A 52,921-nucleotide genomic window follows, 5' to 3' on the forward strand; every position below is an offset into this window, starting at 1 on the left:
GACTCTGGTCTTCTGTCTCTAGTCTGTACCTTTATTTCAGGCCTTGGAAATCCTACAGAGACAGGTGAGTCTGCAGAAACATTCTTTGGGAGACCGAATACTCACAACAGTTGTGTTTCCCTTCCTCAATATTAAAAAGATCACAGTTCCCCAGTGAGAAGTCAACTTGATGTGGTAATTGGACCCTATTTCCCCTCTGAATACTTTTCCAAAGAAAGGGAGAGCAGCTCCACTTCTATGTACCTGGGAAGGTTAAGAATCCACATGGGGAGGACAAAGTCCAAGATTGGTAGCAGCCATGTTCCAAGCATCAGAGATCTTACTATTGGAGACATGAGGCAGGCTCTGCCCCATCTTAAAAATCACCTTAGAAAGATGGGCCTACTTCATCAGATCTGTCAATCATTTCCTATTTTACAGAGAAAAATTCTCTCTATGTTGCTTTCAAGAGGATACGGCTATTCTTTTTCTTTATCTTTTTTCTTTCTAATGTAGCTGTGATGGAAAACACCAGTCTCTGCAGAGCAGATTGAGGTTTCCAGTGACATAAATCCGTTGTATTTGATTTGGGATTGTATTTTCTTTAACCCCCTTTAATGGCATAGAATTCTGGTGCCTTGCTCCCTGAATTTTGTCTCCATGCTACAAGTAGGCTTTCTTCACATTCTGGCTTACACGGGAACACGACTATTCCACAAGTGGCCTTTAGTGCTCTTTATAATATGATTTCCTGTAATTTTTAAATTGTATGTGTAATTTCTATTCTGGCTCTGTCCAATATTTGAACAACTTTACTAGGTTGATTTCCATATATATTATGCAAACACTTCTTACCTGATTTTTTATGTTCTATCTTAAAACAAATACTGCACCACTTATTAATAAATAGACATTTTAATGATCATGATGATGTTTGAGTGATGTTTGAGTGATGTTTGCTTCATTGCTGATGTGGAGTGACATGCAGTCTGTTACTGGTTGTGGGAGGGAATGAATGAGGAGGCATGAGCATATTAGTAAATGTGAGAAAAGAAGCAATTGAGTGGGAGAGGAGTGAGAGAATAAAGACACAAGAAAGAAACTGTGATTGATGGAGTAAAGAGTGAAATTCATGAAAAGTACATGATATGAATTGCACCCCTCCTCAGAAACAGCCACTATACATAGGCTGGAAGTACAGCATTTAGTAAAATATTATCCAATCATCACAGTTTTAAGATATCATTACTCCCACTTTATAGATGAGGAACTTGAAGCCCAGAAACAAAAAGAGACCTGGTCAAGGTCAGACACTAAAAAGGGGGAGAGTCACAATTGGAACCCAGGACCACCTACCCCCAACCCCAAGCCTCATGCTACTCCCTTTATAGAAGCTTCACTTCCTAAGCCATGTGGGATGAAGAACAGATGGGTGGCTTAGAGACACTATGGGGGAGGAAGTCAGGAAAGCTCACATCAGATTGCCTTTCTCTAATGTCAATAAGTAGGAAGGGATGTTTTCTCAGGAGGAAGGAGTGGGTGTGGGAAACCCTAGGGAGTTACTGAATCTTTTGATACCTTGGTCCACCATCTGGAAGGTGGGGAATTTGAATTGATGTTTGTAGAGAAGTCAGCAAAAGCTCTAACACAGAAAATGTTCAGTGAGTGTCAGTTTTTTACTCTACCCTGTTCCCACATGTCAGGTTGCCTTAATTTGGGTTTCCAAAAGAATAGAGACAGGATGGTGGGTACAGGGAGTTTATTTGGAAAGTAATCCCGGAAAACACAACTGAGAGACTGGGGAGAGTGGAACAGGAAGGGAGATAAGCCAATGAAGAATGAGATAATCCTATGGGTAACAGCTCAATTTCACCAGGAGCCCCATGAGAACCTGTGTAAAATGTACCAAAGGGTCATTTTACCTTAGGATAAGAATCTGGGGCATTCATCCACTGGCCCCCATTCTTTTGTGGTTGAGTTTTGCACCTGGGGTGCTAAATCCCCTACTCTATCAAGTTTCCCTGTGCTACAGCAGAGCAAGCCCCAAAATACCAAAACCCTGAGGCAGAAGAGCAGAGAGACATGTCCAGTGGAGCTGCCAGCAAACTGCAGCCTGTCTAGCACTACACAGGGGGTGAACTCGAGTGGGCAGAAGGAACACAGGGTGAGGTGACAGAAGCATCTGGTACACAAGCCTCCTTGAAAACACTACACACACAAAGGCAAGCTAGGTTGCCACAATTCAATCTGTAAGACAAAGGACAAAGTTGGCCAACACTGGGCAAGCCAGTCACGGTGCCCAAGAACATGATTCATTCATAAAATGGTACCTGTAGTGCCCAGGAACCAGACTAGGTAACTGCTTTTATTCTAGAAGGTCATCATCCAGCTCCAAGGTCCACATCTGTCATCAGAAAGGCCTGTGGCTGACTTTTCCATTATGAGAAGAGCCTTTAGTCTGCAACGACATACTCCTCCCCAACAAAACTTACCCACCTCAAGTCACATGCAACTGTACAACAGAGAAAGAGCATGAAAATTATATCCCTGAGAAAATCTCTTTCCATCTGCACAAATGGAGCAATGGCCCATTCATAGCCCAGCATCCCAGATACTCCTGGGAGCTAGGTATCATTCCTACTAATGTCAGCTCCCAACAATGAGCGTGGCCATCCAATTGTCATGGAACCCAATGGCCTCCTCTCATTGAAGCCGTGTAGTGTGTCCCCCCTGAGAAAAGTTCAATTGTCCTTGGATCCTGCTTCTACATCACTTATGAAAACATTCCCAGCAATTCATCTTCTGGTTCTGGGTAGGTCAGAGTTAGGCCAGTGGGGGGCAAGGGAGTTAGAAGAGGAAACAGGAGTTAAAAATGAAATTAGAGAAGCAGCAAGTCAGGTTGTGAATGGCCTCCTCGGCCATTATAAGGACATTTGTTTTCACTCAGAGTCAGATGGGAAGTCACTGCAGGGCTTTGAGTAGAGGTGACTAGACCTAATTTATACTAAAAAGAGATTCTCTGGTCACTATATTGAGAATTTACTAACAGCAAAGGCAGAAGAAGGGAGGTTAATCAGAGGCCACACCATGAGAAATAATTCAGGTGAGAGCTGAGAATGGCTTGGACCAGAGTGGAAATACCAGCAGTGGTAAAAATGTTTAGAATTTGGATATATTTGAAGAGTCTAAAAGGAGAGGTCTGTTGATGAATTGGTTGTGAGTTGTGAGAGAAGCAGAAGAATCTAGGGTGATTGTAAAATTCTTTATTGAGTACTTGGAAGAATGAAGGTATCATTAACTGAGATAGGAGTAGATTAGGGAAGGGGCTTGTTTTGTAATAAGGACATGAGTTTGCTTTGTTTTGTTTTTTAAATAGGTTACATGCCCAGGATAGAGCCCAGTGAGGGGCTTGAACTCACGACCCTAAATTCAACACCTGAACTGAGATTAAGAGTTAGACACTTAAATTGCACTACTGGGTATTTACCCCAAAGATACAGATGTAGTGAAAAGAAGGGCCATCTGTACCCCAATGTTTATAGCAGCAATGGCCACGGTTGCCAAACTGTGGAAAGAACCAAGATGCCCTTCAAGGGATGAATGGATAAGGAAGATGTGGTCCATATACACTATGGAGTATTATGCCTCCATCAGAAAGGATGAATACCCAACTTTTGTAGCAACATGGATGGGACTGGAAGAGATTATGCTGAGTGAAATAAGTCAAGCAGAGAGAGTCAATTATCATACGGTTTCACTTATTTGTGGAGCATAACAAATAACATGGAGGACAAGGGGAGATGGAGAGGAGAAGGGAATTGAGGGAAATTAGAAGGGGAGGTGAACCATGAGAGACTATGGACTCTGAAAAACAAGCTGAGGGTTTTGAAGGGGCGGGGGGTGGGAGGTTGGGGGAACCAGGTGGTGGGTATTAGGGAGGGCACAGATTGCATGGAGCACTGGGTGTGGTGCAAAAATAATGAATACCATTACGCTGAAAAGAAATAAAAAATTAAAAAAAAAAAGAGACGCTTAGCCAACTGAGCTACCCATGTGCCCCAAAATTAGCTTTTTTACATGTTAAATTTGAGATGCTTGTGAGGCATCTAGTGGAAATGTTTGTACATGGGTAAGGGTATAGTTCAGGAGATTCTTAGGGGCTGAAGCTGCATCTCTGTATGTCTTCTACCTATTGATCAATCCAACAATCAATCAATACAACAACATATAAATAACATGAGACAAAATGATAACCCCAAGTGAGCAAGCATAGAGGGAAAAAAGAAGACATCCAAGGACTGGTACCCTGTAATGTCCAGCAGTGAGGGAGATGAGGGAACCCCAGCTAGGGAGGCTGAGCAGAGAAGTTGATGAGACAGAAGAAAAGCAGGGAGGTGTGATGCTGAAGATGCCAAGTGCAGACCTGTACAAGGAGACCTGTACAAACATTTCCACTAGATGCCTCACAAGCATCTCAAATTTAACATGTAAAAAAGCTAATTTTGGGGCACATAGGTGGCTCAGTTGGCTAAGCGTCCATCAACTGGTGGCACCAAGTGCTACTGAGAAGTTGAGTGAGAGAAGGAGTTGACCATGTGGAGGTCATGGTGACCTTGGCAAGGCCAGTCCTGCTGGGATGCTGGTCTGATGCCTGATGGCAGTAGCCTTGAGAGAGAGGAGAAGAACAGGGGCTTTGAGTAGAGACAGCCCATGGTGACCATTTCAGGAGAGCAATTCCATGCATCCAGTACATTCACTGTTGGGCAGTCATCACCCCATCCGCCTCCGGAACTCTTTTCATCTCGTAAAATGGAAACTATGTCCCCATTAAACACTAACTATCCATTCCCTCTCCCTAGTCTGGCAACCCCCATTCTACTTTCTTTCTCTAGGGTTTTGACTAGTCTAGGGACCTCATTTAAAGTGGAATCATGCAATATTTATCTTTGTGTACTGCATTTTTAAGTGTCCAAAACAGAAGCTTAGAGAGGTTAAGCAGCTGATGAAGGCCACACAGCCTGCCAGTATGGAAGCCAGACCAGGGCTGTGGCTTTTGTTCCCCCTGTCTCACCCAGAAGTGTTCTTATAAGCACAATAGGCATGTCTCACAGGAATCAGCCAAAAGTGTGGAAATGTAATCTCTCCAGGCAGATAATGGTAACAATGATCAAATATTTGCCAGCAACCAGGTGCTGTAAGCACTCTCCTTGTGACCATTCAATCCTGATAACCTTCTGTGGAGGCTACTGTCATGATCTCCGTTCAGTTACTTGGAGGTAACTGATCTCCCCAAACAGAAATGTACAAGCCCGGAGAGCAAGAGATCTCTACCTGCTTATTCAGATCTGGGTCCCAACACCCCTCCCAGGTGACATGACTGTCTTGTGGTACTCCTGTAGAGAAGATTTGGCCTCGTCCTCTCCAACAACATCCCCCACCTCTCCCCACCTCCTGGGAGGATTCCAACCAGTCTGAACCACCTGCCTTTTCTATTTGCTCCAGGGCTGTGCTAACATCCATGGTCTCTGTACAGCTTCTGCCTCTGGCCCCCACAGCAGCAGCACCTGTGGGCTCATCAGAAATGCAAATTCTCTGGCACCAGCCAGATCAGACTCTGAAACTCTGGGGCCATGCCCAGCAATCTGGATTTTAATAAGCCCTCCAGAAGATTCTTTTATTTAAGATTTTATTTCTTTGTTTGTTTGTTTTAGAGATGGGGGGAGGAGCAGAGGGAGATGGACAAGTAGTTTCCATGCTGAGTGAGGGCCCAATGCGGGACTCAATCTCACAACCTTGAGATCATGACCTGAGCCGAAATCAAGAGCTAGGACACTTAACTGACTGAGCCACCCAGGCGCCCCCTCCGGAAAATTCTAATACACATTGAAGTCTGCAGAATCACTACTCTCCCCCACTCTTTAGCTCTGAAATATGTATCCTGCATGTGTCATTTAAAATCTTGGCCCTCCAGAAAGCTTTCCTTGACATGCTTCAGATCAAGAGTGGTGGCCGTCTCTGGTGCTGTCACCCTCTTGTGTGTCTCTGCTCATGCCATGACTCACAGACAGTGAGCTCCCTGGGGGCAAGGACAGAGAACTGTCCACCACTGCGTCCATAGTCCTTAGCATGACATCTGCCTTGAGTAGGAGTTCAAGGAACATTGAGTAAGAAAGAGAAACCCAACGACATCACAACGACAACGAGCATCAACATTCCAGGAGTCATTTGAGATGCAGATTGAATAAGGCAGACCAATAAATAAAGAGTGTTAGGCCCTGAAAATAAAAAAGGCTATTAATAGGAGTCCTCTGAGAACCCAGTGAAAAACCAAGGGCAAAAAACAAACATTCATGTGCTCCGTCGTCAAACTGCTGGTTGTCATGGGTGGGGGCTGAGGTTGCAGGATGCTTGAAGTATGGGGAGACCTGCCCGAAGGTAGGCACAGGCTCCTGAGGGAGACAGACAAGCACATAGATCACACCAGGACAGCATGTGAGGACAAATGCAAATGCAATACCCTTAATGAGATGGAGGGTATCTGAGAACCTTCCCGGTAACGGCACATCTGAAGCGAAGACAAAGAGGATAGGCGAGGCTCGAACCCAGAACCCCAAGATCACTCAGTGGGGGGTCGGCACGTCCCTCTCTCTCCCCCGCCGCTCCTCCCTCCCTCCCTCCTGCTCGTGTTCTCTCTCTCTCTCTCTCTCTCTCTCTCTCAAATAAACAAATAAAATCTTTGGGAAAAAAAGAAAAGAAGAAGAAAGAGGAGGAAAAAGAGGATGAGGTGAAGTTGGGGGTGTGGGTCGATGAAAGGAGCAAGTAGCAGCCAAAGCGCTATTTTAAAAACATGAACTAGATCAGGTCTCTCTTTCGTTTAAACCCTCCCATAGCTGTTTCCAGCAGCTGAGTTAAACCCCAGTCCCTCACCCTGGCCCACAGGACTTCTAATTCTCTGGTACGATGATCTCATGCTGCTTTTGCCCTTGCTCATAGGCTTCCAGCCGGAGGAAGGTCCTCGGGAAGGGGAGTGACAAGGACGTGGTTTGAGTAAGAATCCCAGGCCGTCTGGTGTTGATGGAGAAGAACGTGTGAGGTCAAGGGTGATGAGATAGGGGGAGGGAGGAGGCTAGTATCTGATGGTGGAGAAGTCTACATGGGTCGGACTAGCACACCCAGGCTTCATCTGAGAGGGGATGAGGTGCCTGTGAAGGGGGAGTGTCATGGCCAGTGTTGTGGTCTGGGGAAATCACTTCAATTTTCGATGGTGGCCTTATCCAACATGGTAGCCACCAGCCACGGGTGGCAATCGAACATTTAAAATAAGACTAGTCCAAATTGAAAGATGCCATGAGGGCAAAATACCTGCTTTTGAAGACTCAGTACAGAAAAATCTTATTAATAATTTTTAATGTTGATTTTAATGTTGAGATACTACTTTAGAGATACTGTGTTAACTAAAATACATTCTTAAAATTAATTTTACCTGATTCATTTTTACTTTTTAAATGGACTGTTAGATGATTTTAAGTTGCATGTGTAGTTTGCATTATATTTCTACTGGACAGAAATAGGGAGGATGGACCAAAAAGGAGAAAGACCAGTTAGGAGATTTTATCAAAGGTCTAACTGAATAATAATTGATTTATTTACTCCTTCGATGAATATTTATGTCAAGCATTGTACTAGACCCTGGAACATGATGGGGAATATGACAGAGGAAGGCTCTGATCCCATGAATCTGACATCTCTGACAGGGGAAACAGACCATAATCCATAATCAAGCCAATAAATAAATGGGATAATTAGAATTTATAATGGTAAGCAGAAAATTACAACAGCATCTTTTGGTGACATACACTCCCTTGTAGGCTGTATCTAAACCAATAACCGAAGGCTAGGAAGGAGGCAGTCCTTAAGAAGTTCAGGGAAGAGCACTCCAATCAGAGGGAACAGCAAGCGAGAAGTATCTGCGGCTATCACTCCAAGGCTATGAACAAGGGACAAATACTGTGAGAGGTACTTAAAGACTTAGGAAGAGGGGAGGCTTGTGAGCCCTTGTGGGCCAGGGTAGAGAGGTGGAATTTTATTCCAGGTACTGGGGAAAGCTATGGGAGAATTTTAAGCAGACTCTGACCTGATCCAATTCATGCTTTAGAAAGATTTCTCTGATCACATATTTGTTATTCTATGGATATGAAATGTCCAGGAAAGACCAATCTATAAGAATGAAAAGTAGATAGTTGCCCGCAGCTGGAGTAGGGGTAGGAGGAGTAACCATAAATGGGCAGAAAGAATCTTACTGGGGTGACACAGATGTTCTAAAACTAGGTTGTGGTGATGTTAGGCAACTTGTTAAGATAGCTAGAAGCCACTGAATTGTACACTGAAAACGGGTGGATTTAATAGCGTGCAAATTGTACCTCCACAAAGTTGTTTAAGACACGATCTCTCAGCTGGTGTAAGGGAAATTGGTTTAGGGAGACAAGGGTGGTACAGCAAGTTGACAACCTAACAGGAGAACCAGCAGCTAGACAAGAAAAATCAGCCTTGAACTTGGCTGGTAATAGTGGGAGGAATCTGACTCAGCAGGTGTTTCCAGGCCTGAGGGGCGCAGACACCTCCTGTAAATGGCCGGACAGTCAGTATTTCAGGCTGGGTGGACCATACATCTCTGACACAACTCCTCAGCTCTGTCCCTTTTAGCACAAACACTGCCCTGGAGAGCATGTAAGTGAATAAGAGTCGCAATGTGCTAATAAAACTTTATTTGTGGACACCAAACTGTGAATTCCCTTTAATGGTTCACAAAATATGATTCTTCTTTTTATTTTTTTTTCAACCATTTAAAACTGTAACACCATTTTGAGCCTTAGAAAAACATGCAGCAGGGCAAGGCTTGCCTGTCCTGCTCTGGACACCTGCTAAAACTGACCGATAGTTTCTAGCCATTTCTTCAAAAGACTTCCGCTGGCCTGAATGCCAGGTGATGTCTGGCTAACAGACCTTTACAACAGGAAGGGAAAATCATCACCTAGTGATCCTGTTCTGCTCCTTCAGTACACGTAATTACTGTCAGAAGAGGCTTCCCATCCCACGCTGAATCGATGCATTGTGGTTCTGCTCACGGAATCTATTCAGCCCTTAGCAAAGGCATTTTTTTTCCAAAGGGTTGATCCTGTTTCACCGCCCTGAGTTCTTGGTAGGATTATTATTTCTTTTTTTTTCTTTTTTTCTGAAGGATTTAGAGCAAAGTTATCAAGCCTTTCCCCACCCCACCCTCTGTGTCTTTCACTAAGAACTCATATAAACCCCACAGCTCTGACTTCGCTGTTAATCTTCCTGGCTGCTTAAATTCTTTGAAGTCATTTATTCTGCTCAGAAGACAGGTAAGTCATATATTGTACTTACTTTAAAACCCTTTGGTTTCCTCTCTTTCCCAAAGCACGAAACCAGATAAGGGATACCACTGCTCTCATTTCCCGGCTTTGGGCTGCTGGTTGCTGAATGATAGGAGAAAATTTCTATCACCCACCATCTACACTGCACTTAAACTGAGACCCCACCCTTTGATCACAGCCTCTTTCTGTTTTTTTTTTTTCCCTTAAGCTGTTGATTAGAATCTTAAGGCAGTCATCAGGTGGAAGGAAGGCTTGTCCTCACATCTATGATAAAGGAAACATCATCTTTAATCAAAAAAAAAAAAATGCAATGAGCATGAAAGAATGCCCTAAAAACTGGCTGATAGCAAAGCAACAGCTAAAAATTATCCTTTTCTTAGTGGCCAAAGAATCACAGACTGGGTGGCGAAACAGACTGGGGTTTCAGTCCGGGCTCTTTGGCTGTGTTCTGTACGACCAGTGGCTTGTCTGAGCCCTGATCTCCTCAAACATATCAGACAATCAGCAAATATTAGATTCTTCACTTCTTTTTCTGCATTAACTCAAAGAGGCAGAAACTCGCCTTCCAGCATTGTCCCCGGGGCCTTGGAGCTGACTGCCGGCCTGAGTGTGAAGCCAGCTGCTGCTTAGCAGTTTAAGGACCTTGGGCAAGTTGTCTGGCACCCCCAAGCCTCTGGGTCCTCTGCAGGAAGAGGGAGCTGATCCTTGCGTGCAAGGTTGCTGAGTGCATGGATAGTAAGGTTCTGAGAACCATGAAGCTCTCACTATGGCTGACCCAAAGGAGGTGGGACCTCTGTGTTAGTTTTCCCCTTTCCACGGAGCATGGCAATTATTCTGTATCTGATTGGGCATCTTTTGGCTGCAAAGTACAGTGAGGGAGGTAGTTTTACTTGGCCGGCCAAATGAACCTTGGTGGGTCTGTGATCTCTGTTAACTGGAAGCAACACCATGTTTAATAAAGGCTCTAGCAGCTTTGTTCCCTCCATACACATTTCCAGCTCCAGGGTTATTGCCAATAAAATGCAGACATATTGTGAATTCAGTTGACAAGACTCCTGGGCAGATTCCTGGCTCATCGAGTGTATCAGCACTTCTCTTCCCTTCTCCCAGGAGCGTGACTGGATTTCTAACCCCTTCGGCCCCTTGGGCCCAAAACACTTTGAAATGATCAATTCTGTTTGTTTACAATAACAAAACTTTCCTGGCACTTGGGGGTGTACCTAGAAGAGGACGTGGGTAGAGGGGAACACGGTGAAAAGGGAAACAGACTTTTGTATCTGAAAGACTGTGGTTGAAACACAGTACTTCCACTTAGGAGCCATCGGACTACCAGCACAGGATTCCACCTTTGATCCCTGGGCCCTGTCTCATATGATGGGAATATCTTTGTCTTTCCCAAGGGATGCTTGAGCAGGTAGAATACCAAACATGCTGCCCCAAAATGGAGGTTCCATAAGTTATACTGTTGGAAAGGAAAAATATGTTTTCTCTACCCTCTTAGGTTCATGGACTAGGGCCATGCAAATTGAACTGACAAAAGACATATTAACAGGGGGAAAGATCTATGTCCTATGCATATGGTGGGCCTCCCAGAAATGAAATGAAAAGATCTGGTCAGGCCCTGAGGCTTATCATTTTAACAGAAGGATGATAAATTTGCGGGGAAGTGACAAGGAGAGGAAAGGGTTTTGAGCTCCTAGGGTGCTAAATTGTGGGAAGGTAAAGATAGAAGGAAGCAAATGGAAGATAGGAATTATTTTGGTGTAAGATAGTTTTTGTGTGTGCAGGCCCATTTTGGTGTGAATTTCCAGGGAGAGGGGTTTTATGACAGTCCTCATTTTCAGAAGTTTGTGGTCTTGGGGCACTTGGGTGACTGAGTTGGTTAAGTGTCTGCCTTCGGCTCAGGTCATTATCTCAGAGCCCTGGGATTGGGCCCCATGTAGGGTGCCCTGCTCAGAAGGAAGTCTGCTTCTCTGTTTTCTCCCTCTGCTGCTCCCCCTGCTTGTGCTTTCTCATTCTTTCTATGTCAAATAAGTAAATAAAATCTCAGAAAAAAAAAGTTTCTGGTCTTAATCAGATAAGAGAGGCTCTTTCTGCATCTGCTCATTCTCATTGGCCTTTGGTGGCATCTTTGGGGGCAGCATATTCTGATCTTTGCCGGCACATTATTATTTTTGTCAAATTGCCATATGACTAGCTTTTCTGCCAAAGCCACCGAAGAAAACAATGATTCCTGAATAATTATCCAGTAAGAGCCACGGGGAATGCACTGAAATGATAAGTTAGTTTGAGGTTAAATTTTTGGGCATCTGATCCAGTCTTTGTAGGATAGAACTTTGAAGACTGTATTTCTGCCGACTGAGGAATCTGATCTGTCCTGCTGCTGGCATGCCGTCTTTTAAGTACCACCACTTCTACTGGTTAAACATACACGTGGTGCTTGTTCTGTGCCAGACACTGTTTACTATGTTTTACCAATAACAGATTTTAGTTCTCAGGATAATGTTGGGTAGAAACTGAGGCACAGAGAGGCTCAGTGACTGGCACAGCTAGCAAACGGCAGGGCCAGGAAGCAAACCCAGACAGTTGGGCTCCAGGGTCATGCTGGTCATGCCCTGCACTCCGCAACTGCTTTTGAGTGAACGAAGGTCAAGTGCCTTAACCCAGACAACATCAGTCAATGGCCAACTCAAGATTAAAATCAAGTGTCTATGACCTAACCCCAAACCCACCTTCTGCCCTAGAGGGGCCCACGGTGGCCTGGGCTCCCCAGGGGGCATCCAGAGAGGATTGACCTTCTTAGTTTGGCTTGAAAGGCAAAATCCAGCCAGTTCTGTTTGTGTAAGTGATAGAGTGAACAGAGCCTGCCTGGCCCCATGAACCACTGTACACAGCCTATGTCTCTTTCCATCTTCTCATTGTTCCTTTCTGGGGTCCGATGGGGCTAAAAGCAAAGAGCAGCTTAGATGGGGCACTCAGCAATGTGGAAATGCTTGAACAAGGAGAGAGAGCTGTCTGCAGGCTAGAGGGTGTGATACTCACAGTTCTCAGCTCATGTGTTCAGTCAACGAACTCTGTTTCGTGCAGCAGAGACGTCCCCAGACAGTACTCCTGGGTCAGTGTCACATCCAGTCTATGGGAAAAGCAAGTTCTCTTTAGTAAAACTCTCCCACTTTCCAAACTAGGGTAGTTCCAAATATTGCTTGAGATATATTAGAGAAATTATTCATCATTTATCTTAAATTCAAATGTAACTGGGTGTCCTATATTTTCATTTGCTTGATTTGGCAACCCCACCCCAAACACATAGCTGATTGAGCCGATGGCCAAAAATAAAAAACTAGACAGAAGGAAAAATGCATTTTTCTCCAAGAAAAAAAATCAATAAAAAATGCATCCTTAAGGTAATAACTGTTAGTGTATTTACTCTTTGTAAATGGAAGACAGTGGTTAACACAGTGAAGCAGGAGTCAAAAAAAGGAAATGTATCCTTTATATAGATACAGATAATTATTTTTCAACTATATATTTGTACCTTTCAAACCTCTGCTACCAAGTGGGGCCCCAGATAGAGATGGGGGAGAGGGAGGGAGAGCAAAAGGAAAGAGAAAAAGATAAGAGAACAAAAAAGGAATTAAGATTCCTAAGTATCTACCCTAGCCCAGAGATTGTGCTAGGGACCATATTTCTTGATCTCATTTAATTTTCATGAAATATCTTCAAGGTGGCTATGACTCTGTCCATTTTACACACAAAGCCCAGAAAGGTGAGGTGATGTTTCCATAGCAGTCGAGGTACAAGGAAAGAATCTTCACAGAGTTTCCCATGTCACCTGCCCACCTCACCGCCATACCCCTTTGCTGGAGAATGTGCTAAGTCCTGGACTCACCAGTTTGTCTGTCTCTCTGTCTGTCTCTCTCTCATCCTCATTATAAATCTCTCTGTGGAGAACGTAGCTCAGTTGGCCTTGTGTGTGAATTAAATGCTCATGTGTCTGTCTCCTCTAAGCTATAGATCAGCTTGAGGAAAAGGGCATGTCTGATCTGTCCTTGTGTCACCAGCCAGCACACAATGACTGGAATATGTATTGAGCACCTACTATGTGCCTGACGCTGGGTAAAATGCTTTGGACTCATTAGCTTAAATCTTCACAAAGACCCAGTAAACTAGGTTTTTTAGCCCCATTTTGCAGATGAGGAAAGCAGATTCAGAGAGTCAACTGATTTATGAGAATAAGAGGACTCCTAGGAAGCCCTAGTCTCTTGCCCCCTGCTAAAGACTCTCTCTGTCCAGGGTGGCATTTAGAAGAAATGCCATTCTAGTATCTACCCGTAATTCAAAAGCATTTTAGATGTTTACCAGGATGTTTCAAGAAAATTCTGAAGGTGATTCCATCCCGAACGGACAGCAGAACTTCTTCAAATACATTTTGCTAAGAAGATGCTCAGTTCCTGGGACATTTTCCCAACCCCAGGACGTTTTCTCTTGACTTTGCTCTTTCTCTCCAAGGTCTATTCCTTTGTCTACCAATGGCAAATTTCTGCTCTCTTCAGAGCAAGTCTGTGCAGTCCGTATGTTAAATGGGCATTACATGAATATTTATACATGCAGATACTGCAATTACTAAGTGGTAACCTCATTTGCATGGGGCAGCATTCTATGTGGTGCCTGGCACACAGAAAGCACTCAATAACTTTTCATCATTATTCTTATTACTCTCAGCTTTGCAGCTTAAACTATCATGCCGGTTCTGTAGAGCTAATGCCTGTCACACTGTGCTGCAGACAAGGAAGGAAAGTGAATACTCTCATGCATTTGTATATTATTTTCCTATTTATAAGGAGCAGTGATGCTGTATTTAGAGGGTATTTCCCAGCTAAACAGCCAGAAAACCCATGGAAGATACAGTGATGGGTTGTGACTATGCATACATCCTCCTCCCAGATTCTCAAATTTCTGCAGTTATGCAGGATCACAGGAATAATTCTGGTATGGGTTCTAAAAAAAAAGTGAGTATGTCACTTCCTTCCAGAGCATATAAGAGTTGGTGCATAATCTTCCAGTTCTGTCCATTCCACAGCCACAATGAACCAATGACTAAGGAGCCCACAGGGACCACACAGAGAACTACAAGGCAGTGAAGCTCCATTAACCTGGTCCCTGAGTGACTGTGTGGAGCAGAGTTCCCCACCAATTTGCAGAAAGGGTTAATATAAACAAGAAATCAACTTCTGTTATTAAATTAAGTCAATGAGATGATGGAGTTAATTTATCTCAACATAACCTAACCTATCTTAACTATCGAAGGCCTTCTACAGATTGTATTTCTAATGACTCAAGGACATTCTGCATTAATGTGCCTAGCAATCCAGCCTGTTTCCTCCAAGGGCTTGCTTGCTTGCTTCTAGGTGGACCAGAGTATCACAGACATGGCAGGCTTCCTGGTACCCTGTCCTCCAGTGAGGCTATGCGTGGGTCTTACATGTGTCCTGTCCCTTTGGAACACAGGTGGGTCCACTCAGTGTTCAAAAAGTGTCTGTTCCATATGATGAGTTTGGATTTTCACAAGGCTTCAGAGAATGGCAGCAGCCAATGTCTCAGGCCAGAATCCTAAATGAGTTTGATTAAAATGGCAATGATGAATTCCCCATTTCTGATTTTGTCCTCTGACTTTTTAAACTTGAGTCCCATTTTTGCAACAGAATTATCCTCACCTCCACTGCTACAACTCTTGTCCAAACCTCTGTCTTCTCTTTTCTGGATCACTAAGAGAGCTTTCAAATCAGCCCCTGCTTCTCCTCTTGCCTCTCCATGATCTATTCTCCCCTCATCACCTTGGGTGAGCTTTTCATACATCTCATTAGGTAACCTTCCAGCCTTCTCCTTCATTCCAACCACCCCAAATTATGCAGTGACTTCCTACTTCTCTTTGGACAGTATCCCAAGTCCTTCACATGCTGTGCAAGACCCTGCCCACCTTGCCATCACCAGTTCCTACAGTACCCTGTCTCCTCCATTCTTTGTGCTGTATCACTGTTGGCCTTTGCTCAGTCCTTTAAAATAATTGTGCTCACCTCAGCCTCTGGGCACACACTGTGATATACACTCTGAATCACCCCTCAGCTACTCACATCCTATCCAAATACTGTTCAGGCTCCAGATCTCAGCCACACATCACCTCCCACGGCCATGGAAATGAATCAGGCTTCTTGTTACACACCCTCAAAGCCCTCCAAAGTATTCAACATCATTTGTAGTAATATCTTTGAGTCTTCTTTTCCTTCATGTCTGCCTTAGACTGTAAGTTCCATAAGAATGGAATCTGTGCCTACTTGTTCATCATCGCATCCCCAGCACCTAACACACATAATGCTTATTAAAATCCAGCTGCCAAACAACAGTCAATCATTAGTGTTGTTAGAGTTGATCAGTAAATATTCAATGACTAAATTGAATGAACAAACTATGTGTGGGATTGTAAGCAAGACATATCACCACTTCAGATCATAATTTTCTCATCTTTAAAATAAGTATCTTGAATTAAACACTTTCTGATGTCAAATTTGGGTTATAATTCTCTGATGAACAATCTCTTCTTTTAGTGTCTGCTGTTAAAGGAGAAGCCAAGAAGGAAAAGTTCATGACCTTCCTTCCTACAGCAGGTAAAGGGACAGGTGCTCCTGCCCAGCTCATTCTGTCTTGGGCAAACTCCTTGGCTTCTCCTGGTCTCACTTTTTCTGTCTGTAACATGGAGATTGCATCCATACCCCAAACTCTGTCATAGGAATAGTTCCTGGGAGTTGTTCTTGCCTTATGGTTCATGGCACACCTGGATTCTCATGATCTTATTAAATCCACAAAGATCATGACATTCTATGAACAGAGGAAGATTTCATAATGGGAAGTATTGTCATGTGCCATCATCACCTTAGTAATAATTTTATCTTTCTTCATCTTTTCTTTTTTCTTTTTAATGGTATGAAATTGGCTTTACAGCAAGACAATGAATGCACTGCAGTATAAGGAACACATAGGAGGTGGGGGCCTGGTTGCTTTTCCTAACTTGGTGAACAAGGAGGATAATGGGGGGGCGGGTTGGGAGATTACTCTTCATTTTTAATTTTTTTTTTAGTAGAGTTCGTGAGACAGAGTGTGAGCAGTGGGGAAAGGCAGAGGGAGAGACAGAGAGAGAGAGAAGAAAAAAAAAACTTTAGCAGGCCCCATGAACAGCACAGAGTCCGACTTGAGGGGCTCAATCTCAGAACCCCAAGATCATGACCTGAGCTAAAATAAAGAGTTGGATGCTCAACCAACTGAGCCACCCAGATGCCCCTAATTTTTATTTATTTTTAACTAGTACATTCATGTGGTTCAAAAGGCAAAAGGTACAAAAGTGTATAAAGTTAAAATGGTCCCCAGCCAACCACTTCCCTTCCCCAGAGGACACCAGTTGTACCAATTTCTTGTGTATAAGCAGTGTAATTTTCTTCTTTTTAAAAAGATTTTATTTATTTATTCATGAGAGAGAGAGAAAGAGAGGCAGAGGGAGAAGTAGGCTCCCCATGGAGCAAGAAGCCCAATGTGACTCAATCCCAGGTCCCCAGGATCACGACCCGAGTGGAAGACAGACACTTAACTGACTGAACCACTTGGGCACTCCTAAATAGCATAGTTTTCAATAAATATTTCCCCTATTTGAGCCTTCAATTTCCTCCTGTTTATATGGGGGAATAATTTCTGCTCCACAGATAATCATAAAGGATGAAAGGTGATTAAAACAGTAAGCATGAAAATGTATAAAAAGTAGCAACACCTTCTATCTTAAAGATACTACTATGGTGGTCTTTTTATACAGAAAGAAACCAGTAGTTTTGTATTCTCCATCTGGCAATTTCTTTGAAAATTGCTTCTGTATGACATTCCATTCAGAAATTTCTGCTTCAGGGCTGTTGAGTTCACACTTCAAATATCATTAGCAAAATCCACCCACAGGTTTGCAATTATAAAAAGGACTGGTGGGAATGATGTTTCCCTGGTGGAAGGAGCCATATTCAATGACAGTTCTTGCTTAGGAAGATTGCACAAGGCCTGCCATCCGGGCTTTACAGGTGCAGGAATCCTGCAAGTCTCGTAGCCTAGAACAGCAGCCCTGTAGCCTGCAGCTTCTGAGCCCACAGGACCCCAATCCCTTACCTGCAAGGAGGTGCCTCCTTCTTGTCCAAGTCACAGGTGAGATCAGTGTCTGCCACAAATGTCACTGGGGCTGCGGCATATAGACTGCTCAGGTGCAGGGCCGCTCACAGCACCAGACGGGAGAGCAGGTTGCATGCCAGCCTTGCACCTGCTTGATCATAAACATTTGTCTCCGAGTTCCTCCTGTTGTAACACAACCCACCTCCTCCAGTAACCGTGTCGGAAAGGAGAACCATAGGTCCCACTTACCTCTGACCCCAAGCCTCCGTATTTAACCAGGAAGCTTGATACCTGCTGAAAGGCCGAACTGGCTTAAGCAGACAGAAGTTAACTAGATCCAAGTTCCCACAGTCTGCTTGAAAAGCTGGGGAACACCCTAAACATCCATCCACAGAGGAATGGATAAAGAAAATGTGGTATGTACATACAGCGAAATACCATTTGGCCGAAGATAATCGGGACACCTGGGTGGTCCAGGTCATGATCCAAGATCCTGGGATCAAGTCCCGCATCAGTGTCCTTGCTCAGCGGGAAGCCTGCTTCTCCCTCTGCTTGCTGTTCCCCCTGCTTGTGCTCTCCTTCTCTTTCTCTGACACATAAAGAAGTAAACATAAAAGAAAAAATGAAAAGAAAGAAAGATAATCTTGCCATACAGAACAGTGCGGATAGAGCTGGAGGACATGAAGCTAAGGGCAACAAGCCAGCCCCAGAAGGATGACTACTACACGATGCCACTTCTAGGAAGTATTCAAAATAGTCAAACTCTTAGAAGCAGAGAGTAGAAAGCTGGTTACCAGGGACTCTGGGGAGGGGAAACAGGACTACCAACTAGATATGGGATGTAGGTACATCACTTCTCTTTCCTGGGCCTGAATCTCCACATCCTTCTAAGGGAATGCTGGACAAGGTGACTTGTAAGGTTGTTATAAATTGTGAGGCTGTGATTTCACGACACTATTTCATTCATGAGAACTTTCATCTCAGAATCTGGAAACAGAGTCGTTAAAAAGGAAAAAAAGCTGTTGTCCTCACTGTGACAGGTAACTAGGCCAGCCTTCACTCCTGACTTGCTCTGGAACTCTGGAACACATTTTTCAGCTTATCTCTGCCTTGGTTTTTCCATCTGACAATGGACACAAAGCACCTGCTCCCCCAGAATGTAACAGGAAACAGAATCATGGCAACAAGAATAGCAACAAATGCAGGATGTTCATAATGCCCCCCAGTCCAAAACAGCTGAGCTTTCAGGTCACAGCTTTCTGTCCCCTCCACAGGGAAGCCCTCCCCTCCCCACTAGATCAGGTCAGGTGCCCTGACAGAGGAGTTCCCGGCATCCCACCATGCCCTCGTGTGCAACTACACGTGCCTGTCCCTCCTCCCACCCGAGGCATAGACCCTAAGCCCCACAGAGGTGGAGACTTGCCCCTTTCCTTCAATCTCTTTAGACCTGACACCCAGCATGATTGCTTGGCCCTCCATGAGTGTTTGTTGAGTGAATAAAGACTGAGTGCATGCTTTAGGCATTTCAAGATTTCCTATGGTGTTTTCTTTGAGAGCACGAGCCGCACTGAGTGGGCAGGTGGCTCCATATCTCGGAAAGGCCACTGCTCTGCCGCTCTTAGGAAGCAGGTTCAGTGCTCTCTTGTTTAGGCAGGTTTTGTCCACTCTGAGTCTCGGTTTCCTGATCTGGGAAAGGGGTGGGGTAGCTTAGATCCCCTGCCTGAGGATCTGAACCTGCCTGTTTATTAAAATGTAGACTTCTAGGCTTAAGATCAGTCCAAGGAGACTAGAGTGTCAGGAGAAGAGGCTGCCTTTTCATAGGGCCAGTGACTCTGACCTTCACTGAGCCCAAGGCTGCCGCATAGAGGCCCCCAAGGTTTCTCCTCAACTTAAGCTGGAGGTTGCAGGCTCCCATGCCTCCCATGAAGCCTTTTCTCTCCCCAGCATCTGGACTTGGAGAAGAGAGGAAGGAAAAAGGGGTGGCTTTTCTCGATACCACAGGTGAGTCCCCTCGTCCCTCAGGGCTCTGTGGGTGGCCCCAGCTGCCAAGGGAGTTCCCCCACTTCTCCAGACCTCCACTCACAGTCCCCACACCCTGGTGCAGCATGTCCCCAGTCTTCATATTGTGTGATCCACACAAATCTCTGCACATTAAGTAAACATTGAAAACAACCATGTAAGTAAAAATACAAAGAGGAGCATTAACCACTATTTCCACCTTCTCAACTGCTCTACGGGATCTTCTGGGAATTGCTAGGAGATGGACAGATTTTTAACCTAACAGTGTCTCTCCACTCAGCTGCCCACTACAGATATCTGGGAGACTGATCAATCGGTTGATCGATTGTGGTGGAGATGTCTGGGCCACATCCCAGACCTATTCAACCTGAATCTCTGAGTGCCCAAGCATCAGAACTGCACAATAAAGAAAAAAAAAAATTCTCCCAGGGATGTCGGTGCCCAGTCAGGGCATTTTCTTTTAGATAATGTCATCATTCCAAATACAGTGCTATTGAGAACTCGTGCCATTTCCTTGAACTTCCCATTACACGAGAGCATTTCCCACCCATCCCGAATGCCTCCAAAGGCAGAGACAAATTATTCACAAAGTTAAGTGTCCCTGTCCTTCATGTGGACATCTCTTATCTTAACTTGTCATGATGTATGCCACTGGCTGTCACCTCCTGAACGCAGGCAGTGACTTTCATCTTTGAACTCCTTGTGCCCAGCTACGGATATGAGTTCAGTAAATGTCCAAAGAGGAGGCACGTCTGCCTGAATGTCAGAAACGGGAAACTTCTGTTGTGAGAAAAGCCTGCCGGTGACATTTTCTGTGAATCTCTTCCAGAGCTGCCTGCAAGGTCGGTCAATCTGTCCGCCCTGAACCTGACAGAGCTGGTGAACGGAATGCTGAATAGAGCTTTAAAAGGTAACTTTTTTTTTTTAATTTAAATTCAATTAAATTCAAACTTAGAGTACATCATTAATTTCAGGTGTAGTGTTCAATAAACTATCAGTTGCATATAACACCCAGCGCTCACCCGCCTTAATGACTGTCACCCAGTTACCCCATCCCCCACCCAACTCCCCTCCAGCAACCCTCAGTTTCTAAAAAGCACAATCCAAACCCACTTCCTCCTTGTACCCATTTCACTTCTGCAACATGGTCAAGACAGGTCAGGTCTCTGCACCCCAGTTTCTCGGTGCTCAGATGGAGAATGCAGTGTCCTACCTGACACCTGATGAGACTGAAAACGTACAAATGAAGTTGGGGGCTTGGCAGCATCTGGAGAGCAAGCTGCATTCCAGATGTGGCCTGTGTGCAGGCATTTCTGATCACAAGTACACTGTGGGAGAATTGTTAGGGCTTAGGGATTGATCAGGAAATAGAGTCAAGTGACACATACTTCTGTCATTTTCGGTTGCTTTTATGTGATTTTTGTGTATTATTTTCAATGTTTGGTATTTTATTATTTATTTTGTTATTTACTTTTATTATTTGTTCATCGTATTTTTTAAAAGATTTTATTTATTTATTTATTTGATAGAGATCACAAGTAGGCAGAGAGGCAGGCAGAGAGAGGGGGGGGGGAAGCAGGCTTCTAGCTGAGCAGAGAGCCCAACGTGGGGCTTGATCCCAGGACCTTGGGATCATGACCTGAGCCGAAGGCAGAGGCTTTAACCCAATGAGCCACTCAGGCACCCTGTTCATTTTATTTTTAGTTTCTATTATCTGTTTACTAATTGATGGTATTATGATTGTCAGGAGGCATCTGTCTGACGGCTTCTTTTATCTCAATATCTGTGGCAGATACCAAGAAGTTCTTCTCCTTGCTAAGCATCACTTCATATAGCTCCTTTGCCTTCCACAAGTTTTCTGTGTCCGTTTACAACAGTAAGTGCTGCTGGACTCTTCTTGGTGGCCGTGATGGTGAGCAATGGTCCTGCAGGGCCAGGCTCCTTGTCAGGACAGCCCTATGGATCCTGTCTCTTCACAGTTTCCAACCTGAAGACTGTGGACCCCACCAAATTCCCCACCCGGTACTGCTACTGTGTGAACAACAGGACCAATGACTTATCAGGTGGGTGGCGCTACCCGCCAGGCTTGTGGCTTTCCTGATTTTGCCTGTCCCCTTTCAGATGAGTTTGACTTAATTTTTTTCTCCTTAGAGTGAAATAAGAAAAGACAGTGGTATCTATTATGCTTAGCTATGTACCCATCCGCTGTCAAGAAAGTTCTTTTCTTGGTTTTTATCCTAGAGAAATTGTTATGTCTGAACAAAGGGACAAGAACAAACTGTTCATGCAGCATTGTTTTAACAGAAAACTCTGAGAACCACGTAAATATCCACCATTAGGAAAATGGTTAAGTAGTCTATACTTCGGTAAATAGACATAGGCCATGCATAAATGAATGGGTGTGGCTAGATTTGGCTTACATCTGGAAATATTTCCATGCCATTTTTAATTAAAAAAAAAAACAGAGTTACAAAGTAACGTGTGGAATATACTGTCGTTGGTAAAGAGATACGTATGTGGGCACCAGGTAGGTGTTCACCCCTGAAATATCAGGATGCATGTTTTGCGGTGGACGAGGGCATCCCTCGGATCCTTCAACGCTAGGATACTCCTGTATTACTTTTACAGTTGAAAGTTAAAATCATTTGATGTTCCTTCTATTTAGAGAATCCCAAAAAGTAAAACTGAAAGTTAATATTTCACTACGAATCCACCCATTCAATGGTTCTTTACTGAGCACATAATATTAGCCATACTCTCCTCTAGGTGTGGGGGTACCACACTGGGCAAAAAGGACACACGCAGTCCGCTCTCATGGACTAGGGTCTATAGGAAGGGACAGAGAATCAATGAATACACCAATAATACATGGTATGTTGGCTACTAACATGACCATGAGAACAATAAAGCAGGGGAAAGGGTGAGGAGGGAAGTGGTGTTGGTCATGGCTGCTGTGTGTGGGATGGTCAGGGAAGTCTTTGCTAATGAGGCAGGAAGTGGAGAAACAGCCCTGTGGTACCCAGGGCCAGAGTGTTTCAGACAAAAACCCAGGCAGCAGGGTAAGGATGAGAGAGGCCGGCATGGCTGGAGCAGGTGGGCCAGGGCTGATGGTCATAGGAAATGAGCTCAGAGTTGTGGGGGCAAATCAGGGAAGGTTCTGAGGATCAAGTAAAAGTTTATAGTCCACGGCAAGGATTTTGATTTTCACTCTGAATAAGAAGGAAGCCAAAGTGATTATGCACACAGAGAAGTGGTGTGATCTAACTTATATTTTAAAAGGATCTCTTTGACTTTTCATTTAAAAACAAATAGATTGTAAGAGAGTAAGGAGTGAAGGTAGAAAAGCCTCCTGGTCTTTTTCTCACTTGACCCAACCTTAAAAATATTTTCTAGGATATTACAAACTCTGCAAACGTTTGTAATGACTACATAACCTGGAAACAACAGCATTTTCTTAGCCATATGCTGTTGACTTTTGGGTGGATTCTAGGTTTTTCTTAACATAAAAATTCCTGTATTGGACATCTTGGTGCCTAAAACATTTCCCGTTTTCAGATTACTTTCAAAGGATATATTCTTTGAAGTGGAATTTCTGGAACAAATATTGTGAACATTTTAAAGAGAGTAATTAGTAATGTTTAATGAGTACTGTATGCCAGTCCCTGCAGCAAGTACCTCACAGCCATTACCTTTTTTAACTGGTCCTTCAAATCTTATCAACAAATTACACGTGGGCAGACAAATGTTGTCCATAACCACAGCTTCCTCATCCTCTCATTAGTCCCTGCTGGGGGCCCAGTTTAGAATGGGCACTGAGTCCCTGCCCTGAGTGCATAAAAGATAAAAATAAAATGTAAAAAGTGGAGTCGCATCTGTAGGGAAAGAGTTTCTAACTCCCCTCGGTGAGCTAAAGCATATTTCCAAACACTTGAAATGGTTATTTGAAAATAATTGATCCATTCATCATTACCACTGATAAAATAGTGCGCTGCTCCTTCTGTAAGCCACGACAATTTTTTTTGTGACACATCACAAGGTGCTGGTGTCTACTCGCCTCAGATCACTGCCATGAGAGGCTGCACGCAGGCTAGCATCTTACCATTGCTCAGTCTCTGGGGGAAGTTATATTTGTGGATACTCTTCAGACCTGGATCATTTTCACTTGAATAGTCTCAACTCTGACGTAAAGCCCCCCCTGTGAGGGTGAACTTGTGTATTTTTAATTTTTCTATATGAAAGTAGCTTAAATTTTCTTGATTAAAAAAAATGTATTATGATGTCAAAATGCCATACAATGGGGACAATATAATAAAAAAAAATCAGAAATACCTAAAATCCCAATATCCATAGGTAATCCCATTACCCAAGGTGGTGTAAACCACCTCTCTGATCTACCTACCTAAACCATCTGTCAACTAGTCATCTAACCTACTTGTCTACTGTCCCACCTGCCCCATTCATCTGCCCATCTATCTACCCATCCTATTCTGTATTCTCTATATAATTTAGAATATAAGCCAGGCTATTATGACAAAGGACCTCAAAATAATTTGTCTGATGGAGGGTAGAAGGTAAAAGTTTTTGTGTGTGACCATCTGGGTAAACCTACCAGGGCTGCTCTGTTTGATGGTTAAGTGGCCCAGGCTCCTTCTAGTTTGTTGCTCTGTCTCCCATGATGCACTGCCCTTGTTCTCATAGTCCAGAATGGCTTGCCCCCACATCTGCATTCCAGCCACAAAAAAGAGGAGAAAGGAATTGATGACATTCCCGCCCACTATATAAACACACACTTTGGAAACCTTCCACATGGCTTCTTCTCATGCTCTATCACCTAGAGTTTAGTCATATGGCTTCACCCACCTGCAAACACACTCAAAAATGTAGTTTTGTGTTAAGCCACCATATGCCCAACTGAAATTTCATGTTCTCTCACTAAAAGATAGGAGAATGGATATTGAGAGACAACCAGCCATATCTGCCACATTTTCCATGCAGCTTTATAATCCATCTTTAATCAGTGCATCTTAAAAGCCATTCTATTCCAATGAATATAAATATGTCTCATCCTTCATATGAATTCATAGTATTGTTGAAAGAATGTACTATAATGTATTTAATTTGTCTCTTCTTGATGGAAATTTAGTTTATCCCCAGTGTTGTTATAATTATAAGCAATGCTATGATGAATACCTGTGTACTTGGAGTACTTGGAGTACTTGGAGTACTTGGAGTACCTGCCTAATTATGCTGTAGGATACAATCCTTGAAGTAGAATTGCTGTCTGACAGGGAAATAATTTTGTAGTGATTCAAATTACTAAAATTTCCTCTAAGACATCTCCCATAAGTTTACACTTCTACTAATATTGTTTGAGAGCACATGTTTTCCACACCTTTGGCAGCACAAAGTACTAAGACACATTCTTCAATTATTACCAATTGGATAGGCAAAAGGCTTTTCCCCCTATTTTCTATGCATATATAAAAGTAGTCAGAAATCACTCATCAATTGCTAATATTGCTAATAAATTATATAATTCAAATTTTCATCAAATCAAAAATGTTTCTGAGGTAATGATAGCTGGTTTACTTCCAAGCTGTATAAACAGATTGTAAAAGCCATTCTGAAGGGAGAGTTCATACAGAGTGTTGAGTAAGACATTGCTTGAGCAGCAGTGGGAACATTAGGAAGAGTGGGAGCTTTGGCCCAACATAGACCTCAGTTCAAATTCAAGCTCTACCACATCCTCTGGGACCCTGGGAAAATTCCATCATCTCTCTGAAACTTGGGCACAACCCAGACTCCATTTTGGTGCCCTGCCTCCTGTGCCATGGTCTTGGCTTCTGTGCAATATTAGTAGCAGATTACAGTTTACTTGTCTGCTTATGAGCTTCCCTGCCTCCCACCAATCTCAGCTTCTGGCAGGCAGCGATGGTGTCTCACATAATCCTCCAGTACTGAGCAGGTGTCTGGTGCCCTGCAAACACTCAATGAATATTTATTAGATAAATGAATTAATGAACAAAAAATACATCTGATAAGTAGGAAGAAATAATGAAATACTATCCTTCCTCAGTTTCTACAATATGACCAAGGACAGACTAGAAAGGAGGACAACCAAGTTGGCATCCCTTTTGCATGGTTAGGTAGCCACACCTGCATGGTGTTCTAAAATGCCTCCTCTCCCGGAGATCGACCATGTATCTATGCAGGTGTGATAAGATCACACCATGGCTCTGGTTCCATAGACAAGTGTCCACCTCCTGTTGGCCTCCTGTGCTGCATGTTTCATCGGTTGCCATACATGGACCCTCTCTGGGCCCTGCATTTTCAGTCCTTTGTGTTCTATATTTTCAAATCAGCTTGCCCCCAACCCGAGCTCATAGTCCCATTGAGTAAAAGAAGTGTTTTCACAAAGCACGACAGGAAATTATCCAGATGACACCAGAAGCTTCTTCCTTAACTCTTTGGGGCTACTAGAATTCACATCCTTGTTCTGGAAGCCAAAAACACGTTGGATCCTGGAAAACCATAAATGAACACTGGACAAGGTAGCAGCTGTTTGCCTGGAGCTACACTGGGAAATTTCATTGGTCGATGGCTCCCACCATGCCAAGCAATGGCTCTTATTCAAACCCCTTTCAGAGAGAAAGTTCACAGAGATTTGATAGCCTGAATGTGAAATTCTCCCAGTCTCCTCCCATCAGCCTTCTTAATAAGGGGGACAAGAACAGGGGTTTCTGGTTCTGTTTTGCGTAGGGTTATAGTCTCTTGGTAACCCACCACTAACATTGACATTACATTTTGAAAATCCAAAACTATGTAAATTCATGTTGCGTAACTGTTAGGTGGCTTCCTGTCGGGTGGACTTGGTATTCTAAAGCAATTGGAGGAGATAACAGGGGACAACAAATGAGAAAAACCATTATTCAGTAATATGGCTTTTCACAGCCATTTGGTGTTGGCACAGAGTGATTTGGAGGGAGAGGGAAATGGGAGGAAGGGGATTATGACTGTGGATCCAGAAGTTTTCTCCCTGCCTGGAAATAAGACATCTTTATAATTAGTAATATTTCTCTGTATGATTGCTAACATTCCTCAACACACTGAACAAAATCAAACTTATAAAATCTACTCTGAAAAGTCCAAATACACTATGCTTTTCCCCTCAAGTCTCTGGATCAGAAATTTAAATCTCCTCAATCCTTCTTGCAGATTTCACGGCCCTACTGGTGGATGTCATTGGAAATTCTACCAGATACCTCACAGAGATTTTTAAGTCAACTTCCATCCTCTCCGGTGTGTTCATCTTGAAAATGTGTGGGATATTGGAGATTTGGCAGATTTGCAAAATTTAATCAAAATCAAAATATTTTCAAAATGTAATCAAAATATAATCAAAGCTAGTGGACCACCTACCCCAAGCCCTGCCACAAAGTGGGCTGCCAGGAACCTCCATGTAAGCTTTATTTAGACAACCAGTGTGGTCCAGTTTCAACCACTAGTATTTGAAGGCTCCATCTTCCAGTCAGAGCTATTACTGGTATCTAAAAAGTTAGAGGAAGAATTCAAGGTTCAGAGTTACCGTAATCTAGACAGACTCAAGTAAACAGCTTCTACTAGATAGCTATACTCACATTTTAAAGATGAGAAACTGAGATTTGGAGAGGTTGACTATTTTGCTCAAGGGCAGATCAGAATTTAGCTTTAGATCTATATGCAGCCCAAGCCCATGTCCGATGTGCAGTTGGGAAAGATCTGCCTCATTCACAAGGTGCCTTCATATAACTCCCAAGCCGGTCGCCTTCCCCAAGAGACCCACTTTGCAAAGCGCAGATCTAGTCAATTGCCCACACATGGCCTCATCAGAAAGATGGAGGGCTGCACAATGGAGCAACTACTGTGTTAGAAACAGGGAAAGGAGAGAGAAAGAGTAGTAGATCTCATCAGCTGCAAGGACTCTTCCAGAGGCTGTCCGTGTACTCCCTCACTGGACCCTCACTACAACCTTGTGGAGTGATTACATATTTATCCCAATGTTACAGGTGGGGAAACCATGGCACAGAGAGGTCAAGTAACTTGCCTAAGCTTATCCTGAAGAAATGCAATTCGAACCCAGGTGATCTGGCTCTAAAGTCCATGCTCTTGCTCACTATGCTAATATATATAATAACAGGCCCACATTCACAGTGATAATTATCATTATTATGACCATTTACTGAGCTCTTCTATTTGCCAGGCACCATACACATTATCTCACTGGGTCATCATAGCTATCCTTTGAAGGACGTGCAAGCAAATGTCCACATTACTTTGCGCAGCATCTTTTTTAATAATTTTTTTGAGAGAGAGTGTGGTGCAAGAAGAGGAGGAGGAACAGAGGGAGAGGGAGAGAAAGAATCTCAAGTAGGCTCCATGTTCAGTGTAGAGCCAGATGTGGAGCTCGATCTCATGACCCTGAGATCCTGACCTGAGCCAAAACCAAGAGTCGGATGTTTAACAAACTGAGCCACCCAGGTGCCCCGCTTTGGGCAGCATCTTAAGGGACAAGTACATTTAGTAATTCATTCACCTTCAGACTTTGGCAGGTCTCACAGGGCATCTATACCACAGATGATGGAACATCGCCATCAATGGCTGCATGCCGTAATCAAACACACTCATTCATTTAGCAACATGGCCCTTTACACTAAACAGGTCTGATAAAGACTATAAATAGCCTCACATCTGTCAAGTCAGGTTTCCCACCAAATAAGTTTTGGTACCAAACTCACACAAAACCTTCCATCTTACAGTGATTTCAGAATTTGGAAATCTCAAATGAGGGACTGTGGAATTTGAACGGTCACCATTTTATAGATGGGTAAACTGAGTCCAGAGACATCAAGGAGTTCGCTCATGGCCACATAGCTAGTAAATGGCAGAGTTGATGTTGTAACACTAGAAGCTGACCCCACAGGTTGTGCCCTTTGCCATTACATTATACTGTATCCCCCCCCCAAAAAAAACAAACCCAGAAAATCAGGGCTCTCTTAAAAGTAAGGAGTTAGCCTTAAATTTCTCTATAACATCCTGAGCTAAGGATTTCTAGCTGAATTTTCATTTCAGCCAAAGACCTATAGCTTCAGACCCATTGCTAAGTCTTGTGTACTGGTTTGTCTTATAGTGAGTCAAACAAACGAATCGGACTGCATCTTCATCTGTGTGATGACAGGAAAGTCAGGTGAACCATCAGACAAGCTCTCGGAGCTGAGAATTAAACAGAACCTCTAGCAGGTGAACCCAAGATTCGATCCTGTTGGTGTGGTTTTTGTAGGAAGGGATCTTTCTGACTTCTGGGAGATGGCGGAGAAATCTCCTGTTATCAACTACACATTCACCAGCAGCTTGTCTGGTGTTCTAGGTGAGTGGAAACCCCCACACTCCTACTATAGTCTCCAAACCAGGGTCCCAGCTAGCAAACTGAAGACCGAATGCTGCCCTCAGGTATTTTATTTAGCTACACTGTGCTAAAACCAAAGGATTTCACCATTAAAATTAATCTCTGGATTCTCTTACAAGAGAAGATCTGGTGACTCAACGGGAGTTGAGTAGGCCTTGCTCCCATCCCACCCATTAGGAGAGACACCTTCCTCTTTTCCTCTCTGCTCCCTATCGCCTGACACTTGTTTCTCATATTAACTACCTGGCTTTTGTAGGTAATTGAATTAGTGACCCTGTTTTAGACATTGCCACTATACAATACCCAGACCCTACCCAACCATCCTCTACCCCTCTGCACACACTCCCACCCATCTGCTTGCCTTTTCCATGGCACAAGTGGTATTTTTGGAACCACCTTTGAGCTCGCTTTTGCCCCCTACACTTAACTGTCACTTTAAGCTGAACAAAGTTTTTGGAATCTGGCTGGTCCTCCAAGATTATTTGCTGCTGCTGTGATTACCTTAGTAATCTACCAGTCCTTGTCATCTACCTTTGACCTGAGGTAGCCTCTGAACTAGTCTTCCTTGACCCAGTTTCATATTTCTTTAAAATGTCCATCCATTGCCACAAGAGCATTAGTCTTTAAAATACAATTGGGTTTGTCTTCTCACTACTCAGAGCTAAGTCAGGAACAGAGGGTCCAAAGCCCTTAGCCTGGAGTATACATTGCTCTGTCAACATGCCTAGCCTCATCTGCTCTCTTTTTCCTTGAATCTTCTGCTAAAATGACATTGAAGCTCCTGTCTCTTTTTGCAGATGGCATCTCTCTGCATGCCTGTGCCACTTCACTCGGCCTGGAACTCCTTCCCTATTTTTCCATATTTCAGAGCCCCGGTTTGTCTGTCAATCACCAGCTCAGAGGCTGCCTCCTCTTTCCTAAAAATCTCCCAGTCAAAATTTGTCTTTTGTCGTCTACGACTCTATAACGCGACACTAGTCCATCATTCGGACTTGGTGTTACTCCAGGTTGGAACACAGGTGACCTTCCCTGTGTGTCTCCTCACTGAATGGTCCTTGAAGGCAGACATCCAAACTCCTTCAGCCCCCCAATCTGCTTCCCCTGGGTGTCTGCATGGGACTCTGTGTGTAGTAGGTTCTTAATTAGCGTTTCTTGGAGTAAAGTGAACTTCACAATAAATCTCCAGTTCCACTTCAGTGGGCTGCCTTGATTTTAGTTTGTTGGAATTACATTTATTTATCTTAATTTACCCGAGGAAGGAACCTCAACTTGCATGGAATGAGGCTGCTTGATGTGGAGATGAAATGGGCATTTGGTGGGTTCCCTTTACCTACTCGATTCTGAGGACCGAGCTGAGGATTGAGTCAATGTCATTTCTTTAGTCTTCCCGTGACCTTCCCAGGACAGTCCCAATTGTACCTCCCCTTGGTGCTCCTTTATGAAGGACAAATGCCTGGGAAGAGAGAATACTTGACAAATGGACACGTATTTGTCGGGTGGGTGTGCTTGATAGCCAGTCACTTGGCTGAGTGATGGTTTGATTGGGAGGGACTTAGCCCTATGTCCAGTTGATTTGGAAACAAGTACCAGACCTCTCGGGCGTGTGGGGACTACTGATCCCATAAGTGAAGCAGGAGAGAAGAGATGAGGCAACAGGACACGACTTGTACGGGATGTGCCCTGCACAATGATCCGCCAAAGGGGTAAGTAGGGCCTGGAATCCACTGGTCTACAGGCCAGCCCTGGTCAACCCAGAAGAAGGGACCCATGGGCTCATGGGAGCCTATCATCCTAACATGCATCTGTCACCACTAAAGGCTGCCCAAAGGAAGCTAGAAGCTCAAATGAACACTTGAGCCTCTTCCTCCCTGTCTTCATGGAATGTCCAAGGGCACCGGCTAGATCTCCCTCCAAATTGAGCCTTCCTGTTATCTTGGCTGTGACCTACCTGTCTTTCAGACAGCTTCTGCCCAGCAGCTTCTGATGCCCCTAAATTCCGCTTCTGGTCTCTAGTCACATGCACAGGGCACATGGAGCCACCCTGTCCCTCTTCTAGGAAAAAGTGCCATCAAGGGGCTGAGGGCTGTGAGGTGGGCGAAGGGCCTGGATGGATTCGGGTTCTGTCAGGAAACATGTCGAATGCATGATACTTTGCTGTCTGACAGCTTTGCATTCTGTTCACAGAGCTTCCCTGCATAGTGTTTTTGGAAATTGGTATTTTAGCTTCCTTTGCCGTTCCAAAAGAATCACTCCTCTTTGGTGACATATGGTATTGTTCCAAGTAAGGTCTAAATTTCTGTGTTCGGTCCGTTTGCTGTCCAACAATCTTTCAGTGGCTTGACCAGTCTGTGCTCCAAGTGTCAAGCACATAAAATCTGCCTTTGACCATCTCCCTGAATGTACAGCTCCCAGGGGCACGGCTGTGACTTCAAAACTCATACCCACAAGCCAGCAGACACTACCGAGGACAAGCCCCCTGCACAGAGCCCAGAGCACCAGGGCACCTGCTCCAGGGACCTTTCCCTGGACAGAGACAACTCCTCCTGCAGAGGGAGAGCCGGCCATGAGCACGATCAGGCTTTCCAAGCTCCACGCCAGGGCCACAGCCATGGCCACGCAGGGTGGTCCCTCTCCCACCCTCCCAGCATTGGGTAAGAAGATGACTCGCCCTCTCCCTTCCTGTCCTGCTTCTCCCTCACATAAATAAGTGAAGCCCTTCCTTTATCCTTTTTCCATCGACCCTTTCTTCTTCAGCATCCCTGAAATTAGAGATTGACATGAGCCAGTGTGAGTTTGATACAGACAAGCAAAGGCAGTGAGCATCTTTGGCATAAGATCCTGCCAACATTTATTTGTATGATTTTTTTTTTGAAATAGTTTAAGACTCACAAGACGTGATAAAAATAGTACAGAGAGCTCCCTGATCCCCTGCACCCAGAATCCCCCAATAAGAATGTCTTACATAAGTGAAGTGTATTGTACCATGATGTATTTTTGTTTCAGCAAAGCATTTAGCAATGTCTCTCCTGAAATGAACCCTGTGTGGTGGAATGGTGGTGGGTATTGAGGGCACATATTGCATGGAGTACTGGGTGTGGTGCATGAACAAGGAATCTTGGAACACTGAAAAAATAAAATTAAATTAAAAAAACATTTTATGATAGAGTTAGGTGAATTTGTAGCTGGCCAGATAATGATGCCAAGAGTATGTTAATGACTTGAAGCTAGCACGGAGAGCCACCACACATGGCGGGCCAGCCAGCGAGTTCCTCCTTCCCCACCATCTTTGTGGGCTCCATCATTAATGTTGTCATAGAAGATGAAAAGACATACTCATGCTATTTGGAAATAAGATACAACGGAGATAGCACTTTTATTAAAAGCCAATACTGTCTCAATGAGTTCCGACAAGGGACCAGAGTCATAGAATTCATTCATTCAATCATTCACTCATCGAGACATGAATTTAATACCAGACTCCAGGCTAGCTGCTAAAAGCACAGCTCTATCAACGTTCCCTTTCGTTCCTGAGTGCGCAGACTGGGGAGGGAGACACGAGCAAGTAAATTGATAGTTATAATCTAGCCTACAAAGAGCTGTTGTCCTGGAGAGCCCAGCAGGGGGCTTCCTGGAGGAGGTGAGAACTCATGGGAGTCCTGCAGGCAGGAAAACAAGAATGCGGAAAAACAATCAATGTCACTAACCAGAAACCCCTCAGTACACTCCAGTATCATGACTGTTCTGCATAATTAGAAAGTTTCCCAGAATAATATGAAAAAAATACCCAAAAGATATGATTGCTAGTGGCAAGAAAAATCATAGAATAGTTAGCTATATGCCTAGCAGGAAAATTGTTGGGTTTTATATATGAAAAACTATAAAACTTTAGGGAGAGTAATAAGGCATATTTAAATAAATAAAGCGATATACCACATTTTGGAGGAGAAACTTGATTTTTTAAAAGATTTTATTTATTTATTTGACAGAGAGAGAGAGAGAACACAAGTAGGCAGAGAGACAGGCAGAGAGAGAGGGGGAAGCAGGCTCCCTGCTGAGCAGAGAGCCCTATGCAGGGCTCGATCCCAGGACCCTGAGATTATGACCTGAGCCCAAGGCAGAGGCTTAATCCAGTGAACCACCCAGGCATCCCGAGGAACTTGAATATTTTAAAGATGGCAATCGTTCCTAACTTAATATATAGATTTAAAATTTTCCAAGGGGGTTAGTTTTAAAAACCTGAAAAAAATTATTTTCATAATTTTCATTCTATGGAAATGAATGAGAGAACCTATAGAATTGTTTAAAAGAGCAGCCAGGGAAGATTGGCCTTCGTCCCAATCCTGTGATATTGTATTATTGTTGTTAGCATTATGATCATCCCCATTTTAAGGGGAAAGCTAAAAAAAAAAGTGAAGCCACTTGCCCCTAAAGTCACAACATGGGGGAGGCAGGAACAGTTTCCCCTCTGGTCTCTTCACCTCAAACCCTATAACAATTTCACTGGGTCATTTGATGAGAAACGTGCTCTTAACTTTAAGAGAGCTTGCTGTTGGATGTCTAAGGAATCTGGAGGTTTCTTTTTTAAAATAAGTAGTTAGGAAAATAAAGTTTACTTTGGCCCATTTATTCTAGCTCAAGGTAGAGCTTAGGTCCCTGAATTACCTGTTTCATGCATGCACAAAGCATTTGCCCTTTGATAACATTTCATTGTTTTGGTAATTTTATACCTGAATCAAAAGGGTCAAGAATGTAAGTGCTCTTTTACTGTCCCATGTGCAGCTACCAGGAGGGTGGCCAGGACCCCATGGGTGACAACCAGCAGTCAGGCGTGGACTCCCACACTACCCATGCCCTGGGCACCTGCAGGGCCTCCCTGGGAAACACTGTCCTCCACACCGTCATCTCCTGCAGAGGCCACGGCCACAAGGAGCCTGCCCAGGCCTCCAGCTAGGACATCGGCCACCCACGGCAGCCCCTCCCAGGCCCACTCAACCTCAGGTAAGAGAGGATGCTCACTCCCACCTCCCCCATTTGTAAACTCAATTAGCCCTGTCTGTCTTTAAAACGTTTTCTAAATTTTTGAAGTACAACGCACAGAAAAGTTGTAAAACCTAAGTTAGCATCATAATTAATAATCATAAAGTGAACTCGCTCTTCCTTTTCTTTACTCCAACCCTTTTCTTTCTACCTTGAATGAATGAATGAAGGAAGGAAAACTCCCTCTTTGCAGGAATCTTCCACACCCTTTCTCTGCTACGTGCCCTCTTTTATGCGCCCATTTAGAAATTTCCGATTTCTTTTTTTAATATATTTTTTAAAGATCTTACTTACTTATTAGAGAGAGAGACAGAGAGAGCACAGGCAAGTGGAGGGGAGAGGGAGAAGCAGACTCCCCACTAAGTAGGCAGCCTGATGAGGGACTCGATCCCAGGACCCTGGGATCAGGACCTAAGCTGAAGGCAGATGCTTAACTGACTGAGCCACCCTGGCACCTTAGAAATTTCCAATTTCTAGGGGGAACCTGGGTGGCTCAGTGGGTTAAGCCTCTGCCTTCGGCTCAGGTCATGATCTCAGGGTCCTGGGATCCAGCCCCGCATCAGGATCTCTGCTCAGCAGGAAGCCTGCTTCCCCCTCTCTCTCTGCCTGCCTCTCTGCTTACTTGTGATCTATCTCTCTGTCCAATAAATAAATAAAACTTAAAAAAAAAAAAAAAGAAATTTCCAATTTCTTCTTTTCCCTTTTTCACTCACCATCAAACAAGTGACCACTAGGAGCCAATACTGTTCTCTCCAGACTGCCTTTTTGGAATAGTATTAGTATGTATTAATATTATTACATTAATTGCATATACATGGTGTATATGCAATGTATTGTAGCATACCTGTTAATTACACACACAAATATAATGATATGTACATTAATATGTAATCATGTACTATAAGGAAAGCCTGAGTTATAAAAAGCAAGAAAAAAGTTGTCAAATGTGATCCCAAGTCTATGTATCTATGTGTATTTACTTGTGTGTAATAAATATACACAGAAAATAGAAAGTAAAACAAAATAAGACTAAAAAGAAGTTCACAACATATTAACCTTGACTATATCTGGGAAGTAGATAAGATTTTTACTTTCCCTCACTCTGTATTTTCTATTCATATAATCAAACAAAAAAGCTTTATTGCATTTGTTTTTAAAATCACTTTCTCTGGCACCTGCAGCTGGAGGCCCTTCTTCCAAGCTCACCGCAGTCAGTAGATCGTAAGACTCCTTATTACTGTGCTTAGTGTCCATTCCCTTGACCGTCCTCCCTCTCCTTAAGAGCCTGAGTCTTTCATCTCCTGTTCCATGAAATATAGCAGGCATTCAGGAAACATTTGCTGAACCACCTAAATTTCTTAAGAAATAGAGGGTATAAAGGCAAAGTCTTGACTCTAGGCTCAAAATCAATTGCACCAACAGATCTGGGAATGCAATTTTGACAGCTGTCATCAAGGAAATACCTCACATGTTTACATAGGAAAAGTAAAAGCTACCACATTGGGGTTTGGCTGGTAGGATATCAGCGGCCAGCACAGCCCTGAGGCTATGCACTCTGGTCTTTATTCCAGACACAGCAAGGTTGAAATCCTGACTCACCTATGCTGTCTGTCCTTGGGCGGTTCTCTTGATCTCTCTCAGTCCTGGCTTTTTCACCTTCAAAAATAGGGGAGGTGATACCTACCTTCAGAGTGGCTGTGAGGATTGAATCAGGGGGCTTCAATAAGGCATTCAGCTCAGCACGTAGCACCCAGGACACCCTGAGTCCATGGCAAACACCTACCGCTCACTTGTCTGGGGCTTTGTTTATGGTCTTGGCTCTGCTCTTATGCTCTTTGTTCACCTTTTTCTTGTTTCTTGTGTCTCAGAGATGTCATCTGCCCCCAGCCTCCATCTTCTCCATCCCATGCAGGTCGGCCTCACCCCTCTTCTCCCACCTCACCACACGAGTGAAATGACCTGTCCCATCTCCCTCTCCCTCACCCCTACAAGGAGGCTGCTTTGCTGGTTTTGCCAGGGACCAGGATCCTGACAGCAAAGGTCACGTCCTGAAGTGGTCCTTAAACCAGGACTTTATGAATGATCAAAAGAATAGCTGAGATGAGCCCATGCTCTATCGGGAAGATGACAGTTTATCAGGGTGGAGATAGAGTGAGTGTGTGCACTGACTCAGATGAGTGAAAAGCCTCATTTTCCTCACTGAGCAGCAGCTGTGCTTGCTCCTTGCCTGGGCCACACCACGCATCTCCCATGCATTTCATCACTTCTTACAAGTATTAGCTGATTTCCAGTGGCATCCGACACAATGTATCACAGCTACCCCTGGGACTTGCCGGTTTCCTCCTCTACTTGATGAGCCTCCACTGCAGGTTTTATCTCTTACTCAGTTCTTATCCTCACCTCCCTGCCAGGTACCTGACTTAATAACCAGCACTGGTTAACTAGGGTAGGACTAGTGGCATGGGGCTTCCTTTCCCCATAAGGCACCCCAAGAAAAAATCCCAGGCTTACCTCTCCCTCACTTCATCCCAGGAACCTCCACCCGTGGCACACGAACCCCGAGTCCAACCAAGGCACCTGCCCCGAAATATCCACAGACAGGTAAGAAGGTTTAGCTGGAAAGAGAAACCCAGTACCTCATGGCTTTGGTGTAGGGGCTCAGGGTAGAGGGACAAGGGTGCCAGGAGGCTGACTAAGCTGGGCATTGGACTTCATTGGTTCTAGTAGGGAAAGAGGCAGGCAAAGTAGTTTAAAAGCCTTGCTATGAGACAGGAAACAACACTTGTTGGAGGGGATGTGGAGAAAGGGGAACCCTCTTACACTGTTGGTGGGAATGCAAGTTGGTGCAGCCTCTTTGGAGAACAGGGTGGAGATTCCTCAAGAAATTAAAAATAGAGCTTCCCTATGACCCTGCAATTGCACTCCTGGGTATTTACCCCAAAGATACAGATGTAGTGAAAAGAAGGGCCATCTGTACCCCAATGTTTATAGCAGCAATGGCCACGGTCGCCAAACTGTGGAAAGAACCAAGATGCCCTTCAACGGACGAACGGATAAGGAAGATGTGGTCCATATACACTATGGAGTATTATGCCTCCATCAGAAAGGATGGATACCCAACTTTTGTAGCAACATGGATGGGACTGGAAGAGATTATGCTGAGTGAAATAAGTCAAGCAGAGAGAGTCAATTATCATACGGTTTCACTTATTTGTGGAGCATAACAAATAGCATGGAGGACAAGGGGAGTTAGAGAGGAGAAGGGAGTTGAGGGAAATTGGAAGGGGAGGTGAACCATGAGAGACTATGGACTCTGAAAAACAATCTGAGGGTTTTGAAGGGACGGGGGGGGGGGGGGGGGTGGGGGGAACCAGGTGGTGGGTATTGGAGAGGGCACGGATTGCATGGAGCACTGGGTGTGGTGCAAAAACAATGAATACTGTTATGCTGAAAATAGATTTAAAAAAATGATTAAAAAAAAAAAAAGCCTTGCTCTGTTGTTAAATTACCCCATGATTTGCATAAAGCTCTTCCTTTTCTTGGCTACAATTCCCTATAGACTTTGAGAAGGCTTTATCCTTAAACTGCTCTTATTCCTTCGTCCTGTGTTATCACCCAAGATCAGTTCATGCTGACTTTTGCGCGGCCATTCATGCCCCTTGCAGGTGACCTCCCTACAACATGGCCACTTACCCCTAAAGAAGAGCCAGCCTTGGTCCCGGGACCCCACCAAGTCTCGAGTAGGTACCGACAGCCTGCTGCTCTGTTGCTCTTGTTTGTTTGGAACAAGGTTGTATCGTGAAATAAAAAGAGGTTTGTTTGATTAAATTTAGATTCAGACTGCTGGGATTAAATTCTAGCTCTACCATTTACTGGGGAGGGGGTCTCCGGCACTCCGCTTCGGGAATTCAGCTTCCTCAACTGGGAAGCAAGAATAATAACAATTATTGTGGGCACTAAAACTGTCTTTATTGCCCCACGGCTTTGTATTGAGTAAGATAATGTGTGTGGAAGTGATTTGGAACTACAGAGCTCCACATAACTTAATCCAATCAGCGATTATCAAGTGAATACCTATTGAGCAAGGCACTGTGTGCTTTGCAAACAGAGGCTGTTCTTTTCCTGAGCCTGATGTCAGCCAAGGCAGCAGAAGGAGGAACGGATGACTCCAAAATTCAGTCCCCATTTGCTGGGTGCATTTTACTTTTGTTGCATTTTATTTATTTATTTTTTAAAGATGGTATTTATTTACTGGAGAGAGAAAGAGGGCATGCATGTGTGGGAGTGGGGGAAGGGGCAGAGGGAGAGGAAGAAGCAGGCTCCCTGCTGGGCAGGTAGCCCAATGCAGGGCTCCATCCCAGGATGCTTAGATCATGACCTGAGCCAAAGGCAGACACTTCACCCAATGAGCCACCCAGGCACAGCTACGTTTGTTGCATTTTAAAGGACACCCTGCCTTCCCCGTCCCTGACACTTAATTTCAATGGAATTCTAGAGGAAACCATGTCCTGGGTTTATGGCTGGGTTTTTGAGCCTCCTCACAGAGGCTCAAAAAAAATGCTGCTCTTTTCTTTTTTTTTTTTTTCCCATTTTTGGATGCTCTTCCCTCTCTTGCTTTCTGTCCCAGAAGACAGAAATTGATACAGAATGAGTCCTCCAAAGCTGGTTGAATCCTCAGGGCCCTCCCACTCCTGGATGCCTTTCTATGCCCGTTTCCTGAATGTTCCTGCGGCATCCAGGAGTATGTCAGCAGGGCATTATTAAATTCCTGGAGACTACACAGTCCCTTTTTCATACAATGAAGATTTGCCTTAGCCCCACTCTCAACCTGCAGTGAATGGGCCTTTCAGACACAAAGCCATGATTATACTGCCGAAAGATATTATAGCCATTTTTCCTCCAGAGGTTGGTGGTGCAGAGGGGGGGCATTTTCAGACCAAGTTTTGGAAAAGAAGCTGAGTATATAACTATCTGTATTTATGTCTACTTATACGGCTCTATCTATTATCTCTCTCTCTCTTTCTGTCCATCCATCATCTACCCATCTATCCATCCAATAAGAAATATAAGTCTAAAAAAAAGGGTTTTGACAACTTCCAGCAAATGATTCTTCCCATTCACAAAGAAACAATACCACAAATCCTTTGAGACTGACTCATTCATCCATTCCGTGAATATTTATTGAGGTCCTACTGTTTCCCAGGCACTATGCTAAGCCTATTTTTACTCCATAATAATTCCACAAGGTAGGTAATGTTATCTTCATTAAGCCGTTTCAGTGAGCACTACAGTTAAAAAAGTAACTAAATTTTGAGCCTTCATTTGTCTAATTCCAAAGCCTGTGCTCACTCCACCCTTGTATGCTATCTATCCCAAGATTCTTCATTTGTACAAAATAATTGCAATTTGAGGAAGAAACTGGTAATGTTCTTAAGAGAAAAGGCGGTCAATGCTATGTGCAGCCAGAGGGGAGGAGATTAGCTCCATCTGGAGGGACTGTTCAAGAGGTTTTCCTTGACGAAAAGAGAGGCATCTGAGCAGGGTTCCCTCTACATTTCAAGCAGGGCCACAGCTTATGCAAAGGCACAGAAGCAGGAAAGGACTGATGTTTCCCAGGAGCTGAGAAATTCCTTGTGCCTGGAATTCTGGTGCTACAGGAAGGAGTGATGAGGAGCCAGGGAACAGAAGCTGGGGCGGGGGGGCACGTGGATCCCCAGGATGATGGAAGAAGTGTGGACCTCTTCTGAGACAACTGACATGGTCAGATTTGTGGTGCAGAAAACTTTCTCTAGCTGCAGAGTGGAGACCAAAGAATGGAGGATAGGAACAAGGACACTGGCAAGGAGACTGCTGTACTAACCACAGCCAGAGATGAAGGGAGCTGGAACTAAGAGTTAGTTGTATGAGACTTGACTCATCAGGGAGACTTGGATGGTGTTCAGGAATCAAGAAATGTGATGGTGGAATGATCAGCAGGAGGTAACCAAACATCATGCCCAAGTTTGAACAACTGAGAGGCTAAGTGCCATTTCCTAAGTTGGAGAATGATGGGAGAGGTTGGGAAGGGGAGAGGGGCATGGAAATCAAGCATCAGGAATGTTAAGCATGTTCAAGTAGTAAAGCATGCTAGTATGAGCTCCAGACTCAGACCTTGCCAGAGTCACTACCTGATCAAACCACAGTCACTCAGACCCTCAGTGTCCTTTTATATAAAATAGATACCTACATTACATGATTTTATGAGAATTAAATGAAATCATGTTTGTAAAGAACTTAGAAAAGCACCTAAGTCCAGGTGTGTAATAAATGTTAAAGTAAAAAGTCATAGCATATTTACAAAAATTGATAAATATTCTGGAGGTTTTACTATTCTAACTGGCTCAGGATAGAATTCAGAATACATTTCCGTCCTACCTTTTTTAACTAATTCTATCTCTAACATATGAGCCCTCTCTCCACTTTAATAAATTTATAACCGATAGATGAATGGATAAGGAAGATGTAGTATATTTACACAATGAAATATCAGTCACTGAAAAGAATGAAATCTTGCCATTTGTGACAACATGGACAGAGCTCGAGAGTTTAATGCTGAGCAAAATAAGTCAGTCCGAAAAAGACAAATACCATCTGATTTCAAACCTATGTGGAATTTAAGAAACAAAACAAATAAACAAAAGGGGAAAAAAAGGAGACAAACTAAAAAGCATACTCCTAGCTATAGAGAATAAGCTGCTGGTTGCCAGAGGGAAGGTGGGGGAGGGGGAGCACAGATGCAACAGGAGATGGGAATGAAGAATGTACTTGTGTTGGTGAGCCCTGGATGATGTATGGAAGTGGCAAATCACTACATCGTACACCTGAAACTAATATCACACTGTAGGTTGACTATACTGGAATTAAACATTTGAAAAATAATAGTAATAAATATAAAAATAAGTAAATAAATCTAAAACTGCTCAATTATAATTTTCAAAAAGGTAAGAAAATGATTCATAAAAATATGAAATTAGCACATGTCAGAGATACTATTCAATCATTAATGAATGAATGAATGAAGATTGGCTCCATGGAGATTTTGAGGAACAGGGATTTTTATAGTTAGTCCTAGGAATTTGGATATGAATTTACTGACTGATATCCCACAGCAAAGAATTCTTTTTCTTTTCACTAGACAAAAACCAATTGCATCTTTACCAGACGAAATTCATTCACGTTGCTCACCGGCAGGAATTATTTGTGTTGCTCTCAGATAAGAGTCATTGAACGTCTTCAGAGTTGCAAAACCACCAACTCAATCAATCAATCAAAGATACACACTCTTATGGAACCAGAAAATCCCCACAGTATGTACTAGACAGTACCCAGAACTTATTTCCAGGTTTTAGATAATTTTTCTTGATAGTAAGTAGTAATGCTTTGTTGGAAGATCATTATCAACATCCTAATATAACCTTCAAATCACTAGAAGTTGCACCCTGTAAGAGGAAGCCTCTTTTCCTTTTTTTTAAGGTTGATTTATTTATTTGAGGGAGAGAAAGAGAGCAGGGGGAGAGGGAGAGGGAGAAGCCCTAAGCAGACTCCCCACCGAACAGGGGGGATGGGCTTAATTAGAGGACACCAAGATCATTACCTTAGCTGAAATCAAGAGTCCGCCACTTAACTGACTGAGACACCCAGGCACTCTGTCTCTTTTTCTTGTGTTTATGAGTTGTATCCTTTGGTCTGTGAGTGCCCAGCACGTAGTGAATGCTGAATACATTTTGTTGAGGTGGGGCAGAGTGGGGCAGAGGGAGAAGGAGAGAGAGAATCCCAAGCAGGCTCCACACTGAGAGGGGAGTCCACCATGGGGCTTGAACCAGGACCCTGAGATCATGACCTGAATGGAAATCAAGAGTCAGACATTCAACCAATGGAGCCATCCAGATATCCTGTTCAATACATTTTTTTTTAAAGATTTTATCTATTTATTTGAGAGAGAGACAGCGAGAGAGCATGAGCGAGGAGAAGGTCAGAGGGAGAAGCAGACTCCCCATGGAGCTGGGAGCCCGACGTGGGACTCGATCCCGGAATCCTGGGATCACGACCTGAGCGGAAGGCAGCCGTCCAACCAACTGAGCCACCCAGGCGTCCCCTGTTCAATACATTTTTAATAAATCAGTAATAATAACTATTATTTGTCATTTATCCCATAGCAGGAAGTTTGTTTTGCAGTATGCTTTGTATACATTGTCTCCTTAAGTTCTCCCAGTGATCTTCAGGCAACTCACACCCATCTACTTGCACACAGCCTATACATATGCCCTCCACACATGCAAAATGCATATATCCATGTGTGCACACACTCACACATATGCATGCACACATATGTCTGCACACACACACACACTCTGTATCATCTAATTATTCTCCATTGCCCTATCAGCAAACCGTCCCCTTGCTTGATGCTAGGTGCCCACATACTCTACCTCTTCCACTGGAAATACCTCCACCTGACCCACTTCTGTCTAATGTTTTAGATCCTTTTTTAGGATTTGCTGTCAGTGAGACCACCTCTGATTTCCCCCCGGGAACTGGACCCCACCTTACTCCACCTGTCTCTCGGACTCTCACAACAGCTTTCCCGGGCACTGAAGAAGCAACGTTGTCTGTCTGTCTCCGAGCCACCTGAGATCAGGGCCAGGACTCTATCCAGCAAGCACAGTAACAAACAGAGGGAAAATGCTTGCTAAATCCTTGTTGATGTCAGTGGTCTGGGATTGCATCTTCCAGGGTGTCCTGAGCTGCTCCTTGAAGAGGGGGCCATCACCGCCACTCCCCTCACCCTGGCCATCCAGAAGTTCAACCCTTGCCTGATGGAGCTGTGCCGCTTTTTCCAGCAATGCCTCTGCATGAGCCAGAAGAGAGAGGCTAGAGCAGAGGCCATGAGGTAACCGGAACCAGGTGTCCCTTTCCACAGTCAGCATTTTGGGGCTGCCTATGATGCGTGGCTGCTCTGCAGGCCACAGGTGGCCGGGAACACGCAAGTGATAGGGGTACCTCAAGGAATAGACTCTCTGGAGGGTCTTCTACTAGACCATCACCTCCTTGAGAGCCACGATGGAACCTCATTTATTTCTGGGTCCCCGGAAACCATTTCAGGGCCAGACATAGCAAGTGCAGCTGAGTCGAGTGGAGGTCAGCTTAGCTGATGTGAATTGAGCCCAGCTGAGTCCTACCTGGTGGAGTGATCACACAGGACTTCCGGTGGTCCTGGAGCCCTCTCAGCCTCAGCCTGGTGACATCTGCCAGAACTGAGTAATCGGAGGACATGTCCATCTAAACCCCAGTTCTTTCTAAATCCCTAGAAGTCATTTGCTGGTCAAATGAGAAGATCGTAAAATGAAATTTAGAAGGCAGACCCTGCTTTATATTAGAAGTTCTAGGCATGGTAATAGTTTCTTGCCCTCTAGTGCAGACATTCTTTTCCTTCTTCTGCAGTTTGTCTTGGCTATAAACACAGAACCAAACAAACATAGATGACCACTTCTGCTCCAGTGGTCTGGGGCCAATCTCCCAGATCTTTGATATTCCTTTCCAAGTCCATTCATGACTCTTCAGCTTTTCAAACCTCCCTCATCCACTGGCTCTGAGCCTCAAGTCCAGGTTTGAAACCACTTTCCATTACATCCTGGTCTTGGACCTCTCAATCAGTGTTTGAGGGAGTGTTTCCTCCTCCCAGAGAGGGAAATGAGAAAGGTCCATAGACCCAAGGTGTGAGCAAGTGATGTGGAAGCATGTCCCCACCACGTAGGCTCATCCTAAAAAAGAGAAAATTCTTGCAACATGATCAGCCCACTATCAAACCCTCCACCAGTAACTTTTCAAATCAATGATGAGTTAAGTCTCTCCTGGTCACCTGTTATACACAGTGCTGAGCCATGGGAATTGAGAGTTGAATCAGACACAGGCCCAGAAATTGAAGATTTCATAGTTGGGAGGAAGAAATGGTCATAAACCCAAATTAAAATATGACATCATAGGGGACAGAACTGAGTCATACCCAGAGGCAGTACCTATTCCTAGTATCCCCTTGGAGAAAAATCACATTTAAAAAATATATATTGCAAATGCTAGGGGGAAGGATAAAATGGGTAAGGCAGAAGTTTCCGGAGAGGAGTTTTAAGTTAAAATTTAGAGAAATGAAGCATGGAGGAACCTGAGCTTATCCCTTATCTTCCCTGTATTTTACTTAATAGTGAACTGCTCTATAATCTCATACTAAACATGAGTACAAGCTCAGAATAACAGAGTGGGAGACTGGCTTTACTCAGTGTGTATTGAATAGCACAGCCCCTATGATCAAAAAATCATGCTTGAATGGGAAAGCTGGCCACACAGAGAAATTCCGAAACAGCAGGGCAAGCACTGTAGCAGATCCCAATATGCCCCATGGGACCCCAGGGAACTAACTAATAGGGCCTGATGGGGGAATAGAAGCTTCCCAGGCAGGAAATGGGAGAGGCCACTCCAGGCAAAAAGAACAGCAAGTACAAAGATGAAAAGTGAGAGGCAGCCTGGAATGTCAGAGGTCCACTGAGATACGCAATGTGGCTGCAGCGAAGGCATAGGTCTGTTTTCAGGAAAGCCTTGCTCCTTCAAGCACCTGGCGAGCTCTTGCAAACAAGTTTGGACTTTTCCCCCTAGAGCTTCAGCTGCTCTTCCCGGCTGTGCATTTTCTCCTTCATTCAGAACAGGTGGAACCCATATTCCCCAGGGTCGTTTGATATCCTCTCTGTTCTGGAAGCTTTCTAAGCAATTGGTCTGTGGGTCTTAGAACATCTTGTCACACTTGCACACTTCGGGCTAGGTGAAGGGAGATTAAGGATTAGGTCACAGAACTGGGATCTTAAAACTAGTGGGTAGCTTAGTATACTGTATGTGGGATAAGCTGAAACCAAGTCGACCTGCGTTTAAATTTAGGTTCTGAACTTACAAGCTCTGTAGGCTAGTCATGTAGTGTCTCTGAGCCTCAGTTTGTTATTCTGCAAAATGGGTATAATCTTACTAGAATGGTAGTGCATTCTGGCATGAAGTGGATTACCTGGGGAAAATCCGCACTCTCTTGAGGGCAGTGAGTCCTCAGGCAAATCAGTGCATCTCTGTGCTCTAGTTTCCTTAATTTAACGGTGTCCTGGAAATTGAGGGTGCTGGAGCCTGGGGAATCTTTACAGCTAGCTGTACTCAGGCAGTTTGTTGCTCCCCAGGGGATGCTAGAATCACAGAGTAGTAGAGATAGCTACTCTCTATAGATAGGGAAATGGGAAGATGTTTAGCCCGACCTCCTCAAGCATCTGGCATGGGATAGGCAGGGCGGTGAATTCCCCCGGAGTCCCACAGGGAGCCAGCGACACAGCCTGCCCAGAAAGCTCTTCTTCCTAATAATGTTCTTGGTGCTCTCCCACTGAAGCCCTTCGAAGCCATCCCTGCAGCCCCGGCCAAGAGCAGGATATTATTTTGCAAGTATTTGCTTCCTTGTTAACTGTAAGAGCCCTGTGTTCTTAACCCATCTCACACAGAAAAGCAAATATATGAACATAGTCATTGCAGAGCACCTGTTACAAGCCTGACCTTTTTGGGGGAACTTGACATATGTTAGTTCACTTAATCCTGGTGATAACCTGTGAAGGTAGGTCCTAGGACTGCCTTTTGAGTGCATATGAAAAATCTAAGGCCCAGAGGAGTGAGTGCTCAGCCTGAAGTCACACATCCTAGTGAGGAATGAGGCCAGGACTAAAAATACATCTTTCTCACTCCAAAGTCTAAGCCTCTCCCCACTCAGCCTCATCCTCTGCCTCTTCTCTCACACCCAGTAAAGATGGAGAGGGGGTCCTTGCTGTGAGTAGTTGGCCAGGATGACTTTCAAAATGATGGCTGTCTTCCATTAGCCACAAGGGATGATAATCACCTTCCACTCTCATTGGAATCTTTAGGTACTGTCTTCAATACTATTCCTGGTTTCTGAAGAATGCAACATACATCTGTCAGAGAGTGAAAAGGGTGTCCCACTCCCACAGTAAGTATACACTTGACCGTGTCGTAGCTTGACAATAAATGCTTTGTATGAAAGGGCTCTAGAACTCACTGATTGTCCTGCCTTCGTGGGGGACAGTCAGAGTAGGTACAGATCATGTAGTCCTCATTAATTTTAGACAAGAAAAGTGAAGGGTATTTCTGATTACTCTTCAACTAACAGTTCAGTGTTTGCAATTAGGTATAGAAAAAAAGAGAGAGAGAGAGAGAGAGAGGAAAAAAAGCAGGAGTCAACCCGACCAAGCCATTTTGCTTTTTATATGATCTCAGGCAACTTTCTTATCCTCCCTGATTCCCATATAAGCTAAAAATACTAATGAGCAAAGAAAAATCAAACAAATAGAAACACTCAAACTCCTGACCAAAGCAAAATGAGTACAAATAATCCAAGAAAAAGCTTATTCTTGTTCTTGTTTTTGTGTAAGATATTATTTTTCAGTAATCTCTATACCCAATGTGGGGTTCAAACTCGCAACCCGAGTCACATACTCTACTGACTGAGCCAGCCAGGCTTCCTCGAATAATACAAATAAAGAAGGCATCATGAGGTGCTAGAAGTAGGGTATACGGTACCCTCTTCTGGACTTAATGGCATCAAAGCCCCATTAACTCAGAGAGACCAGACATAAACTTTGTTTTTCTCCCACTCCTGCAGACTAAAATGGCTGATCGGGCCTGGCTGGTCTCCAAGCTAATGGTCTGACCATCTACCTGTACTATCCAGTCAAAGGACTCTGACCTTCTAAAAGTCATGGAGCTATATGGAACTTACATTACCTTCATTCTTCAGCACAAAGGCCAAGCATTTAGGGGTGGAGGCTTTGGGGGGACGGTGGTTGCTCAGTTGTCAAAGACAGATATCCCTTTGCCTGGGATGAGCAGAGGGAGCAGGAAATTTTACAAGCTACTTACACTTAAATAGCTCTTCTTCTGTCCTTGGCACCTTAAAAATCTCCATGCAAACAACATATTACATCTACTGAAAAACATATTAATGGGGTTAGATTAGCTTTCTGCAAACTGGAGAGATCAGGTAGATAGAATTGGGTATCGGGAAACCATCACTGGGCCGCGAATGCAGAGCTGAATGATGCTCTCCTCTCAACTTGGCTGCTAACCAGGGAAGGTCTTGCCCACATCCTCCCCCCTCTCTGACACGGACTGCTGAGTCCCTGCCCACCCCAGTGCCCTGCCTGCCCCACCCTTGCCTTCTGGAAGAGCCTGGCCCATGGCTGATGTCACCTGACTTTATGTCCCTGTAGCATTTACTTCTTTCTCACTACCTTGAATTCCCTCTTCTTTTTTCCTTCCAGCGTTAAAACAAAAATGCCTCCAGAATATCTGTCAGTCAGTGTGAGACCTTGAAAAAGAGATGGGATCTGATGATACACTGGACAAGGGCTCTTCACCCTGGTCCCTGGCCCAAACTGGCTGTCTTTGCAGAATTCACCAGACTCCAGCCAGATCATCAATCAACCAAAAGAGGTTCTTTTTGGAACTTGCATTTATTTCTCTCCTCGAATCCTGGGAAGGTGGAAGACCAAGTATCCGAGGCTGCACTGAGACCTAAATCCGTGTTTAAGGAACCCCCAGGATGCTTGCAGCAATCCTGAGACTGGAGAGATGGGGCGAGGGGTGTCGCACTAGCAGGAGCAAACTGGTCCAGGCTCCGGGACTCTGACACAGTACCCAAAGTGACTTAAACTTGGGATTTTAGGAAGACAGCAAGATAAGTAAGGAAAAGTGAACTCATACTGTGGAGAGATTCACATATGATTTCTATATACCATTGACTCACACTCAGTTATGTACAACTAATCAGACTTGCTGATTATAGGATCCAGATAGTGTCCCAAGCCCTCTGAGTAGGAGGTGATGAGAACCTTTCCTCATAAGAAGTGTAGAGAGTTGTGGGTTTTTTGTTGTTGATGTCTTGACTTGAATCCTTATCTGTGGATCCCACTGTATATGGGGGTCTCCGAGAACATGCTCTAGCTCAGTGATTCTCTAATAGGACTTATGGAACTCCAAACAGCTGTCACACTCACATTTACTGCTTATTACAGCAAAGGGACAGAGATTAAAGTTGGCAAAGGTAAAAGGGGCAGAGGGCAGGGCCTGGGAGCACCTGGGCACCAGCTTCCGGCTGTCCTCTCTAGTGAGGCTGCAGGGACAGCACTGAGTTCTTCCAGCAATGACACATGACAATACATATGAAGTATTGTCAACCAGAAAGGTTCACCCAAGTCATGGAGTCCACAGTTTTAACTGGGGATCAGCCTGTAGGCATAAAGTGCCCACATAGCTGACTTCAGTTACTCAGTCTCCAGGCTCTCCAAAGGAGAAGTCTCCAGAGGACTCCAGAGGTCACAGCGACATGGCGTGACCCAAGGCCCCGCTATAAATCACATTTTTAACTTAGAATCTAGGTCTGGCATGGCCCAAAGCTCCAGCTGGAAAGACACTCTTGTAGGGCAGGAGACTCCAAGGGTTCAGAGGTTAGCCCCCAGGAGCTGTTCAAGGACTAGACTTTTCTTTGGCAGATGTAGGACTCAAACACCCGAGTCCTGCTGAGTCAACCCTTGTCTGCGCACCCATAGGAGAAGATGTCCCCTTTAGTCAATTCAGGTCCCTTCTAACCTCATCCGAGTCTCCAGCTGCTCCAGCACCCCTGTGAATGCCAAGTCTTCCTGCAGAGAATTTCTGAGCAGGCTTGCTTTTTCCATGGCCATGGACAGACCCCCAGTTCCTCACTGCTGTGTCTGGAGGTCTGGCTCCACTTTCTCACATTAGTAGGCTGCCCGGCCATCAGTTTTCCACCTTTGTGATCTATGCCTGCCCTGGGTGAGAAAATTCACTTTCTGTTTACAGTCCAAGTTGAATCAATTTTGGAAGACACTTGAGGGCCCTTGGTCTGACTCCCTGTGAACAACAAAACTCTTGGAAAGGTAGACCTTGAACTTTGGAGAGAGAAGCCACTAGACACTTCCCTCTCTGATCACACACAGATTTATTTTTAATCTCCAGAATACTCCAGAGACCCTCAAAGTTATGCAACTGTCAAGCTCAGGAATGCCTATTGTCATGACTCTTGGGGTCTGCAGAAGGCCCTCTAGTCTGCAAAGCTGAGCAGGACCCAGTAAATCCACTAGGACAAAGAGACCCATATATGGATAGGAATCAAGAAAACAGCACCATTCATCAAGTATGGGTTAATCTAACTAGACCTTCTCTAATGGATAATGTTGATATTAATGAAGGATCTTTGGCAAGAAAAGATCCCAGACATCCCTCAAAGAGTAGTTTATCATCAGGGAAGGGGGACAAATGACTTGGTCCCAACATCCTGGCTAGTCACTTGTGGGGAAAGCCTCAGGGATAATGGCTGAGCATGGCTAACTTTGAAAAGGCCACGTGCGGAGGACCTCAGAGGCCCATGGAGGGGTCTGACCTTGCCGCAAAGACAAAGGTTCAGAGGTCCACACAAGACCAGTTTTCTAGGGTCACACCATCTGTCATAACAGCAGTAGCAGCAGGATGAAAACAGGACCCAGGAGCAATGTGACCAGAGCCTGGAGTTCACGGTCTGCTGGAGGTCAAAGGGAGGTTTGACCCCTCCTGAGCTTAATAAGTCCCTATTTGGGGTGTGCTTAAGGCAATGATGAGGCCTCAGGGGGTGCTGCCACACTAGAGTTCTTGGTGATTTGTGCATATGTGGCCATCAGGGATTCCCTGAGGAGATAAAAATGATGGGGCAGTTACTGCGTGCCTGCTGGTGGAAGAGACTGCATTTACACGTGTAACATCACCAAACAGTAGGCAAAAGCACAGGTGCATTCCTGTCTGTTTCATTCATGCCCAAAATGCAAGCCAAAGGAGCAGGAGCAAGGGAAGTGGGTAGGAAGGAGAGGGGAGGGAGGAAGGGGAGACAGAAATTTTGGCACTGAGCCATCTAGCCTGTTGACCTATCAGTTTAGAGATGAGAGTTCTCCTGTGCTGGTGGGTGAAGACTGGGGCGGCGTACCTTAGCTCGTCATCTGTGCTCATAAGACACTGAACAATAACTAATGACCTATAAACAAAGCTTCCATGCACAAGGGCAACTAATTATTTGCAGAAGCCTTCTGGTGGATTCTGTAAAGCCTCAGGTCCCCCAGATTTAATGGTCAGATGAGCCCCTGTGTTCCCGCAGGTGGGTGGGAGGTGAACCAATCCGAGGGCTCACAGCCAGGCAACCCTGTCAGCCACAGATGATCCCATCACGGTGAGCTCGGACAAATGCCCCCACCTCGGCACCAGCTGTCCTGACTGCCATGAGTGTAGGATTAGCAGATCAGCTGTAGGGGTTAGAGGGACACAATCCCATAAAAACACATGTGGCACCTAACAACGCTCAGATGTTTGCTCTCCTTCTTAAGATCTGGAAAAGAAACCTGAAATTCTGGAGGATCTAGGATCACAAGCCCCTCCACGCACTGGCTCGCCTTGTTCGCACAGTCCCACTGGGGTCATCCGCTTGAAATGCACATGGGAGCCAAGCCTGAGCAGCAACAGGTCAGCATCCCATGCTAAGGAGTGGGCAGGGCTAGCACCTGACCCTCGCATGTCTGATTATAAAGCCCCGTCTCACCCCACCCTACAGCTGGGGCAGGAAACCCCTGAAGGAAAGAGGCATCGAATTCCCAGGCCTGAGGTCAGTAACATATAAGAAGGACACCCAAGAGATCCTCTTGGGGAAGAATTAACTAGAGCTGACAAAGCCAGCCCTTCTCCTTGTGGGAGAGCCCATTCGACTTTCATCGGTCTTTCATCCCCCAGAGTTCCCCTGATGACCCCGAGACACAATCCCTGGGCCTCCAGGCCTTTCAGATGAGGTGGGGGGTGGGGAACAGGGGAGCCATTGTTCTCTGATTAGAGCCTGGGTCTCCTCTGAGGAGCAAGTTGGGCCTCTTAATAGGGAGCCTCACCTGCTCCAAGCCATAGCATTAGGATGTCCTCCTCCCCCTCAGAGGCCTCCCACCTGCCAATCTGCACAAAAGGCCATCCTCTCCATGTGAGAAGGGGGAGGGGGATCACATGACTAAGGGTCTTCCCTTGGGGTATAAAGGACACAGTCACCATCTTGTTCAAAGCTGAACATCATTCATCCACCTGCTTCCGAGTGGGACTTTCACGGTAGGCACCCCCTTTCTCCTGATGGGTAGGGAGTCAAAGAGGGCAGGAGGGAGGGAAGGAGGGAGGGATGAGGGAAGGAAGCTACCGATGGCAGAAGAGAGGGAGGGAGGTTGTGCTCTCAGGATGCCTGAGACCTGGATGCTAACTCGTCCAGGATGGAGCTAGAAGCCAAATGCACTCTGCCCTTATACGAATGAGGAGATGTGATGCCAGAGAAACATCACCTGCTCAATGTACCGGGGGAAAAATTCCACTACATCACATCAGTGAGGGTCCTGCAATCCTGTGTGAGCCGCTGTCTCTCTCTAGGGCACCTAGTGTGAAAATACAGTAATCATCAGTTATGGGCCAGTCTGCCTGAGCTTAGTACACAGCAGGCACGGTGCCCCCTTTAACCCTCATGATACCATGATGAAGAACCACCATCTAGGCATTTTGCTGCCCAGAAAAATGAGTTCCAGTGCCCCGGCTCAGGGCACTCAGTATGTAAAAGCCAGAGCCTTCCCCCAATCCTCACCCCCGGCCTGTCCGCTAGAAAACCTTTGCTCTTAGATGCTTCCCACACCGCATCAGGATGCATGAGTCATGCATCAGGAGACAGTTGGATGAACCAGGACCCCAGATAGTGCCTGCAGACCCAGGCAAGGTTCAGGGAGCCCTCATTCCCACAAGGACAGTCAGGTTCACTGTCAGCCCCAGAGGCCTCCTTGGGTAAAGTAATAAGAGGTGGTCCTTCCTCTAGGTGCACACAGCCCCACACCCAAGGGCACCTGGCTTGGCCAATAGATGGCTGCTGGACTTCAGCAGGGGCCCGGTGCCCTCCCACCTGGAGACCGTGGTGTGCATGTCCCGGATTCGGGTCTCCCTCACCAGTGTGCGGTGCTGATCCTGTGCTGTCACCTCTGGCTGTCACCCAGATCTCCCTCTCTTGTTTCTTAGCTAGGGACTGTCAACTGCAGCGTCACACCACATCCCGGCCGGTAGCCGGCCACTCTGAGGGGCCTCCTGAGCAACCATTACCTAAAATCATGACAGTTGTACAGTGAATGCCGCCTAGGCTGCTTGTTGGGGGTTTAACGCTCTGGTTGGCGGTTTCTGGTGGGTATCATATGTGGCTCAGAGACTTACATTGAACCAGACGGCTCAGTTTGAACGCTGCGTCTGGGGCTGCCGTGGCCTTCCTGGACCTCTCCGAGCCTCGGTCCCCCACGCGGAAAGTGAGACATGTGCCAGGAAGAGCCCTGGCGAGCCAGTCCAAGGCATAAGCTTGGTGACTCACCTGACAAAAAGAATGACTCCATAAATGTAAGGCAGTGTTTAAAGGAAGAATGTCTTGGAGTGTATAACTCACTTTGCTTTTAAGTGTGGTAAAATATACATACTACAAAATTTAGCATTTGGACGATTTTTAAGTGTGTGGCTCTGTAGCGTTACGTGTGTTCATGTGTTGTCACCTTGATCATCATCCATCTCCAGAACTGTCTCATCTTCCCAGCCGAACCTCTGTCCCCGTTCAGCAATGACCCCGTCCTCCTCCCTGCCCACCCCCCGGGGCTTGCTTTAAAAAAATACATCAGAGCTGAGTCACGATTTCGTCTGTAATAAG

The 52,921-nt window shown here is 44.8% G+C and overlaps 1 protein-coding gene across 1 annotated transcript; it reads left to right on the plus strand.

Annotated features, from left to right (window-relative positions):
* The first annotated feature begins 14,806 nt into the window (after window positions 1-14,806).
* Window positions 14,807-47,497, plus strand: LOC111146765 (HERV-H LTR-associating 1). Its single transcript, XM_022502448.1, has 17 exons — window positions 14,807-14,885; window positions 15,980-16,039; window positions 19,515-19,571; window positions 20,419-20,499; window positions 21,382-21,465; window positions 21,569-21,652; window positions 26,805-26,888; window positions 28,756-28,812; window positions 28,906-28,995; window positions 31,434-31,682; window positions 31,786-31,846; window positions 35,937-35,980; window positions 36,601-36,669; window positions 37,734-37,808; window positions 42,841-42,997; window positions 46,041-46,123; window positions 47,454-47,497. The coding sequence occupies exons 1-17, from the start codon at window positions 14,807-14,809 to the stop codon at window positions 47,495-47,497; spliced, it is 1,458 nt and encodes a 485-aa protein (XP_022358156.1).
* Window positions 47,498-52,921: the final 5,424 nt, after the last annotated feature.

Source organism: Enhydra lutris, unplaced genomic scaffold, assembly GCF_002288905.1.
Source record: "Enhydra lutris kenyoni isolate GAN:26980312 unplaced genomic scaffold, ASM228890v2 scaffoldscaffold14, whole genome shotgun sequence".
Taxonomy (NCBI): domain Eukaryota; kingdom Metazoa; phylum Chordata; class Mammalia; order Carnivora; family Mustelidae; genus Enhydra; species Enhydra lutris.

Bases quoted from the DNA above. Each gene is read 5' to 3' on its own strand.
- LOC111146765 (XM_022502448.1), top strand. From the start codon at position 14,807: ATGGCAGGCTTCCTGGTACCCTGTCCTCCAGTGAGGCTATGCGTGGGT. The intron at 16,040-19,514 runs GTAAAGGGACAG...TTCTCTCCCCAG, and splicing joins GACCTTCCTTCCTACAGCAG to CATCTGGACTTGGAGAAGAG. The intron at 19,572-20,418 runs GTGAGTCCCCTC...AATCTCTTCCAG, and splicing joins GGCTTTTCTCGATACCACAG to AGCTGCCTGCAAGGTCGGTC.